This window comes from Podarcis pityusensis (assembly GCF_964106645.2).
Source record: "Podarcis pityusensis genome assembly, chromosome: Z".
Classification (NCBI taxonomy): domain Eukaryota; kingdom Metazoa; phylum Chordata; class Lepidosauria; order Squamata; family Lacertidae; genus Podarcis; species Podarcis pityusensis.
In genome coordinates this window covers 50,215,208-50,278,762 of record NC_138044.1, presented here as the reverse complement: position 1 = coordinate 50,278,762, position 63,555 = coordinate 50,215,208, and the positions used below count along the sequence as shown (strand labels likewise).

Sequence of the window (63,555 nt, the reverse complement as noted above, 5' to 3'; positions counted from 1 at the left end):
CACAAGGTCTGAGGGACGGTAGACCAGCCCCCTGCTGAAAAAGTTTGCTGACCCCTGAACAGCTTTTGAAAGTGGAAAGCTTTAAATGTATGTTGTGAACGAGGCTTTGCATAAAGTCAGGGTTAGGGCTATGAATGTGTCTCAAATGCAAACAGGACTTGTCCCCGTTTTACTCTTTCCTGACCCCATCATCACTGCCCCTTATTTTTGTCCCTTTTCGGTGTGTTGGGAGGGGCACATTCTGTTGATTTTTTGTTAGTTGGTCATTTGGAGGCCAGAACATGTAAATGATCCTGTTTACTCTGCATCCCCTGCAGTCCCGCTGCTAGCTGCCTGCCATTGTTACATCTGAAATGAGCAAAAACCTGACGGCAGTTTTTAGCTGCACACCTGCACTTCTATAAGTTTTTCTCCTGTGTAGTTCACATAGTGTTGGTTTTTTAAGAGAAAAGCATACTGTTCAATGCAGTTCAAATTTGTTTTATATTAAATGCTTTAGTTTTCTCAGCAAAAGAAGGCACCAAACATTTACTGACTCTTCTGCCAAAATTTGCATTTGTGGCAAATATAGACTGATTATTTAATGGCTTGTAACTGCTTTTAAAGTCCTTCTCCTTGCAAACTTTTGCAGAGCAAAATGGTATCTGTTTCTTACCCACCTTTGGTGTCCTTTCAAGCTTGCCTTTTTATATAGGATACTTAAGGGAAAGCAACAAAAGGTTGCACTCTCCCTGACCTTTGAACTCTGTGGCCATTGGGGGACCCAAAGGGTGGGGGCATGGAGGAAGGCTATTGTCCAGGCCAATAAGGGTCCTCAAAGAGCACCAGAAGCTCACAATGTAACCTAGCGCTCTTTGTGTAGCTGTTCGTGCCTGTGACTTGTGTCATCAGGATTCTGCTGCTGCACCCTCCTATGACAAAAGTTAAAGACGTACAGTCTCCTCAAGAAAGTATAATGTTTGCAGGTGCCACTGCATCTTCAGGAACTAAGCATACAGGCGTGGCAGATGGGGCCTCTGAGGAACTTTGATCTCCTGTGCTCACTTCAGGGAGAGATTTTATGACTACGGTTCCCCAGGAACATCATAGTGGAACCATGCCTCCTCCACATACTTTCCTGTCAGCAATAAGATTTGAAAGGAATTCAGAAATGTTTTTTTTTTTTCTGGAGAGAAGGAAATAAAATAACCTTTTGCAGATGGCAATTTTTCCATATGTAATCTGCAGAACATTTCATGTACTGTTCATGAACATCTAATGAGAAGAGGGCCATTCTACACATGTAAAGGTCATATGGTCCAAATTCTCTGCAGATGAAGGCTTTGTTGGCATTGAATTAATAATAATAATAATAATAATAATAATTTATTATTTACCGTATTATTTATATCTCACTGTGCTGGTCCCGGGGGGGAAAGGTACTAATACCGTAGCCGAAGTTCAGTCCAGAGTCACTAGCAGGGTAGACAATCACTAGATGAGACGCGAGGTCCGAAACAGGGAGCCGGGCGGGGGAGCAGGAACGCTGGTAGGGCAGCAGCAGGAAGCCAGGCGGGTAACAGGAACACTGGTAGGGCAGAAGCAGGGAGCCAGGCGGGGAACAGGAACACTGGTGGGTCAGCAGCGGGCAGCTGGGCGAGGAACAGGAACACCGGAGAGTCAGGAGCAGGAAGCCGGGCGTGGAACAGGCACACTGGGAGTGCAGATCTAGGTCTGGGTAAAGCAGGTACTCCACAACGACGTTGCTCCCGCAACCTGGGACCGGGCTGCCTGACCTTTATCTTCTTCTAAGGCCGGGGCGGTCCCGGCCCCCAGGAGCCCCGCCTCTCTTGGCCTTAAGGCGAGCACTCCTCCTGGGAGAGACCAGTTCCCTTCGCCTCTCTGCCCTAAGCCTCTGCAGTTCAGGAGAGGCCGAAGGGTTACTGGGCCCCGGGGGAGGCTCACCTGTAGCCACTGAGTCCTCCAGCACCTCTGGGGCCAGAATGGTCTCACCTGGTGCCTGCCCCTGAGGATCTGGCACAGGTGCAGGCTCCTCAGCATCTAGGCCTTGCCCCAGTTCAGCCGGCCCTGGAGGCGGGGACTCCTGTGCCGGCTGGGATTCCTCCGGTTCACTCTCAGACTCGGAATCCCAGGCCATCACACTCACCCATCTGGCTGGGCTTTCTCAGCCACTCTGGGCAGCTTCCAACAAAATATTAACATACAGTAATGCATCAAACATTAAAAGCTTCCCTAAACAGGGCTGCCTGAAGGGTTTTAAAGGTCAGCACCAACACTTTGAATTGTGCTCGGAAATGTACTGGGAGCCAATGTAGGTCTTTAAAGACCGGTGTTATGTGGTCTCAGCGGCCGCTCCCAGTCACCAGTCTAGCTGCCGCATTCTGGATTAATTGTAGTTTCCGAGTCCCCTTCAAATGTAGCCCCACATAGAGCGCATTGCAGTAGTCCAAACGAGAGATAACCAGAGCATGCATCACTCTGGCGAGGCAGTCTGCGGGTAGGGAGGGTCTCAGCCTGCGTACCAGATGGAGCTGCTCTGGACACAGAATTGACCTGCACCTCCTTGGACAGCTGCGAGTCCAAAATGACTCCCAGGCTGCACACCTGGTCCTTCAGGGGCACAGTTACCCCATTCAGGACCAGGGAGTCCTCCACACCTGCCCGCCTCCTGTCCCTCAAAAACAGTACTTCTGTCTTGTCAGGATTTAACCTCAATCTGTTAGCCGCCATCCATCCTCCAACTGCCTCCGGACAGTCATACAGGACCTTCACCACCTTCACTGGTTCTCATTTGAAAGAGAAGTAGAGTTGGGTATCATCCGCATATTGATGGACACCCAACCCAAACCCCCTGAAGATCTCTGCCAGCGGCTGCATGTAGATGTCGAAAAGCATGGGGTGGAGGACAGAACCCTGAGGCACCCCACAAGGGGTCTGAACACTCATCCCCCACCACCACTTTCTGAACATGGCCCAGGAGGAAAGAGCGGAACCTCTGTATAACAGTGCCCCCAGCTCCCAGCCCCTCTAGACGGTCCAGAAGGATGTTATGGTCGATGGTGTCAAACACTGCTTAGAGATCCAGCAGAACTAGGAAACAGCTCTCACCTTTGTCCCTAGCTCACCAGAGATCATCGACCAGTGCGACCAAGGCAGTTTCAGTCCCATGATGAGGCCTGAATCCCGACTGGAAAGGATCCAAATGGTCCGCTTCTTCCAGGCGTGCTTGGAGTTGTTCAGCAACCACTCGCTTAGTCACCTTGCCCAAGAATGGAAGATTTGAGACTGGGCGATAGTTGGCCATATTGGCCGCAACTAAAGATGGTTTTTTAAGAAGCGGTTTGATAACCGCCTCTTTCAGCGGGTCTGGGAAGGCTCCCTCACAGAGAGAAGCATTCACCACCCTGCGAAGCCCGTCTCCCAGCCCTTCTTGGCTACCTTTTATAAGCCAGGATGGGCAAGGATCAAGGAGACAGGTGGTTGGTTTCACTCATCCAAGCAGCCTGTCCACATCCTCGGAGGTAAGTGATTGGAATTGATCCCACGCAACTTGACTAGACAGGACTCTAGCACTCTCCCACCCTGGCCATGCTCCCATGGTGGAGTCTACCTCTTCCTGAATCTGAGTGACTTTATCTGCAAAAAACTTTGCAAAATCATTGCAGGAGATCATGTGACCTGTACTGGGCCCTGATGGAGCAGGGGCGAACCACCTGAAAGAGTCTCCTGCTGTTGTTTTCTGCAGATGCAATAGAGGCAGTGAAGAAAGTCCTCTTTGCCGTCACTATCGCCACTTGGTAGGCTCGACATTGAGCTCTAACCCGTGTCCAGTCAGATTCAGAATGAGTTATCTGCCGGCGGCGCTCTAGCCGTCTCAGTGATTGTTTCATTGCCCTCAGATCCATGGAAAACCATGGGGCTGTCGGGCTCCATGCAATCGGAGAGGGCGCTTCGGAGCCAGAGAGTCAATAGTCCTGTTTAACTGCACATTCCAGCGGGCCACCAGGGAATCAGCTGAAAGGCCATCAACATGGGATAAAACATCCCCTACCACTCTCTGGAAACCATTTGGATCCATTAAGTGGCGGGGGCGGACCATCCAAATCAGTCCCACCTCCCTGCAGAGGGGAAGGGTTGTGGAAAGTCCAGTTGCACCAGGAAGTGATCTGACCATGGCACTGCTTTCGTTTTGCTTTTACTTAGTGTCAGATCACCAACATCCATAGAGGTGAACACCAGGTCTAAGGCATGTCCACGGCTATAAGTTGGGCCAGACTTATTCAGGGACAGCCCCATGGAGGCCATGCTTTCCACGAAGTCCCAAGTGACCCCTTGTAAGGTTGTGTCGGCATGGATGTTAAAATCCCCTAGGACAACCAAACTAGGTGTCTCCAGGAGAACATCTGCCATGACCTGAAGCAGCTCGGACAGGGAATCCTTGGTGTAGCGGGGAGGTCGGTACACCAAAAGGAATCCTGTACTGCCCCTATTGCCCAGCTTCCAGAGCATGCACTCAGAGAAGTGGGTCTTCCCAATAGGACGCCTGGTGCAGACTAATTACTTCCTAAAAATCACTGCAACCCCCCCCCCCACCCACTACGCCTGGGTTGCTGTGCGTAAGAGAAACTTGGTGGACAAGCAGCAGCAAGGACAGGCCCATCTGCATCATCCAACCAAGTCTCTGTTACACAGGCCAGGTCAAGTCCTCCATCCATGATCAGGTCATGGATGGCAGTGGTCTTATGGATCATTGACCTGGCATTGCACAGCAGCACCTTCAGGTCGTGTAGGTATCCCTTGCTGATTCCAGTATCTGTCCGGACAAGACCAGACCTGGAGGCACGGATAGTCCTCAAACAATGACTAAACCTGCCTCCTCAGTAATGACATGGTCTGGTCTTAGCGTAACTCCTCCTCCTACCTGTGATCACTGATTGTCCCAGTGCATCCCCCCTGTGGAACATGCCCCGACTATTTTGTTGACTGGGACCCACTCCCAGGCAGCCCTGACCCCTCCCCTTAAAATCAAATTAAAACCTATACAAAAAACAAACTAACAAAATAAAACAAAACAAAATAAAAACCAAAACCAGTAAAAGTTACAGACTCACCAAAATTAAACAAATTCCTACACCTGACTAAACATCCATCCCACCCCACACACCCGAGGCCTCCTTGGAGCCTTATAGGCTGCGGTGGTGAGTATGGGGCCCACTCCCAGGCCCAAGGTGGAAAACGGGCTTCAAGGAGGAGCGGTCCTCCCCAATACTCACAGGCAGAGCAGCAGCAGCAATGTCCCGAGGCCTAAAGATACCCCCCCAAGTGCAATTACTTTTGCATTTGCTGATCAGGAGTGATCCTGTGGATCTACACAGGATGTAAAGAGTCCCATTTGCAAAGTAGTTTGCTGTCATTGTGGTTTAGCAAGGGGGGCAGCATGCTCAAAATGTGTTGACTGCAGTCTACTGCAAGAATAAAAACAAACACACTGCCCGCCCCCCTCCCCAGCCCCTCTACCTGCCAACCCCTTTGCCAGCTGCCCTTCTCTCAGACCTGACCAAGCCCTCCCATCCCCTGCCCTTTACATCTCAGCCCCCTCTATACCCTCACCCCTCCTTCCCTTCCGCTCTTCTCACAGCGCCCCCCCAGCCCCACTCCCTTTCAGAGGAGGCTTGACAGAGCAGCTTGCGCTAAACCTGCAGCTGACTGCCAGGTCCCTTTGGATATGCTTATCAGTGGCTGACTCTCATTGCTTTTTAAAATGGGTTTCCATACCATTCTCCTTTTTATTGGGATGGCCAGGACATGCGCATTTTAACAACGCAAACATTTTGGACGAATGCTTTTTATATTAAACACTTGTTTCCATAAAAAATATTTTGGTTGCCGCACGTGCAAAAACTGTTTAGCCTTGGTTTCAAAAACTTATTTTTGTAGTGGCATAAGCAAAAATTGTTTGGTCTCTGTTCTGTTCTCTACCTCCCCTCCGCCTCCAAAAAAACTCTGTAGCAACAAAATATGACTGTAACCAAGACAGAGACCTCCATGGAGCCTCTCGGGAGAGACTCAGTGTGGATCCTAATTAAGTGTCCATGGGTAAGAAGTTTATAAAGGAAATGAGAAAAATCACGTTTACTACTTGCCCACCCACCCCTGTACAACATCCAAGCAGTTCAACTTATACAGCAACGTTAAGAAATGAGATAGCTTATCTGGGTCCTCCTCCCCATCTCTTCTAGCAACTGCAGTTGAAAGTTTCAGCATATAATGCAAACTATAGCGATACAAACTAAATAGTCCCAAACAGTCAGGATATAGGAGAATGTTGTCCATGCTTTTCATGGCTTTCTTACTTTTCTTTGACTTGTGCTGCCATGGCATTGCTGTCCTCCTCCTCCTCCTGTCTCTTCCTGACTGTCTTCTTGCTCTGTGCCTTGAATTCCCAGCTTTTCCAATGCTTATTTGGCTTCTGCATGAATAGTTGCTATTGTTGCCTTTGAGTATAATCAGCTTAAATTAAATGGGAATCCCCACCTATATCTCACTCCAGCATCACATAGCAGAGTGATATATATTTTTAAATATCTCTTCTTTTCTGCAGTATTTCTGCACATAAATACTTAAGAATTTAAACTTTTTGCCCTTTACATCTGCTGATTCTCTGGCTGCCTTCCTAACTCCTTCTTTTAGTGAGGAATGCACAATTTTCAGTTAAATATCACAAGGACATCTTGGAGGTGGAAGTACCAGCGCTCTGTGAACACTTTCTGCATCATATAGAACTACATTTGGAGTGGGAAATTGCTGGTTTAACCAGTTCACAACTGTTTATGCCATGTTGCACCCTGTAGCACGTTATGGAGGTCCTCTTACCCGCAAATTGGTTCTTCAGGCCTCCTAGGCCTCCATGCAAACTTGCAGATTTGAAGCCATATTGGTTAGTTTTTTAATGGCAGATTTGTGACACGTTCCTCTTTCCAGGGCTTCATTAGCTAAGGCTATTGATAGGTCTGTGAACCTTATGGATAGGTCTTTCCATTCCATGTTGGTCTTGCTTTTGAAGTCCTTGAATGCAGTGTTCTTTCTGGAATTGCTTCACAATGTTTTAGAAAGGCACACTTTTCTGGGCCATTGTTGGGCCTGTTTCTTCATCACCTGTTGCTGCTTTTCCAGTGCTGCCTCAAGCATTAAGATAGCTCCATAGCAATTCTTCTTTTGCTGCTTAAGATAGGGTGGGAAGCGTTTCCTGCAAAAACTCTATCTTCACTGGGACTCACGGTGCTTTAGGATGCCTAAAAATTGCTGATAGGGAAAAAGAGAGTTAGTTAGTGACGCCACTATCCCAGAAGAGGACTTCATGTCTGCAAAATAACATTGAATTATTTCTTCTCACAGCTTTGAAATTATCCTATTGTTAATGCAGCCTGAAAATTATGACATGAAGCACACTCTTGGAATGCACATACAGTGGTACCTTGGGTTACATACCCTTCAGGTTACATACGCTTCAGGTTACAGACTCCGCTAACCCAGAAATATTACCTCGGGTTAAGAACTTTGCTTCAGGATCAGAACATAAATGGCGCAGCAGCAGCAGGAGGCCCCATTAGCTAAAGTGGTACTTCAGGTTAAGAACAGTTTCAGGTTAAGTACGGACCTCCAGAACAAATTAAATACTTAACCCGAGGTACCACTGTATTTAGTTAGAAGGGGAGCATGCAATGGACTAAAAAAATGTATTTGATATTTGGAAATTGCCTTTCAGTGTTGTCATTTGCTGGAGAGGAGGGATCTTGACCTAGCCACCCCTCCCTTGGTAACTTCAAGGATCGATTACACCATGTAAAGTGCTTTACAATAGAGGCTACTCTTGAAGATGGCTCTGAAGCTTCATAGGCAAAAATCTTCAAAATTGCTTGTTACCAGCATGTAGTGCATTTTGCAGATTCTAGCAACTTTGCATTGGCTGACAATTATTAGCTTTAGGATTCAGTTCAAGTCCATGCAGTTACTTCTACTGTACAACAAGGAGTGTCTCCTCATATTCTATAGGAAGCCACCTAATACTGGCTACATTCACATCATCCATTTAAAGCCCTATTATGCCAGTTTAAACAGTAAGGGCTGCCCGCAAAGAATTCAGGGAGCTGTGGTTTGTTAAGAGTGCTGAGAGTTGTTAGGCGGCCCCTGTTCTCCTTCCAGAGCTACAATTTCTAAATTGGTTCCCTCTTCCCAGGGAACTCCCCCATGCTTAAGTCCACAAGTTCACCTGAAAGGCGCTACATTGACATTCGACTCACTATCACAGAGTTGTGCAAGTTATGACTAAACAATATCACCTTGATATAGTGTGGCTCCCGTTTATAACTTTTATAAACAATAATAGTGTATTGTACAAACCTCCATTGATTCATGCATCCCTCTGGAGGAGGCGTTTGTCTTCCCTCATGGGAGTTCCTTTTGCCTAGCCTAGACCTCCTGCAGACAGCTTCCTTCCTCAGCCAATTAATTTTCTTGCTAATACAGTGGTACCTCGAGTTACAGATGGTTCAGGTTACATACGCTTCAGGTTACAGACTCTGCTAACCCAGAAATAGTACCTCGGGTTAAGAACTTTGCTTCAAGATGAGAACAGAAATCGTGCTCTGGCAGCACGGCAGCAGCAGGAGGCCCCATTAGCTAAAATGGTGCTTCAGGTTAAGAACAGTTTCAGGTTAAGAACGGACCTCCAGAACGAATTAAGTACGTAACCAGAGGTACTACTGTAGTGCCTGATCTTATTTCAGAGTGAATTATTTCAGAGTGATTTAAACCCTGACCAATCATTCCATGTTCATTTCTTAATATCGAAGATGTTGTAAACAAGTTGTGCTTTTATTCTCCTTTTATTGATCTTATCAATTTTTACAACAGTATTTTTAAAAAAGCTGTGTGTATGTAGGTTGCAGGATATAAGAAAGACCCGCCCCCTGAGACCCTGGAGAGCGGCTGCCAGTCAGGGAATACAATGCAGGGGCAGAGAGACCTAGGCTCTGAGTCAGTATAAGGCAGCTTGTTTGTGGAATATTTATACCCTGGTTGTCCCCTCCAAAAAGAGAGTGCTCAAAGCAGTTTATAAAATATAAAAACCAGTTATGAAAATAACAACAACTGTCATTAAAACAGAATTACTATTTTAGAACCTCTTGCTCTTAAAAACATTTGAAGTGGCTCACACATGTGCAGGCACCCCCCAACCCCCCCAAATACATACACACAGGTATTAATAACAAGAACATTAAGAAAACCAACAACCATCTTTTTAAAGTATTTAAAATGAATAAAAAAACCACACCCAGTAGGATAAAAAAGACACAACACTACTAAACAGGTGGAAATTTACAAATGTTCAGGGAATGTGGGGGGCAGGGTGTTCAAGAAGGCCACTTCCAACCCTCCATTTCAGTCTCTAGAGGGATGAATGAAGGACCCAGGTGTCCAGGGAGAGGGGAATGAGAATGAGGAGCAGGCTTAATGTAATGCATCTGAGGGAGGAATGGGCAAAGCCTTCCTGGTGCTCCTTGCTCACTCAGGTTGAGAGCCAGCAGCAAGGGAACCCCCACAGCTCCTGCAGAAGACCCCAGTCTGAGCTGCATCACTGCTGAAACAGCAGCCCCCAGCTCCACCCTTCAAGACCCCCAGTGGCGCCCAGAGCAAAGTCTTCCCAACACTTCCTTGCTTTCTGCCCCTTGGGGCAAGAGGCTCTCTCATTCTTTGAAAAGCATCATATTCATGGATGACACTACATGAATAATAATGATGATTATTAAGTTGATTATTAAATTAAATTTTCAGGCATTGAGGGTTTTTGTGTTTGTTACAGTCCTTTTATAATGGCCAGGAGGGGGCAGAAATCAGTAACTGCTTTAAAGTTAAAATTAAAATAATTAGCTGTACTCATGTAATTTATAGGCAGAGTAGGATTTGTACAAGTTAACCATAGTTTCAGGTTACTAACCCAAATTCTGTAATATTTTTGAGACCTCTGTTTCCCCTTCCCCTCCCTGCCACAACATTCTTGATTCCTTGTAACAAAAGGATGCACTTTCAGCGACCTTTGGATCCTGTGACCACTGGGAAATCAAAAGGGGGGGGGGGTGTGACACCAAGGGAGGCCAGTATCCCGCCAAATGAGCTTCTGCAGGGGGCACCAGGATTCCACAAGAACATCCCTGTTGGCGAGAAACCTTGGGCATTTCCATGAAAAAAACCGTCAAGATAAATGGAATATCCTCCTAATGCACAGATTCTTAAAGATGCAAAATGTCTAAGAACAAGGTAAGCAAAGAGCCAGGGAAGTGGATGTCAGCTAACTGAGGCTTCTCAAGACTTGGTTGTGTGACACAGACATCTGCTCCCAAGAGTGTTCTTGAGTCCAGCATAGGTTCAGATTAAAAATTGCATAATTGCCTTAATTTACAAATCCCTCTACAACTTGTATCCAGGGTACCTTAGGGGCAACCTGGACCCTTACGTCCCACCACTGAAAACAACTGCAGGACTGTTGTTGGTTGCCCCCCCCCTGAGTTGACAAGGCTTATTTGACCACATGAAATAAAGCCTTTAGCATCATCAGCCCAGTCCTGGGAAAGGCTCTGCCGCTAGAGATTCACTGGATGCCTTCTCTTTCAGCCTTAAAACACCTGCCAAAAACTTGTCTATGCTGCAAGGCTTATGCAGGCAATAAACTGCTAGTTGACAGTGTCTGATTTTACATGTTTATACAGTATGGTTTATATTGTACACAGATATTGTTGTAAACTGCTTTGGTATTTTTTTGTGATCCAAAAACAGGTAAAAGCCTGGGGAAAGGTGTTATTTGCTGGTGAGTGCTATCTGTTGAACGTCTGGATGGACTGGATTATTAATGCTGCTCTTTCGCAGCCACCATGTGCTCTATACTGCCCCCATTCAGTCCTCATAGAGGGGAATTTTTTTTGGGGGGGGTACATTTTGTGGGAGTGGACAGATATAAAGTATTTTCAGAGAGGTAGTTGTATCTTTAAATGTGAGGTGGCTGAGACAGGAGGGGTCTTAGGGGAAGAGCATATTGGGTGCTCCCACAGAGTGCCAGTTGGCGGTGGGGGGGGCACCATCCCCTCCAAATTTCACAGATACACACTTGCAACACTCTTATTTGCATAGCAAGGAACAGTGCTGGATACCACAGCTACCTTGCCACCTTAAATATTGCTGAAGATCTTTACCCTGCTGCTGTTTCTGTTTTCTTCAAACTCTCATAAAGCCATGAGAGTGATAGCCTTACATTCTGTTATGAAGCATTCCAAATAAGCCTTGTTAATGTGTATGTGGCCTGGCAGGCTGTGGACAATGTGATGACTTAAGAGTTCATGTGCGAGTATTTGTACGCATGTGCATGAGAGACATAAGGCATCCACCCGCAGTGACCGTGGGGAAAGGGAACTGAACGCCGAAGGAGGGCGGCTATGGGAATTTACACTCACAAAATGTTAAGAAGGCATCACCCAAAAGACAACAAAAAAGACAAAATGGGAATTTATGAGGAATAGGAAAAGAGGAACTCTCTCTGGTCAGATGTCAAAGAGAACAACAACTACCAGACTTTTAGAAGACATCTGAAGGCAGTCCTGTTTAGGGAAGCTTTTAATGTTTAACAGACTACTATATTTTAATATTTTTTTGTAAGCCGCCCAGAGTGGCTGGGGAGGCCCAGCCAGATGGGCGGGGTATAAATAATAAAATTATTATTATTATTATTATTATTATTATAATATCAGATTGCATAATACTGTTTGCCCAATGTGTTCATGAAAACAAGTCTGTGGGGTGTTGTTTTTTTTACATTGGTGCAGGTGTGGCCAATTTTACATGTATGTAAATACCTCTGGTTCAGTTTTTCATTTGCAAAACAGTTGCAGAAGGTTTAATTTACAAAACATATGAATAGGTTATGTTTTGCAATCATAAGAAGATATTTCTGAATTCTTCCTTTTGCTTTGCGAGAAAGAGCTCTAGGAAAGGACATCTATCATGTTCCTAAATTTGTGCAGGGAAAGAATTTGATTTTACTGGGAAAATTATAAGTAAACAAAAAAGAAAAATGACTCAGAAGTGAAAAAATTAAAATGATAGGACTCTGTTGCAAACACAAGGAGAATAAACTCTACATGTTGCAAATATAGTCTTAACAAAAGCAGTGTGGTGATAAATATTTAAACCTATGGAAATAATGGCTAACATTTTGCATGTTTGAACTTTACACAATGCATAGGTCATCAAGACATTAGAACACTATTCTGCTATTGACATTGAAGATGCTGTTTATGTGATCTGTGATAAATTAATTTAATTGGCAGGGGGTGGGGAAGTGATTTCACCAGCTATTTTACTGGAGTCAGCAAAACATAAGGTGGCTGCCAGAAGGTCTCTCCCCCCCCCCATCAAATGTGAAAGGCTTCAAGAAAATGACATCTCACTTTTTTTTTAAGAATTACATTACACAATCTCATCCATTGCCTTCATACAGTATTCTGAACCTCTAAATTATTTTTAATGGCAGCAAAGATTCCCACGGGGTTCTAGAGTTTGGGGGTTATTTCTGCTCCCCTCTTTGAATAGGGAATCTTTATAGGTGTTTATATGAAAAACTTTCCTCCCTGCAATATTGTGATAGTGAGGCGAGGTTGCCTTTATTTTTGCTGCTTTTTATATGCTTTCGTTCCCTTAATATGAATAAGATTTCACCGAGACTAGTTCTCCCCAGCACAAAAACTGTCAATATATTCTTCTCATTCTGAGACTGGAAAAGAAGACTCAAGACAATACTTAAAAGAGTGTGAATCCAGCAGGAAAAAGCACATTAAAAACTAGAAAAGGGACACTCAGAATAACTAGAAAATAAGTACAGTAGGGAAAAGGTGCTTAAAATCTGTATGTGTATTGTGTATATATCCCTTAACTTCTTAAAATTTAATGTGTTAATATCATTACGTGTTCTTTGAAAGGTTACAAAGAATGCAAATTATGCATTCTGAAAAACCCTTCGCATAGCATAGATTAGTAAAATTAGCATAGATTAGTAAAATTACTTGGTTTTCTCTGCTAACTTGTTAACTGGGTAAAAACAAAAAGGGTAACTTATATTAAACACCTTTTTAAACTGAGGTTCCATTTCATTTGCAAACCCAGAGGATGATATGCTGAACTAGAAGCCAAAAGGGTCTGGGAAGCAGATAAAGTTACAGAAATACACATGCTGTCTTTATTAAATTGACATAAACAAATGCTTAATTGATTCCTAAGTTGTACTGCATAAACTGTTTTAATATACATTTAAATGCAGCCAGAAAATTTATCTCTTGAAACGTGCAGAGCATTGTTCTAAAATATCTTCAAATAGTTTGTACAGGGGACAAATATTTTTTTTCCTGGGATGTACATCTTTCTGAGAAATATTTTAGTGGGTGTTATCTTTTTAAAAACCGAACTAACTATTTAATCAGGTAAATAACTACACCTAACTTCTAAAGTAGTTTTCTGTTTGCTACTGCGCATTCTTAAAACACCCACTGTAGCAAATATACTGCTTGTTTCCATTTGCTCACCACAATGCTGATTTTCTCAAAAATTGACAAATTGGCATGAATGAAAATAACTTTAAAAATACAGTTTTCAATTTCAGTGTTTAAATTTCGTCTCCATTTTGGGGCTCTGGGCTCCCTAAATGATTTACTTCACTTAATAAGGACACATAGATATTTGGCTGTGTGTATAAAGCAGCAAGTAAACATTTCATCTAGCTGTGAGAAATCTAACACCACACTCTGAGAAACACAAAGGAACATGTCTGCTCAAATTGTTTCAGGACGCAGATCGTTTTTGCAAATGTATCCAGTGACAAAATAGCCTCTTCCCACATCCTCTGTGGAATCTGCTGTATTTGATGCCTGTTAGGCAGGGCCCTTTGCTTAATATGCACACTGGCCAAAACAACAACTATAATAGAACTGCAGAAGGCTCTCCCTTAAAATATAAATTAAGCTGGCCCTCTAGACTGTAAAAAGAGAAACTAACTGTAGTAAATAACAGTAGCAAACTGTAAATAAACTGTAGTAAATAACAGTTGTACAAAAGCTAATTTTTTTGTGTGCAACAAACAAAGCTTGCTGGTTTCCATGGGGACTGACTCCCCCACCCTTTGCTGTTGTTTGAATCTAAGTTGCCAATAGTTGAGGTTAGAAGAGGCACTTAATTTTATTTCAGAATCAAATGGGAGGTTTGTTAATCGTAGAATACTGTATACACCATGTATATATGTACTGCTTGCATCTAATCCTCTCTCAATGCCTGCCAATGCACATTTAAGATCAGCTGCAAATTATGCACACAAATTTCTGTATAAATATGCTTCTCATGTTGTTGACTGAGCAGGCATTCCTTCTTCAGATCCTGTGATCTGAATCAGGTTTAGAAGTCCCTCTCAGGAAAAAGGGTGAATGGGATCTTTAAAAAAACTTTTGATCTAAAGAGAATAGGTAGTTTGTGGCCTCCTTGCTTCCACTTTCCTAGGTATTTACTGTTTCTCAGGTAATTCCTGATACAGTGAGATGAGAAAAATAATTTGAACCCCTGAAATGCATTTATTGAAAGCACTGTGGGTAATTAGAAGCAAAGATTGGAAAGAAAATGTTCACGCAGTTTAGCACTGGAAACTGGAGGGGAACACCAGCAATACCCCAAAGACTCCACAGCCTCTAACACATTTTGGTTAAACAAGGCCCCTTTCTTCCCTCTGGTGGGTGGTTGTCTAAGGCTGTGATCCTCCATGCCCTAGCTTGGGAGGAATTTACACTGAACTTGGTGAGAGTTATTTTTGAGTAAACGTACATAGGATTGCACTGCAGAAGAGGGAGAGAGCAAAAGCTAAGCATTGTTCACCTAACATTTTTTTTAAAAGACAACCATCACTAAGTTTTTCCTTTCGTTTTGGGGCTCAGGACAGTAGTGGCCTGGGAGGAGGGGGGAGAGAGACTGGGGGGTCACAAGCTCTTAGCTTTTAGCCTCAGCTTGACCACAGGGTTGGTTAAAAAAGAAGAGCAGGAGGGGATCACGTGCTTTGTGCGGGCTGTAGCTGTTTTGAACACATTGTTCTTTGGGGAGTGGGGAGAAGGGTAGAGAATGTGGAGGGAGAGGCTACCTTTTGTTCTGTAGAGATCTCCATTCCCTGAAATAATCTAATCCTCCTTTTTTTTAATATGTTGTGGTTTTTTTTTATTTCAGTGTGAATAAGAGAATTTAAAAACCCCAAACCAAATTTATTTATTATAATTTACAGACTGCAAATGCAAATATTTTCTGAGTGCTATGCAGTATATTAAAAATGAAACAAAACATAAAACATGTGAAGGAGAATAATCTGTGTCTAGCATAAAAATCGATCTGGACACCAGTGGTGTACATTCTGAATATGTTAGATCTTTGTGAAACTCCACGAAATGTGGCGAAAGGTGCTGAGGACTCAGGCAATCGAGGTGGAGGTGACATTGAATTGCTCCTTTATTAAGAACAACAACAAATAGTCTTGTAGCACTTTAATGGCTAACCAATTTGTAAGAGAGCCTACTACTTCATCCAATGTGTGAAATGCCGTCCTCATTATGTGCACAGCCCCTGTGTCCCTGTGGGGTAGTGGCTCAAATGTTGGACATGGGGTGGGGAGCTCTGGGTTCAATCCCCACTCATACATGAGCTTCACTGGGTGAGCCCCTGCGCCAGCTACTCTCTCGCAGCCCAAAGTTGCTATGAGGATGTACATTCTCCCTCTGCCTATTGACCCTTGGCATAAGACCCCTCCCTCTGTTGCTTAAGCTTCTTATTTCAGTAAGCCTGTCCGGACATATAATTTAGCTATCTATATTGTGAGATGTTGTGATGAAGGGCAGTAAATAAATATAATAAATAATAACAATAATAATATAGTTTTACTAATTTTGGTTCTATTTAAATGACCATTATTTAATGTATATTTGCTTTTCACCAATTGATTCTGTGGATTTTAGCTGTGCCTCATCTACAGTTTTATCATGTGCACCACTTAGAGAGCTGTTTGATTATCTGATATGCAAAGCTTCCCAAATAAATACATAGAAATAGAAAATAAATGCAGACTGACTTGGGGCTGCAGAGTGGATCAGTCCACTATATGTATCAATCCCTTCTGACAAGGAGAGGTGTTTGCAAAATAATAATAATAATCAATCCCTGCTTTAAAATTATATTGGCATAAAAGGAGAGGGACGTCTAAGGAACGAAAAGCACTAACAGTTCAATCCCAAGTGTGTTTATTCAGAGGCACTGCACAGCTTTTGCTGGGGTCTCATCCAGTCTGGAACACCCTCCTTCCTACACTCTGTTCACGAGGCAGAAACTGAAAAGCTTTAAACAACTCCTACAGACCCATCTATTTAAACAGGCATTCCCGGGCGTACAAGGTTCACTACGCGCTTCCGTTTTATTGTCTATTGATATTAAACTGAATGTTCCGTTGATGGGTTCTTTCGGACGTATTTCTTTGTATTCTTGGTTTTAAATGCTGTATATACATTTATTTTTATTTACATATTAAGCAGTAAATGTAAGCCATCTTCATTTAGAATCCTCTAACTGGAGATTTTAATAAGTCTGTACTGTAATCATAAAGATGACAAAATGTTTGGCACAACTTAGTAATTTTATGATTACAGCCTTATTAAAATATCCAGTTAGAGAATTTTAAATGAAGATGGCTTTACATTTTTACCTTGGGAAGTAGCATCAAAAACTAAGTTTTTAAAATGTCATCATCATCATCATCATCATCATACACGAGGGAGACGTGGTTTCAAATCTCTCTTCGGCCACAAGGTTGTGAATGAAGCTGCTGAAAACTTTGCAGAATGCTTATATCATTGCACAGAACGATGTGCCGCCAAATAAAAAAGTTGTTCTTCCTCCAAGATGCGCGGACGGGGCTGGATTTCCTTGGCCAAGTGGGCTCAACTGCAGGACACAATTAATTATGCTGATTGCATGGGGAGCGGATGTGCTCCTCCCCCTCTTCTTCATTTGGCTGTCTGGCAAAAGGGGACGCCTCGGGTGGTGGTCACATGACATTGTCTTCGCGCCACTTTCGTAAATCTCTCTTCTTTTTGTTAATAGCCGCCTTTTGCACCAGGACTTAAAGGTAACGTGTTTATCTTCCTCTCTTGGTCTTTCCAGCAGAACAAGCGGGGAGGTGGTGCAAAGCGCGCGCGCACCTTTGATTTTAAAGCGCCTTCCTTCCTTTGATCTCTGGCGCTTCCACGTACTTTGCAGCTTCCTCCCTGCAAATCTGTGCAAAAGCGGCTGCAAAATCCAGCCTTTTGCAAAGGCCGCCTCTTTCGTGTGAAAAGCCACCTGTAGGAGTGGGAGTGAGCGCGTGCACACATTTTGCGCGTGGATCTGCTGACTTTAGGGGGCGCGGGATCGTGCTTTTCTTTGCAAAGTCCGTTCTTACGAGTGCAGCCGCCCAAGGTCCGGGGGGGGGGCGGCGGCGGCGGATACCACTTTTGCAAAACTCGCATGACGCTCATGGCTGCCGTCTCCGGATCTCCAGCAAGCGCAGCAACAATGCAGGCGCTGCCTTTCTTTGCGCAGGGTGAGGGCGCGAGATCCTCCCAGCTCCCCTTCCATCCTTTGCAAAATCCTTCCCTTTGTCCTGGGATCCTTCCCTAAAAAAAAAAAAAAAAAAAAAGATGAGCCCGGCTAGATGTGAGGAGAGTGAGGGGTGTTAAATTGTTTTTGCGCGTGCACACGTCTGAGGGGCGCATCGTTTCCTTCTGCAGGTTCCCACCCGCCCCAACAAAAAATAATCATTTAAAAACGTTATTTCCTTGCATCTCTTAAAAGACGCATTGTTGCTCGTGCACATGGCGGGGGTCGGGGGTGAGTGGGAAGGGAGGTTTCCCCTCTTTCTCGGGGGGAGGGGGAGCAAGAAGAGCGTCTGCCCCGCCGCGCATGTGCTTTCCCGCGAGGTATGCCGGGGCTTGTAGTTCCCTGGCAGGAGGCTCGCAGCACCACGCGCTGGAGGCGAAGGAAGCGGTGCGCCCGGGACTCGAGGAGCCCAGGTTGCAGCCACCGCGCACGCACCGCGCACGCAGGGGAGGCAGCCGCGCACCCGGTGTCTTCGTCGTTCCGCCGCCCCGAGCATCTCGCCTGCGGGGTAACAGCGCAAAGGGTGCGCAAACTTTTTGGGGAAGGCGGGGGGAGGGAGGAGAGCTGGGCTGGCGCACCTACGCTGCCGCCCGTGTCTGCAGCCCAGGCATGGAGACAAAGGGGCCCCTGGCCGCGGAGGCGCAAGGAAGGCAGGCAGGCAGGGATCGGCGCCGGGAAACTTTTGCAAAAGTATATGCATGTGTGTGTATATATATATATAACGAAAACCAAACGCTGTACAGCGACAGTCCCCGAGGAAGTTTATAATTATTTATTTTAGCATTGCGCGCTTCGGAGTTTGCAGGGCGGCAGGAGCGAGATCGAGCCTTCCTGGGGGCAATGCGATGCGCCCGTCACCTCTTCAGAGTCAGAGGGAGCTCGTGCATGGTGTGGCCTTTCATTTTTCGGCTGGGGGGGGGCCGAGGAAAGGAAGGCGCAGTGGAAGTTTGCAGCGAGGATCGGCGGGGTTTGATTGCAGGGGCGGGGGGGTGCGAGGGGGGGCTCTCCTGAGCTCAGCCGCGCGGGCGGTTGGTGGGTTTCGCAGCCTCTTAGCCCGCGTGGGTTCGCGCGAGTGAGCTGCGGGTTGTCGAGGCGGGGGAGGCCGGGCTTGGCGCGTTTTTGGCACTTTGAATAGCGAGCTCCCTTTCCCACAATGCCTCGGCGGCCCCTTTCTCTTTAAGCGCAGCACGAGGGGCGCAAGCCCGGGCGCGCGCTCTTCTTGCCCTCCGTCCCCGTTTGCACGTGGTGGGCTTGGAGGAAAGGGCTACGGATGCCCCCCACCCCTCGAAATACTGTTTCCAAGCTCTCCCAGGAACTAGCGGTGAGAGCCCCTCATAATGAATCTGCCCCTGTCCGCTTCGTTTAAGGACCTGGCCAGATGCGGAGGGGGCTGCAAAGGGGCAGGTTGCCTGACCTTTTAATTCCCTTGCCCTCACAGTTTCCTTAACTTCTCAGATCGTGAAGCTTCAACATTTTTGAAAGCTGCAAAAGCTTTTTATTTCTTTATTGCAGTTTGATTTGGGGGGGAGGGAGGAAAGAAGGCAGAGTTTATGTATTTTTCGTTTAGGTTTTCTGTTGATTCATTATGCAAAACTTTGAAGGAAGCCCAGAAACGCAGCTCAATTAACCTTAGTAGGGTGTACAATTATGAATCTTGCTTGATTAATTCAGGCAGCCTTTTCAAAGGATTGAGCTTTCTCTTGCTTGGGTGTGTTGCAGCTATTGTTGGAATTATGCACTTTGTCAATATTAAAAAGAACAAATTTAGCAGCATTAAGAGGGCAGAATGCTACTTGTGGGGTGAAGAGGAGTTTGTGATTGGGTTTATAATCTCCCTAAAATGCGACTCCCCTTCATTGATCTGTAGACTTCATATTCTCTAAGCAGAACCTACAGGATTGACCTGAGGTTGGTGTTTTGGATCTGAGAGCTGGCTTGGTCTTTGGCATCATCTTTAATTATTGTATGCAAGAAACTTTATAATCTTTTCAGAAGAAGCAATTCCGTATCTCCATGTTGTAGGGAAAATATTAGAAGTGTGCAGTGATGCTATATAGCTAAAATGTAGTGCAGAATAATTCTGAATTTCTTCTTTGCCTTGACTCCCACTTCTCTGAAGAAGATGGTGAAACTGAGCCTTGGAGAGCACAGCCATAACTTGGAATAAAGGCTGGAAAAGGTGCCTGTGAAGCCTTGAACAAAAGACATTTGGCTTGTACTAAACTTACAATGAAAGTGGAAGCTTTCATCTAGTTCTTTTTGCAAAGAAACATCTAACTATAAATGGGCATGTTCCAAGACAAAGCGTGTTTGCATTTTGGCACAGCTTAATGACACGATTGCCAGTTCAATGATTATAATATAATATCAGTACCTGCCATTTGCCCCTAAGGAAGGCGCAAGCTTACAACTGTTGCTAACCATTAGAAGCTGTTATAGACAATGAAAAAATGGGTCAGGAGAAGGAGACTCTGATTAGGAACCCAATTGCACAGGGCAGTTTCATGGGATTGTTGCAGATAGGACCTGGTCACAGTGAGTTTCATGCAGGAGTGGGAATTTGAATCCTAGCCTAAAATAACATTCAGGACTCCAGAATGATTTGTAAACCTGGTTTATCTCCTGTGAAATGTATAAATAACAACTCATAACAACTCAACTGGAAACCTTGAGTACCACCACCCTATATTTTTCTCCTGGTAACAGTTGTTAACAAAACAGCAAGGGGTCTGCTGCTGCAGGACCAGTTGCGCTCGAAAATCAGTTGCTGATGAGAGGAGAAGGTCAGTCAAAGTGTGATGAGCTGCCTGTTGATACAGTGGTACCTCTGGTTATGTACTTAATTCGTTCCGGAGGTCCGTTCTTAACCTGAAACTGTTCTTAACCTGAAGCACCACTTTAGCTAATGGGGCCTCCCGCTGCTGCCGTGCTGCTGGAGCACGATTTCTGTTCTCATCCTGAAGCAAAGTTCTTAACCCGAGGTATTATTTCTGGGTTAGCAGAGTCTGTAACCTGAAGTGCCTGTAACCTGAAGCATCTGTAATCTGAGGTACCACTGTACTGAGCTCAGACCCTTGATAAACTGCTTGCAACCAATTTCTTGCAAATTTCCCTTTTACTGAAAATTTGTATTTGGGTGGGGGAGAGGGTCTTTGAGAGTTTATTGGGCATTTTTTTCCTAGTGCAAGTTAGTGCTAACTTAGTTCTGTTTTTCTCTCTTCTCTCACCCTCCCTTTTTTTATTAAAAAAACCCCAACAGTTATTCCCTGGAATAGAGCAGCAATGGCCCTTCGGACAACCAACGGATGCCAGTTTATCAGTGTTTGCAGAAGAATTTTGCAGCAAGGAAGTTTCTGAGTCTTCTGCATTCTGCATGAGCCGTCAGTGGTGCAAAAGTGCTTATAGTGCAGGTAGTATTTCATCACCTACTGCAGTTTTTGCACTTCAGCATCACTGTGGCAGTCTGTGTGATGGCTGCCCCCCCTTCCTCAGGTGGAGGAGCAGGCTGGTCCTCTTTCCCTTTCCATCTGCCTGGGGATACTCTAAGGCTGTTTGTGCTAAGGTGCATCTAGTGCAGTGAGTGGAATAGCTTAGAATCTACTGCCCTGGATGCGCCTTCTGGCACACGCAGCTGGCAGTGAGTCTTGGCTGAAGTCACAAGGACAGCAAGACAGCTGCCTCTTTCAGAATGCCTTGTGCACAACCAGAAGCCTTTAAGTCAACCTTGCAGAAAATGTGGGAGTGCAGCATTACTCCACCAGTGGAAGCACTGTTAGAAGCTCAGGTATATAAGCCAGGTGCCAAACGGCTCCTTAAACCAGGGTTACACTCTCCAAAACGGAATGCCTAGTTGCCATTTTGGGGCCAGTCAGCTTGAAAGTCGTATTTTTCAACTGTTTGGTTCCTGAAATTCATGCTGATTGTGCAGATAAAATAGAATGGATAGAATTTTACAGGATGGGGTATTAGTGTGTGAAAACAGGGAAAATCCAAGGATCCCTGGGCATTGTGGAGATGTCAGGTGCCATTCTGGTGCCCAGTCATCTTCACTTGGTTGCAAGTGGCCAGTAGCCAGATGGAAAATGTGCCTGGTGAATTCTGAATGCTGAATGAAAGGTTATTGAAAAGAGTGGAGTGGGGAACCTTTGGCATTCCAACCTGCTGGGTTCGAAACCACATCTGCCCCCTACCCGATATGCACCATGTTCTCAGTTTTCTTGCAGAACAACAACTGCTCCTATCCACATATCCCATAGAAATGCACCTTAACTTGCAAACTGCGTCCTGGACCCTGTTTGGTTTCTCTGTGGCTTTTGTAGATTGACTGTATTTCTACCCCACCTTTCCTCCTAGGAGCCGAAGGTGGTGCACGTGGCTCTCTTCATTTTGTCCTCACAAGAACTCTGTGAGGGAGGTTAGGCTGAGTGACCGTGACCAGCCCTGGGTCACCCAGGGAGCTTGATGGCTGAGTGAAGGTTAGTCCAAAACTCTAACCACTGCACCACCATGAGCTCTCCCTTTGTATTGCTCGCCTCTGAAATGGTTACGGAGGGCTGATCTTTTTTAAAAAAGCATTCTTTTATTTATGTTTGTATTTTTGTGTGATGTTTTGCATGGTTTTATGCAATAAACTGGGAACTTGGTATTGCAGACCTTTTATATCTGAGCTGCTTCAGCCCCTTGGGAGTTTTGCAGTAACTCAGACTCTTCACCAGCTTGCCTAAATTCTATTGGGTGTGCATTTTTCTTTTTTAAATCTGGTATGCCGAGCTTCTCAGGAGTATGAAAAGTTAATGGTATTTGGATACCACCTGCACTTTCTGATACAACAAATGCTGTTTCGTTTATTTAAAGATTTATATTCCAATTTAAATTTAAATTGGTTTACAACAATAAATTGCACAATATACAAAATTTAAAACCAGTTATTTAAACCAAAATTTAAAACTTAATGAATTTAAAATCTCTTTAAAAATAAATAAACATAAAACATCTGAGAACCATTTAGGGATCAAAAGGGATCAAAAGTCTCCTGAAACAAAACATTTCTGACCAGGTGTGTGAAACTCAGGGGTGGTGCCTGCTTAACTTCTTGTGGGAGGACATGCCATAACTTTGAACCCACAACCTCGAAGGCTTGACTCTTCATTGACATGAGGACAGTGGGCTTGGCTCAGTGACCTTGGCGCCATGTGTTGGTGGAAGCATGTTCATGCCATCTGCACTAGCTGAAGCCCCACATAGAACCCACATGCAGTGCATTGCAATAATCCAGTCTACTATCCAGTGGGATAGCAAAAGTCATTTTTGGTGTTGCAGTGTAGGTTACCCAACTCTGAATCGAAACAATTTTGCCCCTTTCACTTGATATTTTATTTAATGAAATTTATATACCGTTTAATTGTTGCAAAACCTTGCCTTGTAACATACCTTAATCCTGCCCCAGTCCATTGGTCCATCTAGCTCAGCATTCTCTACACTGACTGGCAGCAATGGCTCTCTGGGGTTTCAGGCAGGGGGTCTGTCCCAGCCCCACCTGGAGATGCCCTTGGGGATCAAATCCAGGGCCTTCTGCATGCAAGTCAGGTGCTCTGCTGCTGAGCTGTGGCCTTCAAATACGTGGACATATGAGAATGGAAACAGTAATATTGCCTGGCAGAATTCACAAACATATCCCATATAAAGCTGAAACAGGTCCATGGTTTAGGGTGTTTAAATTCAAGTCTGCAAAACTCTTTCCATAATTCATATGGGGGAAAGCAAAAATAACTAAAGTGTGCTTTCTCCACTCTTAAAAAAAACCTTTGGTTCATTTCAAGATGCATAGGGTGAGGACTTAAAACACATCACTGCCCATTTAGGACAGGGATAGGGAAACCTGTGATTTTCCTGTACCACAATTTCCATTATCCCTGTTACTGGCTACACTGGGTGAGGCATAAGGGAGCTTAGAGCCTATCAACATTTAGAGGGCCACAGGTCCCCCAAAATTGATTTAGAAGGCTTACTGATACGAATTGCCAAGCACAAGAGCTCTTGACAGTAGAACTCACAGGTAGGCAATGAACCTGAGTGTTGAAAGATTCAGGATACATAGAAGTCTTAATTCACACAGTACGTAGTTACCCACCCCCCGGCAGGAGGCAGGGATGGCCACCCCCTTGGATGGCTTTGAAAGAGGCTTGGATAAATCTATGGAGGGAGGAGAGGGCTGGAGGCAGCGAGGCTTCTTGGCTGGAAACCATGGGAGGGCTTCCCATGGGCTGGACTGGATGAGCCATTGGCCTGTTCCAGAAGTCACTCTTGTGTTCTCAGGTTTAGGACTCAGTGCTCATCTAGCATCCTGTTTGCCACAGTGCTCAGGCAGATAGGCTTCCATGTTCCACGCTAGCTTTTAAAAGTGCCTTGGCATCTTGGGAACACAGGAAGACCTTTTCACCAAGTCAGGCAAAAGGCCCACCCAGCTCACGATGGTCTGCATTGTGTAACAGGCTTTCCTCAGTTTCAGACCTGGTCCTTCCCAGCCCTGCCTGGTGATTTTTTTCTGTTCATAAAATTTACTCCCTTGTAAAAAACAACCCAAAAACTTTGGAAGTGAATTACAAAAAAACCCAATGTCATAAAATTTTCAATAAAAACAGTTAAAACAGCTACAGTGGTATCTCGGGTTACATACGCTTCAGGTTACAGACTCTGCTAACCCAGAAATAGTACCTCAGGTTAAGAACTTTGCTTCAGGATGAGAACAGGAATTGTGCAGCGGCAGCAGGAGGCCCCATTAGCTAAAGTGGTGCTTCAGATTAAGAACAGTTTCAGGTTAAGAACGGACCTTCAGAACGAATTAAGTATTTAGCCCGAGGTATCGCTGTAGGAGAAGGGGACGACAGAGGACGAGATGGTGGGACAGTGTTCTTGAAGCTACCAGCATGAGTTTGACCAAACTGCGGGAGGCAGTGGAAGACAGGGGTGCCTGGCGTGCTCTGGGGTCACGAAGAGGCGGACATGACTGAACAACAACAGCACCACTGTACTAAAAAAATTATGTGATAAGTGAAACACCAGATTAAAATACACGTCTGCGTGTCTGGGTAAGTTTGTCTAAACAAAGCCTTAGCTGAGAAGACTAGTGGAGTCACCTGCTTGTTGTCAAGAGGCAGGGTGTTCCAAAGGGTGGTTCTGTAGCGCCAAAAGAGTGATTAATGACAAATGGCAGAGATTTGAACCTGGGACCCGTTGCATCATGCTGGTTCAGTAGGGACTAATCCAGATGGGTGCTGTTGACTTCTTTTGCTTTGTTCTTGCCCTTGAGCCTCCCTATCCAAAATGCTTTCCCGAAGGATTCCCAGCAATCTCTGCTTCGTCTTAGCAGTGGCAAAGTGCTCATAGTGCAGGTAGTTGTGCATCCAGATCTACTGTAATATGGGCACTTACAGTACTGTTAGACACCAAATGCCACGTTGGGGCCGGTGGGGGGCAGAGGAGCGCCTGAGAAGACCGTGTGCTGATCTACAGTCCGTTTTGCAGGTTTGCATCCCAGCTTGGTGTCCATTGCTGTGCAAATCCATGCAAAACTGACGGTGGTGGTGTGAGCAGAGAGGAGCTCCGTCCCCCCAGGGCTGGGAGGGAAGAGACGGGACAGGCTTTTCCCCCTGTCCCCTTTATTCTCGCTTTGCTTTCAAAGGCAGATTTAGAAAACTGGCTTCTCCCTGGGTTGGGATTTGTTGCATTACTTGTGGGTTCTCTGGACAGTATTGCACTTGTCCCGGCCTGTGGAGAGGGAGAGAAATTCTTCGGGAGCAGAAGGGTAAGAGGGAGGAGAGGACCAGGAGCCCGTGTTCTGCTGTTGTCGGGTGGATTACGATGCAATTTTGATTAGACTAGCAGGACGAAAATTGCACGGTATCCATCTGTAAACCGCAGGACCTTTGGTGTTCTCTAGTCTTCTCTAGGGTGGAAGGGGGAAGAGGAGTTGAGGGCTGTCCTTGGAGAGAGAGGCTTGAATGTGTTCGACAGCCAGTGGGATGTAGCGGTTGGGGATCCCGGCTAGGATCTGGGAGACCTGGATTCAGATCCCTTCAACCATGAAATCCACCAGTGGATGTATCCTAGGGCCAGTCACCACCTCTCATTCTACCCTACCTGCAAGGTTTGTTGGTGGGGATTAGGTGAGGAAGGGGGAAGACCTTGTATGCTACCTTGAGGTTCTTGGAGGAAAATGTGGGATATAAATCCAATAAAAAAATAACAAATTGCAGCAATGGCTGTGCTGCTGCTGAAATATCAGAAAGGAATTTGTAAGACTGCTGCATGTGGTTATTTGTTGCAAAAAATAAAGTGGAGATTAAAAAAAATGGTTTCTGCCTGTTGAATTTGAGCTGGGATCTTGTGCCTCTTCAGTCCTAGCAAATCAGTAACTTTGAAGCAGGGGGTAGCTTACCAAACCAAAGGGCGCCATCCCTAAAGCTTTCCATTCTCCCAGAATAGGTGATGTTGAATGAGGGATGGAGGCAACAGAAACTTTCTCCTGCTGACGTCTTTGATTCCATGTAGTTGGTGGCTGCATGTGTTCTGAAATGCTGATATTTTTAGAAATCAAAACCCCCTCAAGAGGAGAGCTGCACAGAAAGAAAGAAAATCTTCCATTGGCTTTATGCAACCTGGTGCCCTTAAGATTTTAAGGCTCCAGTGTATCCATTCTTCCTGGCCTCTGGCCCTGGTTGCAGGGGCTGATAGGAGTTGGGAGTGTTCTTGGAACAAGAGCACTGCATTGATGTCCAGCAGAAGTGAAGGTGTTGAAAAGAACAGTCCGCCTGTGCTGCTTGACACTTGCTGCTGCATGATGCTGCTTTTTCAGTGCAGTCATAGGCAGGCTGCTGAAGAGTTCTGCAGAATCTGAAAGCTTGTTTGACTAGTGGATTTCTTTAGCAACTACAGCACTGATCATAGAATCATAGAGTTGGAAGAGACCACAAGGGCCATCGAGTCCAACCCCCTGCCAAACAGGAAACACCATCAGAGCACTCCTGACATATGGTTGTCAAGCCTCTGCTTAAAGACCTCCAAAGAAGGAGACTCCACCACACTCCTTGGCAGCAAATTCCACTGTCCAACAGCTCTTACTGTCAGGAAGTTCTTCCTAATGTTGAGGTGGAATCTTCTTTCTTGTAGTTTGGATCCATTGCTCCGTGTCCGCTTCTCTGGAGCAGCAGAAAACAACCTTTCTCCCTCCTCTATGTGACATCCTTTTCTATATTTGAACATGGCTATCATATCACCCCTTAACCTCCTCTTCTCCAGGCTAAACATGCCCAGCTCCCGTAGCCGTTCCTCATAAGGCATCGTTTCCAGGCCTTTGACCATTTTGGTTGCCCTCCTCTGGACACGTTCCAGTTTGTCGGTGTCCTCCTTGAACTGTGGTGCCCAGAACTGGACACAGTGCTCCAGGTGAGGTCTGACCAGAGCAGAATACAGTGGCACTATTACTTCCCTTGATCTAGATGCTATACTCCTATTGATGCAGCCCAGGATTGCATTGGCTTTTTTAGCTGCCGCGTCACACTGTTGGCTCATGTCAAGTTTGTGGTCAACCAAGACTCCTAGATCCTTTTCACATGTACTGCTTTGAGATCTTTGAGATGGGTTTACTCTGTCATTGCAGCTTGGGCTGCTGGGGAACCACTTGCCTATAAATCACACAGGCTTATGCAGAGACATTTCCTTTGGCATTAGACATGCATAGAAAGTAACCAATGTTCTCAGAGGAAAAGCATGCTTCCAGAATCCGACCTGGGAGGAGAACTGGGGGTCCACCCTCTATCAGGCTTGCTGAAGGTAGACACATTCTTTTTTCTTTTACATCTTTTCACATGGAGGCTATTGGGGCATATACTATATTACCACATATTCTCATTGGTCCTAATAAAGGTTCTAGTTTCCTGACAAGGGTGGTGCTCATCCTAGGTGGCACAGTGCATTCTACCATTGCAGGACTATTCCTTGTGGAGGTTGCCATCTCAAGCCACTGGAAGATTAAAAATGAAGGTGCCAAGATGTGATAAACCTCGCAGAGGACTTTGCAATGGTGGCACAATGCCTTTCACTGATCTAGCAGAAGTTTGCCAGTTTTGGAGAAGGTGCAAGTAAATTCTTTGAATTCGAAATGTCCTGCATCTTTAAATCTGTTGTGTTAACTGACAGCTGCAATTGTTTGGCTGCTTGCCAACCATTGAATCATTCAATTTGTATAGCTTCCCCGATACCAACAGGTCTCTCAAGAGGTTCACAGGATGCACAGCTCTGCTTGCACCTTTGCCACCTTTTTCATTTGGTGACACACTTTTTAGACATTCATCATTTTGCAACACAGTAATTCAGTTTTACTAGCAACCCGGCAGGTTTCGGGAGAAGCGAAGGGAGCGATTGTGCAACACACCTGCACACAGCGTTGCGACACAGTTTGGAAAGCTCTGCTTTAAACAGCAGCCTAGCAGTAAAGAAAATGCCCAAGCAGAATGGCAGTTGCAATGACTGGTCATTGTGTGTCCTGTTTGTGTAAGCACCCACCTGTCAATAGGATATGCTTTCATTAACTGATAGAAGTAAACATTTTTAAAGTATTTTATTTTTAATTTCTCACTTTCCTCCTAAAGAAGCACCAGGGCATTTAAAACAATAGGATAAAAAACACTTTAAAATGGAAATGAGAGACCTCGTACCAAATATAAATAACTTACTAATAGAAGGGGGGGGGGATTCAGACTCCCGGATTTGAAAACCTACTACAAGGCCTCTTGCCTCTGCTGGATTAAAGAATGGATTTCATTGGACAATACTGATATATTAGATCTAGAGGGACAACAATAGACACGGGTGCCATGCCTGCCATTTAGATAACAAGACAAAGGTACAAGACAAATGATTATGAATCATATAATTGGGAACTCATTAATAAAAATTTGGAGGAAGTATAGGTTATTAGAACCCAAGACCCCTTGGTGGGCAGCACCACTTGAAATGATTTCAGTTAAAAAGAAAAACATGGGGAAAAATTGGAGTTACTTATAAAGACCTAAAAGAAGAACAAGGGACAGCTAAAGCTGAAACCTTATGAAGAACTTAAACAGTATTGTACCAGCTGGTTACAATCTTACAAACTTAATGATAAATTCATCTCTGCATGAGTCCAAGAGTCCAAATTTCAATCAGAATTTCTGAATAGTTCTAAGAAGAATATCAAAAATGTATAACTACTTGAATGGGAATTAAAAGATGAGCAGAAGTCATTAAAGAAGTCATGATTAAATGGGGACAGGATTTTGGTTACGCGATTTGGCTAGACAAATGGGAAAAGCTTTGGAAAACATACCAATTTTACCAACTGTTACACTATTAAAGAATATATGAAGATGTGTTACAGGTGGTACATGACTCGTTAAATTAGCAAAAGTTTATAAATTACCATCAAATTTGTTCCAGTTACAGATAGGTAGCCGTGTTGGTCTGCCATAGTCAAAGCAAAAAAATTCCTTCCAGTAGCACCTTAAAGACCAACTAAGTTAGTTCTTGGTATGAGCTTTCGTGTGCAAGTACACTTCTTCAGATACACTGAAACAGAAGTTGCCAGATCCTTCTATATAGTGAGAAGGTGGGGAGGGGTATTACTCAGAAGGGTGGTAGGAATGGGTGATTGGCAGATACAGAAGGATCTGGCAACTTCTGTTTCAGTGTATCTGAAGAAGTGTGCTTGCACACGAAAGCTCATACCAAGAACTAACTTAGTTGGTCTTTAAGGTGCTACTGGAAGGAATTTTTTTGCATCAAATTTGTGTTGGAGATTTAAAGTATCAGAAGAATCACTCTACCACTTGTGGTGGGATTGTACCAAAATAAAAATATTCTGGAATAACATATATGAGGAATTGAAAAGAAAGAAGATTCCACCTAAACATTAGGAAGAACTTCCTGACAGTAAGAGCTGTTGGACAGTGGAATTTGCTGCCCAGGAGTGTGGTGGAGTCTCCTTCTTTGGAGGTCTTTAAGCAGAGGCTTGACAACCATATGTCAGGAGTGCTCTGATGGTGTTTCCTGCTTGGCAGGGGGTTGGACTCGATGGCCCTTGGGGTCTCTTCCAACTCTATGATTCTATGAAAAAAATGTTTAAAGTAAATTTTGGTAAGAAACCGGAAGTGTTTCTCTTAGGGATAGTCTCAAATGACAGTCCAAAAGATAAAATTAGAATCTTTTTGTATGCTACAGCTGCCGCTAGATTTATTGGTTGCTAGAAATTGGAAGTGTGAAGAAATACCCTCAGTGATAGATTGGCAACTTGAATTTTATGAATTGGCAAAAATGACAGCAATAATCAATACAATCCAACCAGAATCTTAGAAAGAAATGGAAATGTGTTGATGACTACATGACACAAAGATGTTCCAACAGTAATTTATTGATTAAAGTATAGATTAATCTCACAAAGATAAGATTAATGAAATGAAAGAAGGAATTTTGAATGTGCTAGATAATAAATATAAACACAATAGTAATATTATAAAATAGAATTAAAGATGCCATGCACAGGGGGGAGAGAAGTCACAAGGGAATATGTGGAAAGGGAAATGTGTATAAATACTTGACTAATGTGAATACAGTGGTACCTCGGGTTAAGTACTTAATTCGTTCTGGAGGTCCGTTCTTACCTGAAACTTCTTAACCTGAAGCACCACTTTAGCTAATGGGGCCTCCTGCTGCCGCTGCACGATTTCTGTTCTCATCCTGAAGCAAAGTTCTTAACCTGAAGCACTATTTCTGGGTTAGCAGAGTCTGTAACCTGAAGTGTATGTAACCTGAAGCGTATGTAACCCGAGGTACCACTGTATGTAATTTGTAATGTTAAAGTTGAAGAATGTGTTTTGTTTATAATACCTACAGTATCTGAATATGTGTGTATATGTATAAATAAACAGAGGGAAATAAATATGAAGGCTGCATCTATTACATTTTAAATAGCAAACTTCTGAACTGGGAATTGGAAGGAAGATGTAAAAGTTTAAGTCAAACCATTGTTTAAAATAATGAAAGATGCCTTACAAGTGCGTTTTCCCTTCAAGGTCTCTTTCCTTTCTGCCACACGATGGCAGTCTATTCCTAGAAAACTCATCGCAGTGCTGAAATGAAAACTTGAGAACAGCCTTTCTTGACCTTGGGTTCCCAGATGTTGGACAACCTTTCCCACTGAAAAAGACACGGCAATAACTGCTTCTGGCCCTTACGGGACACGGTTCTTCTTCTTCACGGTTCTTCTTCTTCTTCTTCTTCTTCTTCTTCTTCTTCTTCTTCTTCTTCTTCTTCACTCTTCTTCTTCTTCTTCTTCTTCGATCCCTCGTAGCTGAGTAAAATTATCTTCCATAAGCACTGTTTTAACATTGAGTCTGTAAGTGACTGTGGAGGCCAATTCTGGATCCCCACGTCCTTCCACAGTGGGGACATTGGTTTCCGGGCGGAGTTGATCATGGTGTGGATGTGCCTTCCTTTCAGTACGTTTCTCCCGTGCATCCTTGTGTGGTTCCCGCGGTCGGAGAGGAGTAAAAACGGACACCAACCAGAGTATAACCTGAAGCGAAGTGGCTTAAGAAGCCTGACCTTTATTTGGTATAAAGCAAACTGCTTTAGCATAAGGTTACCAGACAACTCTGTTTCCTGGGGACAGTCCCTGGATTTACAAATCAGTCCCCGAACAAAATCCATTGACATTGAAAAGTCCCCGGATTCATTGAAAAATATCTGGTAACCGTACTATAGCAGGGTCCTACCTAATCCAACAGGGAGAGGCAAGACCCCGAACAAAAGAAGACGTTGACTTTTAAAAGTTTTCCCCATATCCCAGAATACAGTTCAGACATCATCATCAATACATCATTGCTACATCACTAATTTGTCACACAAGGGGAGGTCCAGGGGTTGTAACCTGAGTTTCAGGTACCTGCCCCTCCCTCCTGACAGTCACCAGACACCCATTGATGATAGAAAACAAAGCTATTTACCCTCCAGCTAAGTAAATCACAGTCTCTTTGTGTCCTGGTCTGAATCCATTCCTGGTTCACCACATCACCTTTGTGATTGTGATGGGTGGACACCTGGACTTGACACTCTCTCTAGGGCGAAGTTCACTGAGTACGTGACTGCATGCCTTGGGATCCTTGGCATCTAGAGTCATATTTCCCAATCCCTTTTCAGAGTGGAACAAAAGTGGAATGGAGAAGATCTGTTGGAACGTTGATTTTTAGTGAATTTATATTAGTTTACCTTAGTCTGCAACCATCTGCAAAATGCCTTGACCTACACAGGAAGTAATTAGTAAAAGTACCTACAGTGAAGCATTGCTGGCTTGGTAAGATTTTCTTTTTTTAAAAAAATTAATATTTATTACTTTTCCAACAATTTAAACACTACAAAAACAATACAATACAATACAATACAAAAACACTACATAACATTGGCACATTAAACACATTAAACACATTAGACTAACAAAACAAAACAAAAACAGTTTAAAATAAATCAAACAATTTCAATATCTTATCTTTCATTAACTTATTTCCACGACCTCCTCACACCTCCCTTTTTGTATTCCACTTCTGTTAATTGTTTCAGCAATTCCTTTCCATCTTCCTCTGTTTTCTATCCTATAATTATCTTAACACATTCTAACCTTATTTTTTCCTTTAATACTCTATTAATCTATCTATACTTAATTCCTTATAACATTTCTACTAAAGCCATATAATTTCACTCCAACATTTTTCTAACATTCATTAATTTTACAGTATTTCTGTAAATAGTCTTTTTCCAGTCTTCTTCCACCAACTCTTCTCCCGGCTAGGTAAGATTTTCTCCCTTGACAAGAACGGGTAGAATGGAAAGGAGTGCGATGTAAGGCTGCAGTACCAGTGATTTATACCCCAAGTGGCGCTGGCTGCTAACTTTTGAATGGCCAAAACTTGACAGATCATTTTGAATACAGTGTTTTGCACTAGTGGTCTATCCACGTTATTGAATCAGTGGCACTTCTGTGATCATTTGGTGGTACTGCCTGCTCTTATGTACGGGGGCCGTGTAATAACAAAGTTATTAATATCAGCCTTACCTTAGGATAATAGCAGGTAAGTGTTCATAACAAGCATACCATGAGGCAACTCGTGGTTTTCTTGTGTGTAAAGCCTGCTGGAGGCACTAATTGTTTTTCCTGTTTGGAACAAGTCTGGGCATATCCTAGTGTTTTGCATAACCATTTATCTCAGGCTTAAGCCCACATGCTTGCTGATAGGGGTGTGAATAAAATGTGTGTTTTTTCCTTATCACTGCCCTGCTGGTTGTTATTTTGTCTTGCTTGTGTGACTCTTTTAACAGAAACAATGTTAAGGAGTACAGGCATGGCTACAAACACATTAGAATCTATGGGTTTGATTCCCTGCAATAAAATAGGACCTTGGAGCATAGTGCAACTGTTCTTCCGATGGCATAACTGAACATTACCATACAAAATTCCAAAAGGTCAACCCTCCCCCCTTCCCTCTGTTTAGAACACCATCATCTATAGCTAGCAGGGGCAGCAGTCAGGGATGATAGCAGTGGTAGTCCAACAATACAGTGGTACCTCGGGTTACAGACGCTTCAGGTTACAGACTCCGCTAACCCAGAAATAGTACCTCGGGTTAAGAACTTTGCTTCAGGATGAGAACAGGAATCGTGCAGCGGCATCAGGAGGCCCCATTAGCTAAAGTGGTGCTTCAGGTTAAGAACAGTTTCAGGTTAAGAACAGACTTCCAGAATGAATCAAGCTCTTAACCCAAGGTACCACTGTATCTGGGAATCCCAGGTTGAGAGATGCCTGCCTTAGAGCAAGTGGGGAAGCAGTGAGCTAGATGGAACTCCCATGTACTACATAATTTTATAAACTTCTCTCGTGTCTCCTATTGCCTTTTCCATGAAAGGTCTCAAATGCTGCAACCTTTTGTCATCATCTGAGATTCCATATGCCAAAGGAGCAGGCTTTCTTGATGGGGATGACCTAGTTTTGGAACCCCCTCCCTTCAAAGGTGTACCTGACATCTGGTTTACAAGGTGTCTTTATTTACATTTCAGTGTGTCTCCTTTCCAATTTTACCTGTTGCCTTTTAATATGTTGCTATCACTTCCCCATTTGTGTCAGCAGAAACAGCTATTTATTTTGTCTTGCCAGCCCACCTGTTCTGCATGAAGGTCACAACTTTTTCTCACCTGCCTTTCCCTTCTGTCAAATGGACACATTTTGACTTTCAATTGGCTTCTTGGCAACTATTTTTCAAGAATAGTACCTAGAAGGCCTTTTGCAGAAGCTTTCCCAGATAGCCTGATAATGCAAGGGTCATCATTTGGAATCATAAGCTGTCAGTTTGCATTTAGAATCATAGAATCATAGAGTTGGAAGAGACCCCAAGGGCCATCGAGTCCAACCCCCTGCCAAGCAGGAAACACCATCAGAGCACTCCTGACATATGGTTGTCAAGCCTCTGCTTAAAGACCTCCAAAGAAGGAGACTCCACCACATTTGTAACTGGTCAGTCAGCCAGTTACAAATCCACTGAGTGGTAGCATAGTCAAGACTGCATTTTACCAGCTTCTTTACAAGAATATCATGGTGCTGACTGACCGAACCCAAAGGGTGCTCATCAATGGTTCCTCTTCATCCTGGAGAAGAGTGACTAGTGGGGTGCCACAGGGTTCTGTCTTGGGCCCGGTCTTATTCAACATCTTTATCAACGACTTGGATGATGGACTCAAGGGCATCCTGATCAAATTTGCAGATGACACCAAATTGGGAGGGGTGGCTAACACCCCAGAGGACAGGATCACACTTCAAAACGACCTTGACAGATTAGAGAACTGGGCCAAAACAAACAAGATGAATTTTAACAGGGAGAAATGTAAAGTATTGCACTTGGGCAAAAAAAATGAGAGGCACAAATACAAGATGGGGGACACCAGGCTTGAGAGCAGTACATGTGAAAAGGATCTAGGAGTCTTGGTTGACCACAAACTTGACATGAGCCAACAGTGTGACGCGGCAGCTAAAAAAGCCAATGCAATTCTGGGCTGCATCAATAGGAGTATAGCATCTAGATGAAGGGAAGTAATAGTGCCACTGTATTCTGCTCTGGTCAGACCTCACCTGGAGTACTGTGTCCAGTTCTGGGCACCACAGTTCAAGAAGGACACTGACAAACTGGAACGTGTCCAGAGGAGGGCAACCAAAATGGTCAAAGGCCTGGAAACGATGCCTTATGAGGAACGGCTACGGGAGCTGGGCATGTTTAGCCGGGAGAAGAGGAGGTTAAGGGGTGATATGATAGCCATGTTCAAATATAGAAAAGGATGTCACATAGAGGAGGGAGAAAGGTTGTTTTCTGCTGCTCCAGAGAAGCGGACATGGAGCAATGGATCCAAACTACAAGAAAGAAGATTCCACCTCAACATTAGGAAGAACTTCCTGACAGTAAGAGCTGTTTGACAGTGGAATTTGCTGCCAAGGAGTGTGGTGGAGTCTCCTTCTTTGGAGGTCTTTAAGCAGAGGCTTGACAACCATATGTCAGGAGTGCTCTGATGGTGTTTCCTGCTTGGCAGGGGGTTGGACTCGATGGCCCTTGTGGTCTCTTCCAACTCTATGATTCTATTCTATGATTCTGGTACCAGTGCCTGCAATAAACACAGATGCCAACTTTGCTGCCACATACACCCAGACAACACCATCACTGGACCCAACAACATCAAACATACCATCTCTGGCCTATTGAATGGCTCATCTTCTAACATTGTGTATGCCATCAAATGCCAGCAGTGCCCTTCAGCTCTCTATATTGGACAAACAGGCCAAACCCTATGCCAAAGGATAAATGGACATAAATCTGACATCAGGAATCACAAGACAGAGAAACCAGTAGGAGAAGACTTCAATCTCCCAGGACATTCTATACAAGATCTCAAAGTAGCTGTAATGTTACAAAAGAATTTCAGAAATAGACTGGTTCCAGTTACAGATAGGTAGCCGTGTTGGTCTGCCATAGTCAAAATAAAAAAATCCTTCCAGTAGCACCTTTAAGACCAACTAAGTTAGTTCTTGGTATGAGCTTTCGTGTGCAAGCATCTGAAGTATCTGAAGAAGTGTGCTTGCACACGAAAGCTCATACCAAGAACTAACTTAGTTGGTCTTAAAGGTGCTACTGGAAGGATTTTTTTATTTAGAAATAGACTGGAAAGAGAAGTTGCTGAATTGCAACTTATTACCAGACTTAAAACCATGGAGAGACCTGGTCTGAATAGAGACATTGGATTCTTATCTCGTTATACATGATAAAGCTATTTTTAGCCATCTCACCCCTTGCTTTTTCCTTTAAGACCAATTGTCATTAACAGTCATCAACAGGTTTACCACACCTATCAGCCAATCACCCATTCCCACCACCCTTCTGAGCAATACCCCTCCCCACCCTCTCACTATATATATGGGTCTGGTGACTTATGTTTCAGTGTATCTGAAGAAGTGTGCATGCACACAAAAGCTCATACCAATCACAAACTTAGTTGGTCTTTTAGGAATTATAACAAATGACATCCCCAAAAGACATGAAGAGAATTTTTTTATATGCAACAGCCTATAAAAAAGGTTACTGATTGCAAAAAATTGGAAATCAGAAGAAGTACCAACATTGAAGGATTGGCAACATAATTTTTTAAAAATGATTGAATTAGCAAAAATGACGGCAACAATTAGAATGCAATCTAATCAAAATCTCAAACAGGAAAGGAAATGTGTGGAAGAATACATGACCAAAAGATGCACCAACAAAAATTTATTGATATGTATAGACTGATTTCACAAAGTTAAGTTAGGTTAAGTCAAGCAGATATATAAGAATGAATGTTTAATTATTAAGATACAAAAATACAATCTCAGTAATAAAGTTACAAAATAATAGCGAGGAAGTCACGCACGGATGGAGGGAAGAGACAGGGCAAGAAATAAAGCAAAAGAAATGGAAGAATGTTGGTACATAATGAAATGTGAAAATGAGAATTTACAAATATAATGTATGTGTATCACTATGTATTTCAACATTAATAATAAATAAATAATAATAATTAAAAAATAATATTAAAAAAGAAGAATGATCCATATGGATGATGTTGCACACCGTACTTGAATCTCAATCTCTACATACTAAACAGACTGAGTACTGGCCAGAAGATGAAGATGAGCTGAATATATCTGAGGAAACTGAAGAACTGCTCCTAGAATTGAAAGAAGAAATCTTGGAACTGGAGGATAAAAGCAATGGAAGAAGAACACAAGGTGTGCTTTTATTTACCTTACACTCTGATTTTTCTCAGGACTGTGAGAGGACACAAAACAGACAGTCCGTTGATGCATATCTTTTGAGGATTTGCTTACTTTCACTGGGTTGGCTCTTGTGTGAAGGAAGCTAGTCCCGTTAAACATAGTGATGGGTGCCAGGCCCAGATGTTGTAGGGTGTGTGTGACTGCTGCTCAAAAGAGCAGCCCAGCAGCCCCTCCCTTGAAGGCTACCAAATGCAAAAACTACCTCATGTTGTTTCTTTGCCCCACTCCATTTTTGTTTGCTGGCGATTGAGAAAGTGGGCAAACTGGATGCTGTGTTCTCATGCATCCTCTGGTGGGGGAAAAAGAGGAAATATGTGATTCCCGTGTTCATTTTTGGGGAGGGCGAGCAGAGACACATGCCCTCCCTATGAAACCCTGGAGAGCTGCTGTGAGTCACTGTCTGCAATTCTGAGCTAGAAGGATCAGTGATCTGACTTGGTTTAAAGCAGGTTCCTATGCTCCCATGTGAAATAATGGCTTCATGTTGCAGGAAACTCTTACCTGGTGGCAGCTCGGTGCCACATGTACACATAGAAAAGGTGATTTTATAACAATGTGTGAAATGGCATTGAGTTGCTTTCTAATTAAGAAGTGTACAGATGTAAATGGATTGCTCTTAAATCCATTCTTTGGCTTGAAATTGGAACTCTTTACCATGTAATTAGAGGCTGAGAGTACAAATAGTGGGTCATTGTGTGTGTCCCCCCTGATCACCTGTATTGTTGTTAGGTCATCCTCTCTTTTTAAAAGCTCAGCTTTCTGAGAAATATTTTGAGTTGCCATGAACAAGGCTAGGTAGCTCAGTTGGTTAGAACGTGGTGCTGGCAGTGCTACGGTTTCAGGTTCGATCCCAGTAAGGGACAGCGGCATATTCCTACATTGTAGGGGGTTGGACTAGATGATTCTTGGGGTCCCACTCCCTTCCAACCCTATGATTCTATGAGATCTATGAAGTACCTTTCAGATCAGGGGTTGGGAGCCTCTGGGCTGTGGGCCCAACGTGGCCAACCAGGACTTCACATGTGGTGCACAAAGCCATTTTTGGGAAGCCTCATCCCACCTGTCTTGTATCATACATTCAGGGGATACCACTTTTTGCTCCTAATGCTGTTCTCTGAAAATTGGAGGTTTAAAGAACAATGTGGGGCTGTTAGGGCTTTCAAACAGCCTCATGCTGCTGCTGCTTCATTGCAAGTTGGAGTGCTTAACGCAGTACTGAAGAAACTACGCCTAGGAAGCAATGCAGTGATGCATTCAAAGGACCGCCTGAAAGTTCTTTGCTGTGCTTCAAAGTCCCAAAGATCAGGACTTGAAAACATCATGGTGGCATTACGTCAGGTCTTCCCCAACTCTGTTCTGGACTCTGGTTTAGTAACTTGAGGGAAGTGGTTGTCAACAGCATGGTTACACACCTGTTCAATGGCAATTCCAATTGTCATCAGTGATGCCTCCAACTGCTGTTCATCTCTCTAACTAGAGTATGAAGCTGAAAATCAAAGAGCAGGAAAATGCCATGAGTGAATTAAGAAATTTCCAGGAGAAAATAAGGCTAGCCCTTTTGGCAATACAGTGGTACCTTGGGTTAAGAACTTAATTCATTCCAGAGGTCCGTACTTAACCTGAAACTGTTCTTAACCTGAAGCACCACTTTAGCTAATGGCACCTCCCGCTGCTGCTGCGCAATTTTTGTTCTCATCCTGAAGCAAAGTTCTTAACCCGAGGTAATATTTCTGGGTTAGTGGAATCTGTAACCTGAAGCGTATGTAACCCAAGATACCACTGTAGAGCTTAAAGTGCAAGCTTGCATGAATGAATCTTGGGGCTGTGTTAATGGAGATGGAGAACTCCTTAAAAACTCTACTCTCAGATCAACAAACTCTCAAGGTATGCACTGACTTCCTAAGAGAGCCATTTCCTGTTTTCATGCTTTCTATTACAGATGGAAGTGAAGCTTCTCCAAAGAACTTAATATTGGGTTACAACATTTTATGTTCCCCCCACTCACCTTTTCCCCAATCTGTTCCAGGCAACATGCATGCCTTCCTCCACCTCCGTTTTATCCTCACAGATAGTAAGTGGCCCAAGGTGACCCTGTGAGCTTCATGGTTCAGTGGGGGTTTGAACCTTGATCTCCCTGGTCCAAAGCCAACACTCAAACCCAAGCATTGGGAACCTCTGCCCCGCAGGTCAGATCAGACCCAGCAGGACTCCCAGGTTGGCCCTCAAGGCTGTCTTTCCCCAAGCCATGCCACCTGTCCCACACCCAGTGTCATATGTGATACTGGATCGGGGGCAGACAGACGCAGCCGGAAAGGACCAGCCAGAAGCTCAAACTGTGTTCCTGGTTGTTCTTTGAGAGTGCCGCTCGGCAAGCCCCACTGGCATCAGCGGCACTCAGGAATTCTCCCATTGGCTTTGTCCAATTGCAGGCATGGTTTTGAATTCATTTTTGCTCTGTGGGCAAAGTTTTTCATAATGACCGTCAGGTGATTGACAGGTAGGTGGCTTCATCCATCCAGCAGAGCCACCTCTACTCTATTTTTTTTAAAATAATATTTATTACTTTTCCAGAAACTTAAACACTAAAAAAACAATACAATGCAATACATTAAACTAACAAAACAAAACAAAAACAATAAAATAAATCAAACAATTTCATTATCCCATCTTTCATTCACTTATTTCCCCGACCTCCTCACACCTCCCTTTTTGTATTCCACTTCTGTTAATTATTTCAGCAATTCCTTTCCATCTTCCTCTGTTTCCTATCCTATAATTATCTTAACTCATTCTAACCTTATTTTTTCCTTTAATGCTCTATTAATCTATCTATACTTAATTCCTTATAACGTTTCTACTAAAGCCATATAACTTCGTTTCAACATTTTTCTAACATTCATTAATTTTACAGTATTTCTGTAAATAGTCTTTAAATTTTTTCCAATCTTCTTCCACCGACTCTTCTCCCTGGTCTCGGATTCTGCCAGTCATTTCCGCCAGTTCCATATAGTCCATCAACTTCATCTGCCATTCTTCCTGGGTGGGTAAATCTTGTGTCTTCCAATATTTTGCGATGAGTATCCTGGCTGCTGTTGTTGCATACATAAAGAAAGTTCTATCCTTCTTTGACACCAATTGGCTGACCATGCCCAGGAGAAAGGCCTCTGGTTTCTTCAGAAAGGTATATTTAAATACCTTTTTCATTTTGTTATAAATCATCTCCCAGAATGTCTTAATCCTTGGGCACGTCCACCAAAGGTGAAAGAATGTGCCTTCAGTCTCGTTACATTTCCAACATTTATTGTCGGGCAAATGGTAAATTTTCGCAAGCTTGACTGGTGTCATGTACCACCTATAAATCATTTTCATTAAGTTTTCTCTTAGGGCATTACATGCCGTAAATTTCATACCTGTGGCACCTCTACTCTAACCAAGAAATTTAAATGACACAAGTTCAGCTCATTGCCATTTTGAATTAGTACATCTTATGAGCTTCAATTATCACAGCAATTAATGGTGTGTGTTGTGCTACGCTTTAGACAAAGGCCGAGAGGCCTCTACCCACAAATGGTCATTCTCTTCTGAACAATGGTTTTGCCTTCTGGTTGTATCTAATAATTACAGATGTCTTGAAAAAGTGTACTTGATTGCAGCCATTTTTATTTAAACAGGCCAACTACTGGTATTCTTTTCTCCAACAGACACAAAGTCTTCAGTGTCCAGTCCACTAACACAGCAACAGACAAGTTTTAAGCAGCAATCTTGATATTTTGTGGACCCTGTGGGCAAGCCTATAAGGATGACTTGTTCACTTTTTCACTTCAGCACACTTATTTAAAAGAAGAAATAAAAAACATTTGCACAGATATTTCTGTTGTTGAAACGGAAGTCATCTTTCTAAAGTGTGATGGTATAGAGATAAATTGAGATTTGTGTGAGCTCATCATGACAAGCTGTAGTTGATCCCTGAGCTGGCAAAAGCTGGTACAGTGGTACCTTGGGTTAAGAACTTAATTTGTTCTGGAGGTCTGTTCTTAACCTGAAACTGTTCTTAACCTGAGATACCACTTTAGCTAATGGGGCCTCCTGCTGCTGCCGCGCCGCTGCTGCTCGATATCTGTTCTCATCCTGAAGCAAAGTTCTTAACCCGAGGCACTATTTCTGGGTTCGCAGAGTCTGTAACTTGAAGCGTCTGTAACCTGAGGTACCACTGTATAGTGGTCAGCATGCTGGAATTTGGACCAGATGGCCCGGATTTGGGTTATTATGATTACAGCCCTGTGCGCTGTTCCGTGGAGAGTTAGCTCTATTTAACTCGGTGCTTGCTTCTGAATAACATAGGCTCAGCTTGTAGAGCTTTAAACAAAGGTCTTCAGCCAGCAAGCAGTCTTGCAAAGTCTTAAATGGTTAGCATGAAGCAGAAATCCCGTTAAAGGAAGTCTCTAGCCTCTGCTCAAATATTTTCCCATTTCCTCTATGCTAGCTTTGAAAGCCTTGTTATCACCTCAGTCACTTGCCACAGCAAGGAGAATCCATCAGTTTCCCCTGCCAGTTCATGCAAGAGATGGTCTTGAGTATCCCAGCACCCCCTTCACAAAGAGGAGTTCCATGCGTGCGCATTGATGAACGCATAGGGCCCTTCACATAGCTGAGATGGGACAGAGCTATCCAGCACGATCCCCTCATGTATTCTCAAGTGAACCCCCTATTACACGACAGGTATTAGCCTCTTGTGCATGCTACAAACACTTTTCCTGATGTTAAACCCGTGGTAGAAAGCTGTTGTCCTGAGTGTTTGTCTGGAATGACAGCTCCACTGATACTGGTTCATCCTTCCTCTAAAGAAGTAAAAATATGTGAAGTCTAAATCTGAGATAAGACAGGCAACTCAAGGTTACCAAGTGGTGAGTTACGCAGCACATGTTCGCTTCCAGGGTCCCGTTGGTAAGCCTGCCATAGACAAAACATATGCATATTTTTTTAAGTTTCTAGATCAGTGGTTTCCAAACTTCCATGGATCACTTGAAAATTGCTGATGGTCTTTGTGGACCATTTAATGGCTTTTCTGCCTGTTGTAGCAATTGTAACATGCTGCGATGAGACAATGTATGATCTTTAATTGCATTTTTATTGTTGCTTTTATTTCTTGTGTTTCATTGTACTACAGTTTGCATTCCATAGAACTCAAATAAACTACAGTATGAGAAATAAAAGAAGCAACAACAATTACAATTAAAAAATTAAGTGAATATTAAGGCACACCATCTGAATGAAGCTTATGGACCACAGTTTGGGAACCTCTGTTCTAGATAATAATGTATGACTGTAAATTACTGATAAAAATTGGAAGCAAGGCCTAAGTAAGATTTTAATTTGGTGTGCAGATGGTCATTGGCAAAATACATGTGGATGTTTGCCTAAATGTATGCAAGTTGTGGAATCTGCTTGTTTCCTTGTGAGGTAAATGAGTTTAGCCTAGTATAGAAATAAGCTTCTTTTTTTCTGACGGTTTACACAACCCTCATCATGGTCAGCATTCCGTAAGCTTCACCTTGGTATAGCTGGCAACTGCCAATAAAATTAAAAAAAGATAAAAATTGGTAAACGTAGCACTTCCTCAGACATGTCCTTCCCAAAGCCAGTATTGTGGAGCTTGCACATCCATATAATCTTTTCTTTTTAGAAGTCATTCAATGCAGCGGGCAGTATTCAACTGAAGGTGTGAGTGGAGCAATTTCAGTTTGCGCCATGGGAATTTTTCGCACTCCCCTCTCTACAGATGCTCCACCTGCCCTCCCCAAATCTGCTCCGGGTGGTTGAGGGAGCCACTAGAACAGGTTTAGGGGGTGCTGTGTTGAATACAAGCCAATGCAATTTTATCCAATTCATTTGTGTTACATGACCAGCTCTACTGAACAATTTTAATGTTTTTTATGCTCCTGGTTGGATCATTCCCCCCCACCCAGACGCTTTTACAGTCAGTTAAAACATTTGCTCCTGTAATGGTAGGATTCTATTTTTTAAAAAGAAAAGCTGTAGGTTTTTCCACAGGATTCCCCAAAGTTCCCCCAGGAACAAGTCCCAACTTCTTCAGCTTCTTTTCTATAGCAGAATTTCATCCCTTGCTTGAAAACTCACCCAAACTTTGCTTTCTGGTGGGGAGAATATTGCCACTAGGAGGAGCAGATGTTCTGGGCTTGGAGGGTCTTCTGGGCTGGTGATGGGGTGCCTGTGCAGGACCAAGGGTTGGGCATGGATGGTTTGGAAACACGATGACAGCCCAACCCTCACTGCCTATAATGGCTTTGTAACACAGAGTGGCCCGAGCTGCAAAACATATAAGGAAAAAGTATGTTGGCTTATATTACATATGTATGTTCTGTATTATTATTTTAATACTATTGTTAAAACGTTGTCATGGCCCTGGGTAGAACAATAAACTTATAAAACTTGAACTACTTCACTATCATGTAAGTGTTCAACCATTAGATGCTGCTTGAGCACCACAGCAGTTATGGCTTCTGCAATGCATAGAAGGAGCATTAAGCACATAGCAAAAGTCAACTACAGTGAAAGTAGCTAAGTTTCCCTGTTGCAGCAGAATTGTATTGGGGGTGTGTGTGTTGAAGCACATAGCCTCAGACTTTGCAAAATTTACCTGTAGGCAAATGATCACCCTCCCAAAATTAACCTTCCTTTTCAAATCCTCCCAATCTGGATTCCCCTAGCCCAACTTCACAAATGGCAGAAAAAAATTACACCTAATTCAAAAATATACACTCAAACCCCTCTCACACAAAAGAATAATTCTCATTACAGCCACCAACTACACCTTAAGCCACCCCCAACCTCTCTCACCACCAAGGAAATACAACAAGTGAATAGTAACACATACAAGTAACGCTGACACCCCCCAAGTTGAATAATAGAAGCATAACCACCCGACCACACACCCCTCCCCCTTTCCCCCTCCCCCTTTCCTCCCTTTTTTCTTCCTCTTCCTAATTGTTTAAACCAATTCATGAACCAAGAACTTATACATTGACCACTAATAATGAAATATATGTTGTAGATATTTTTCCACATTTATGGTGCTATTTTTTTTAAAGTTTTCCAATTTAATAATCCAATAAAAGCCACATTAAAATATTCCAAATTACAATACAATAAAAAAAATCCAAATATAAATGCCGAATTTTATATCTTTGGGTGACTTCCCATGCTCTGAATTTTGCAAAGTGCTGATATTATGCTATTTTTGTGATATACAAATGACATGATAAATCTTGGTATACTTATTTGTATAACATTATTCTTGTTTATAAAACCCAATAAAAAATCAAAAGCAAAACATGGGGGAGGTGGAGAATCTGTCTCTCTAGCGATGATGAAGATGGGTGGGGCAGGGGAGGAGGGAATTTCCACACAGTGCAGCTTCACCCAGCGCGGCTGAATTGTAGAGTTTAAAAAATGCACCTGCCACAATTACTTGCTTTGTAGAGTTCCCAAAAGCAAAAGAAAAGGAGGAGGACTCTCTTCACTCATGGACTTTCTGGTGACATGCATAAACTATGGCTGCTGCTTGATTCCTGGTATTTTCAGCTATTTGTTTAAAGAGACAGCTTGAGGCAGTATATACCCTTCAGGCTGAAGGAAACTCTTAGGCAGATTAGTTGTAAGCTGTGAAGCACCCAGCTGGGGGCAGCCTTAACAAACACAAACCTTTGCAATGCTACCAGTGGGAGTTCTCATCTCTCTCTCTCTCTCTCTCTCTCTCTCTCTCTCTCTCTCTCTCAATTTGTTTCCCCCTCTTTAAATAAGCCACCCAGGTCCCCCCCTATAATCAGATTCTGGCAGACTGCACACAGACTTTGCAATAAAAAAAGCCACAGAGAGAAAATGAAATATGGATCTATTATTTTTATGTTTATTTCCCCCCCTCTGTACTGATGAGGAGTAAGGCAACCCATTCATTGAGGATAATGCGAGGAGCTGCTACACATCTCCAGCAGTAAACAAAATTCAGTTAATGAGTGGCATTCAAGTTTTCATTAGTTTTCCTGAGTATAATGCTTGCACTTTTCTGATGCTTCTTTCACACTACAGCAACTCTTGCTTTATGGAATTGTGGCTTTTCTGGCTGAGAGAGCAGCATGTGGCGCTCTCATTCAACCAGTGGCTATGGTGTGACACAGCCATGAGCCCCATTGGACCCCTACCCTTTCCACACATGTGGGATTCGGTCTCCCCCTCACCATTACCCTCTCCCCCCCAGGAAAGGGCAGGAAAGAACTGTCTGCTCATCTACTGCCCTCACTTTACTCTGCCCTCATCTACTGCCCTCACTATCCTCACTTTACTCCTGTGATTTTCCAGATTTTTTTGGGAGGGGGAAACTGTTAACAGATTTCCCCCCAGAATAAAACATCATGGAAGTGGGCATCAGATTTCCATTAGTGGAAGTAGCTTTTATGTCCTGCGAAAGCTCCGATATAATCTGGAAATCAGCAGTGAAACCTTGGGGAGATGACTGCTGCCTTCATCGTCATTGGTTGCTGGGAGACTAGAAATCTGGGAGTACCAGGTTGTATTCATAATGAAAAAAAGAACAAAACCTGTGAAAAGATCCCTTGTACTCTCTTCCTCATGTTCCTCACAGTCCCTCTCCTGCAACAGCTTCTTATTAGGCTTCCAAGGGCAGGAGGTTTTCAGAGTTGATTTGGGAGGGGAGGGGGATAGAGGAAGAAAGATGTTAAAGTACCTACAGAGGTGGCATTGAAGGGCAACTCAGAAGACACAAACCAAGTCACGATTAAGAGAACTTTAATATAAACATTGGCTTTTGAGGTATGTCTCTAAGCTCACAAGGAGTAAAGGGGGGGGGGGGCAAAGAAACCACTATTTGTTATTTCCTTTGCACATCCACACCCAGGTCTGAAAACCATTCCTTAACTTTCTTTAAAAACCTTTGAATCTCAAAATGTTTCGTACACTGGTGCAGTCAGGTCCATTCAGAACAGAAGCCATTGTAAGCAACACAAAAGATTGAATTAGCTGGTCATAGAATTATAGTATTGCAGCTGGGACACCAAGGGTCATCTATTCCAGCCCCCGCAATGCAGGAATCTCAGTCTCAATCTCATCCCTGACAGATGACCATGGCTTAGAAACCTCTACTGAAGGAGAGTCCACCACCTTCCAAGGTAGTCCACCCCACTGTCAAACAGATCTTGCCATCAGAACGTTCTTCCCAATGTTTAGTTGGAATCTCCTTTCTTGTTATTTGGGTGCTCCCCTCTGGAGCAGGAGAAAACAAGCTTGCTTCCTCTTCCACATGATGGCTCTTCAGATCTTTGAAGATGGCTCTCATATCACCTCTTTGTCTTCTCTTTCCAAGGCTAAACAAATGTACCCACTTCCCTCAACCATTCATCCTAAGGCACTTCATGATCTTGGTCACTCTTCTCTGAGACTTTGATCTTCTCTGTTGCAGTTCTTGAACAGCACACAAAACCACCAGCAACAAGGAATCTTTTCTTTAATTGTGTGGGACAACACCAGTTCCCCTCGTCATGCTTCTTTGTTGTGCCCATGCACACATTTTTATTATGACACTGTTTGTTAAATGCCGATTGCGTAGTTTTGATCACAAAGCTGTGCAATATTTGCAAGTGTTCCGCTACCAGATGAAAAATACTGTAGGTCAATGTTGCACTTGGGGGAAGAAACCCACAGTTTATCAGCTGCCTGCTCCACATTTCTCTGAAAAGCTCAAGGTTATATGCAGACAAAACAAGCAACTGCTCAAGCCTTCTCTTTGAAGTGAAGATGCTTCTTTTTTTTATATATATATAAATTATTTTTGCATTTTCCATTTTACACAGACAAGTGAAATAAAAACATAAATATATAAACCTGCTTCCCCATTGTGGATCATAATAAGATGCTTCTTATTCATTATTTGGGGGGATAACTTTTATTAGGCTTTCAAGAACAAGAAGGTGCATAAGAAGCAGATGCCTGCCTGTGGAATGAAATGTTGTTGTTGTTTAGTCGTTTAGTCGTGTCTGACTCTTCGTGACCCCATGGACCAGAGCACACCAGGCACTCCTGTCTTCCACTGTCTCCCGCAGTTTGGTCAGACTCATGTTTGTAGCCTCGAGAACACTGTCCAACCATCTCGTCCTTTGTCGTCCCCTTCTCCTTGTGCCCTCCATCTTTCCCAACATCAGGGTCTTTTCCAGGGAGTCTTCTCTTCTCATGAGGGGGCCAAAGTATTGGAGCCTCAGCTTGACAATCTGTCCTTCCAGTGAGCACTCAGGGCTAATTTCCTTAAGAATGGATGCGTTTGATCTTCTTGCTCTCTTGCTCTCTTGCTCTCAAGAGTCTCCTCCAGCACCAGAATTCAAAAGCATCCATTCTTCCGCAATCAGCCTTCTTTATGGTCCAGCTCTCACTTCCATACATCACTACTGGGAAAACCATGGCTTTAACTATACGGACCTTTGTTGGCAAGGTGATGTCTCTACTTTTTAAGATGCTGTCTAGGTTTGCCATCGCCTTTCTCCCAAGGATCGTGACTGCTGTCACCATCTGCAGTGATCATGGAGCCCAAGAAAGTAAAATCTCTCACTGCCTCCATTTCTTCCCCTTCTATTTGCTAGGAGGTGATGAGACAAGTGGCCATGATCTTCGTTTTTTTGATGTTGAGCTTCAGACCATATTTTGCGCTCTCCTCTTTCACCCTCATTTAAAAGGTTCTTTAATTCCTGCTCACTTTCTGCCATCAGGGTTGTGTCATCTGCATATCGGAGGTTGTTGCTATTTCTTCTGGCAATCTTAATTCCGGCTAGGGATTCATCCAGCCCAGCCTTTCGCATGATGAATTCTGCATATAAGTTAAATAAGCAGGGAGACAATATACAGCCTTGCCGTACTCCTTTCCCAATTTTGAACCAATCAGTTGTTCCATATCCAGTTCTAACTGTAGCTTCTTGTCCCACATAGAGATTTCTCAGGAGACAGATGAGGTGATCAGGCACTCCCATTTCTTTAAGAACTTGCCATAGTTTGCTGTGGTCGACCCAGTCAAAGGCTTTTGCATAGTCAATGAAGCAGAAGTAGATGTCTTTCTGGAACTCTCTAGCTTTCTCCATAATCCAGCACATGTTTGCAATTTGGTCTCTGGTTCCTCTGCCCCTTCAAAATCCAGCTTGCACTTCTGGGAGTTCTCGGTCCACATACTTCTTAAGCCTGCCTTGTAGAATTTTAAGCATAACCTTGCTAGCTTGTGAAATGAGTGCAATTGTGCGGTAGTTGGAGCATTCTTTGGCACTGCCCTTCTTTGGGATTGGGATGTAGACTGATCTTCTCCAATCCTCTGGCCACTGCTGAGTTTTCCAAATTTGCTGGCATATTGAGTGTAGCACCTTAACAGCATCATCTTTTAAAATTTTAAATAGTTCAGCTGGAATATCATCACTTCCACTGGCCTTGTTATTAGCAGTGCTTTCTAAGGCCCATTTGACTTCAGTGGAATGAAATAGTCTGTTGCAATTGCATTACACTGTGATACTTTGGCAAACTCCGCAAACACTCGCAGAACCAATATAACAAATAAATTAGGTAACTAACTAAAATAAAATCAAATTTCCCCTATGTCCTCCAAACCAACATAATCTTTGGGTCCCAAGTGTTTCCTTCTCATTTATCAGTACAGTCATACCTCGGGTTACAGACGGTTCAGGTTGCCTTTTTTTGGGTTATGGACCGCCGAAACCCAGAAGTATGGGTTACTTCTGGGTTTCGATGGTCGTGCATGCGCAGAAGCACTAAATCACGCTTTGCGCATGTGCAGAAGCGCTGAATCGCAACCCGCATGTACGCAGACGTGCTGCTGCGGGTTGCGAATACTGCAGGTTGCAAACGTGCATCGCACACAGATACGTTCACAACCCGAACATCCACTGTACTCTAACCACTACACCATATTGGCTTAGAAGGTAAAGGTATCTTAAAAGTTAGTCATCATCATCATCATCATCACCACCATCATACTTTTATTATTTGTACCCCACCCATCTGACTGGGCTGCCTCAGCCACTATGGGCAGCTTCCAACATATAAAAAAACATAATAAAACATAATAAAACATCAACCATTAAAAACTTCCCTGAACAGGCTGCCTTCAGATGTCTTCTAAAAGTCAGATAGTTGTTATATACTGTAGTTACTCCTCTCCTTGACATCTGACGGGAGGGGGTTCCACAGGGAGGGAGCTACCACCGAGAAGGCCCTCTGCCTGGTTCCCTGCAAGCTCACTTCTCGCAGGGAGGGAACCGCCAGAAGGCCCTCAGAGCTGGACCTTAGTGTCTGAGCTGAACGATGGGGGTGGAGATGCTCTTTCAGGTAAACAGAGGTGAGTGAGATTAATGGACAAATAAAGTACAACCATGATGGCAAGGAAACTTCATAGAAAACAGAAAGAATGTATGTATTTCATTTCACTTTTAATTTGTATACCACCTTTCTATATTACTATACACTATACGATACGATACGATACGATACGATACGATACTATATTATACTATACTATACTATACTATACAGTTGACAGTAACAGTAAAGACCTTATAACAACAAAGACCTTATCCAAAACAATGATGTCTGATCCAAAACAAAAATGTCATAATAAAAACATAACTTTAAAATAAACAACTTATATCAAAGTGTTATTCAACAATCCATTAGTATATAATAGTACACAATAAAATTAAATATCAGCAAATAACAATTAAACAGAAATTCACCACTAACAATTATAACAAATAATTTCTAAACTATAATAAATAAGAATAGCAGCAAGTCACAGAGCAGACACCTTGCTACTCAAGACCCTTTTCACTGAAGATGCCCAGAGGTAAGTCTTCTGCCTGTAAGACATGTACGCTCCCTACCAATGAGCTATGATCATGCCACGGTCTTCCAAAGCCGAAGCTTCTTATTCCTCCCACCATATGACTATACAGTGGTACCTCGGGTTAAGTACTTAATTCATTCCAGAGGTCCGTTCTTAACCTGAAACCGTTCTTAACCTGAGGCACCACTTTAGTTAATGGGGCCTCCCGCTGCTGCCAATGCATGATTTCTGTTCTCATCCTGAGGCAAGGTTCTGACTTAACCCAAGGTACTACTTCCGGGTTAGTGGAGTCTGTACCCAAAGTGTTTGTAAGCCGAGGTACCACTGTACTGGCTCCCAGGTGCCCTTCTGCATCTGGCATAGACTGCATCTGGTGCTTTGAAGAGCTGCCTCTCGCTTCTGCTCTTATTTCCAAATGCACCTTTATCTGTGACATCCCACCCAGCTGCCAGGTGGTCTCCTGCAACCCCTCTCCTTATTTCTGTCCCTCCTTACGCATGGGACTATAAGGGGTTCTGGAGCCACGGGTTCTCAGTTCCCGCATCACCCTCCAGTGCAGGCATCTCTGAATCAGTCTCCTTCCCTCTGCTGGTGCTGCGATTTGGAGTCTGCTCCTCTGCTTCTTCTTTCAGCATCTTTCACCATCTGAGGGGAAACAGGGATGTGGCTCCTCTGGCCTCTCTGCTGTGACCTGGCCCCCCCACTTTCACTGGCACATGCCCCCCTTCCGCTAAACTCAGCAAGGCATTCAGCAAAGCATTCCCAAATGCCTTCGCCACCTCAAGGGCAGGAAGACAAGGAGCAATGCAATGTGTCAGAGTGTCCTCCTGTGTCAGGGCTGCTTGACATCCTGTCACCAGACTCAGCGAGAGGAGGGGCATTCTGTAAAGTGCTCCCACTCATCTTGTCCAGTGGGGATGGGTGGTGGGTTCTGCCTGTGGCAGGGCAGGTGGGGGTCTCCTTCTTTCCACCTGAGGTGGCTGCTTCACCCCACCTCATCTGTGGGCCAGCTCTGACATCCAAGTGCCATGCATGCTGCTTTCCCCCCTTGACTTTTGTATATTGCTGAGGCCAGAAAAACAGACAGAGTGATGATATGTTTGGAGAGGTCAGAGGAGAGAGAGAGAAGGCCAGGAAGAGGTACAGTCAAGAAGTACAGTCATAACTCGGAAGTCAAACGGAATCCATTCTAGAAGTCTGTTTGACTTCCAAAATGTTCGGAAACCAAGGCATGACTTTCTGCAGCCAATCGGAACCCACGGAACCCGCATCGGACGTTCGTGTTCCAAAGAACATTCGCAAACCGGAACAGTCACTTCTGGGTTTGCGGCATTTGGGAGCCAAAACGTTCAAGTCACAAGGTGTTCATCTTCTGAGATACGATTCTAACTGAGTGGCTGCAGAGGTGGGGCAGACTCAAGGGAGTGCCAGTTCCTCTGCTCTTGGGGAAAAGGCTTTAGGCAACTCTGGTTGTCCTCCATTAGGCTAACAGGCCCCTTTCTCACCAACCCAAAGTCCTTGGTTAGTTGACCAAGTTGACCAGGCCATCTCTCTGCACACTACTGTAGCTGCAATGTAATCAGATTCTGTGGAAGATAAGGCTATACAATTCTGTTTATAACTGCCTCATGAAATGGGACCATTTCCAAATATAAATACATATCCACTGTGGATTTATAATCAGTTTTACATCCAGCCCAATCGGCATTTGGAAAACCAATCATTTTGGGATTATTAACAGCTGGTAATCTTAATTTACAGTTTATTGTACCCCGTAAGTACCAAACCACTGAACCATCCAGTCATATTCAGTGGGAGCATTTACTTTTCTACTTAGAATTCCCATGGCACTGGCTAAGTCAGGTCTACATGTAGTAACAAGACACAAAAGCTTTCCAATCACTGACCTGCACTCATTGTTGTCTGGCAATGGCTTTGAATCATCTTGATTCTTTAAAAAGTCAGTAGTCATGGGTGTGGCAACTGGGTACACTTCTTACATCTGCATGCTTTAGATCATTTCAGAAATATTTTGCTTTTGGCTAAGAAGAAATGAACCGTCTTCTTCTCTTTCAACTTGAATTCCAAGACAGTACTGTCTAGCTTTAGAATGTCTATATTTATCCTGTTTGGGCCTTATTAGCTGGAGGTTGCCTTTCTCTATAGTCCACAGAGTCTTGTTGTCTATGGTCAAAGACGTAAGAGCTGTTCGACAGTGGAATTTGCTGCCAAGGAGTGTGGTGGAGTCTCCTTCTTTGGAGGTCTTTAAGCAGAGGCTTGACAACCATATGTCAGGAGTGCTCTGATGGTGTTTCCTGCTTGGCAGGGGGTTGGACTCGATGGCCCTTGTGGTCTCTTCCAACTCTATGATTCTATGATTCTATGTGTCCAGAGGAGGGCAACCAAAATGGTCAAAGGCCTGGAAACGACGCCTTATGAGGAACGGCTACGGGAGCTGGGCATGTTTAGCCTGGAGAAGAGGAGGTTAAGGGGTGATATGATAGCCATGTTCAAATATATAAAAGGATGTCACATAGAGGAGGGAGAAAGGTTGTTTTCTGTTGCTCCAGAGAAGCGGACACGGAGCAATGGATCCAAACTACAAGAAAGAAGATTCCACCTCAACATTAGGAAGAACTTCCTGACAGTAAGAGCTGTTGGACAGTGGAATTTGCTGCCAAGGAGTGTGGTGGAGTCTCCTTCTTTGGAGGTCTTTAAGCAGAGGCTTGACAACCATATGTCAGGAGTGCTCTGATGGTGTTTCCTGCTTGGCAGGGGGTTGGACTCGATGGCCCTTGTGGTCTCTTCCAACTCTATGATTCTATGATTCTAAGAATGGGTCTCTGTGCCCTCTATCTGTTGTTGTTGTTTAGTCGTTTAGTCGTGTCCGACTCTTCGTGACCCCATGGACCAGAGCACGCCAGGCACTTCTGTCTTCCACTGCCTCCCGCAGTTTGATCAAACTCATGCTGGTAGCTTCAAGAACACCATCCAACCATCTCATTCTCTGTCGTCCCCTTCTCCTTGTGCCCTCCATCTTTCCCAACATCAGGGTCTTTTCCAGGGAGTCTTCTCTTCTCATGAGGGGGCCAAAGTATTGGAGCCTCAGCTTGACAATCTGTCCTTCCAGTGAGCACTCAGGGCTAATTTCCTTAAGAATGGATGCGTTTGATCTTCTTGCAGTCCATGGGACTCTCAAGAGTCTCCTCCAGCACCATAATTCAAAAGCATCAATTCTTCGGCGATCAGCCTTCTTTATGGTCCAGCTCTCACTTCCATACATCACTACTGGGAAAACCATGGCTTTTACTATACGGACCTTTGTTGGCAAGGTGATGTCTCTGCTTTTTAAGATGTTGTCTAGGTTTGCCATCGCCTTTCTCCCAAGGAGCAGGCATCTTTTAATTTCGTAACTGCTGTCACCATCTGCAGTGATCATGGAGCCCAAGAAAGTAAAATCTCTCACTGCCTCCATTTCTTCCCCTTCTATTTGCCAGGAGGTGATGGGCCCAGTGGCCATGATCTTCGTTTTTTTGATGTTGAGCTTCAGACCATATTTTGCGCTCTCCTCTTTCACCCTCATTAAAAGGTTCTTTAATTCCTCTTCACTTTCTGCCATCAAGGTTGTGTCATCTGCATATCTGAGGTTGTTGATATTTCTTCCAGCAATCTTAATTCCGGCTTGGGATTCATCCAGCCCAGCCTTTCGCATGATGAATTCTGCATATAAGTTAAATAAGCAGGGAGACAATATACAGCCTTGCCGTACTCCTTTCCCAATTTTGAACCAATCAGTTGTTCCATATCCAGTTCTAACTGTAGCTTCTTGTCCCACGTAGATATTTCTCAGGAGACAGATGAGGTGATCAGGCACTCCCATTTCTTTAAGAACTTGCCATAGTTTGCTGTGGTCAACCCAGTCAAAGGCTTTTGCATAGTCAATGAAGCAGAAGTAGATGTCTTTCTGGAACTCTCTAGCTTTCTCCATAATCCAGCGCATGTTTGCAATTTGGTCTCTGGTTCCTCTGCCTCTTCTAAATCCAGCTTGCACTTCTGGGAGTTCTCGGTCCACATACTGCTTGAGCCTTCCTTGTAGAATTTTAAGCATAACCTTGCTAGCATGTGAAATGAGTGAAATTGTGCGGTAGTTGGAGCATTCTTTGGCACTGCCTTTCTTTGGGCATCTATGAGCATGTTTTTCTTTCTTTTCCTTTGTTTGTATAATGCTGTTAAAATATTGGCGTTTGTATGATAAAAACTCCAAAGAAACTTTTCCAAAAAATAACAAAGGTGGTTTTTTTGTTACATTGGCTGTACTTCATGCCAAATGGACTTTCTTATTAATCGAGTTGAGAAAGACCCATCTAGTACACCCTGCCACTCTCGGCAGCTCCCAACAAAAAATAATAAAAGCACAATATGACATCACACATTAAAAACTTCCCTGAACAAACTCATCCTTGACAGGGAAAAGTAGCAAAATGCAACACTGACTTGCAAAATGATGCAGTTTCCCTGCCATGGCTTATTTGTTGATCCCTTTAGGTCTTAGGAGGTGAAAAAGCCAAACAGACTGCTGCTTTTTTCACCTCTTGCATTCAAATAGGCATCCCGTTCCCTACTGAAAACCTAACAACCTGTGAGAGTGAATGGAATCACCTGCTGCTGCTGCTGCTGCTGCTGCTCCTCCCAGTCACGTATCACCCAGTGCAGCAAAGACAGATCAGTGCAACAGAAATTAAGACGGGGCCTGGATTTGGCTAGTGAACTGCCCCAGAAAGAAATTGGGAGCTCACAACCCTGTTCTTGACCAATGTTAGGATGGAGAGGGAAGTCTCAGGCAGATGATGACAAGAAGCAGAACCCACTTCTCTTTTTTTCTTTTCCTTCTCCTCCTGCGATGAGGCTACATTTTAATATTTTAATGTTTCAATATTTTAATGTTGTATTTTTAATTTTGTTTTTAAGTTGTAATCATTTAACTTGTTTTTATTATTGCTTGTAAGCCACTCTGAGCCCAGCCTTGGCTGGGGAGGGCGGGGTATAAATAAAAATTATTATTATTATTATTATTATTATTATTATTATTAAAAGCTGCGGCTGTGAAACTGACGCTTGTCAACAGGGGGCCCCCTACTCAGGATGCCTGGTGAACTTTTGCTTTCGCTGTATTGCTTTCCAGAGTAGGGAGCCTTATCCTGCTGGGAAGAAAGCAAGAGGCTAACTCCAGAGAGAGCTCCCAGCTAAGAGCGGCCTTGAGCGTATATGATGGGGTTGCCTGTGGAGCCAGAGGAGGGAACAACAGGCTCAGCAGCTGGCAAGGCCAGAGCGTGGGTGAGACGGATGCCAGATCTTTATCTGCTGTCAAAGCACTCTGCAAAATAAGCTAATTAAGAGCCCCTGGCTCCAAGCTGGGGGTGCATTTTTTTGTGGAAAGCACATGCCAGGGGCAGACATTGGTAATATGGCTTTCAGAGCGAGGAGAAAATTTGCCTCCCCATCCTTATTTTCACTATAATTTCTTTTGGTGCAGTTAATTTTAATGGATCTTCTCAGTGGATACCCATATAAATATAGACTTCTATTGTTGTTGTTGTTATTATTATTATTATTATTATTATTATTATTATTATTATACCCCACCTCTGCTTGGTACCCTGTGCAGTGGAACTCCCCACACCACCCTAAATCTGGCACTGAACATGCTCCCCCTCCTCCCCCAGCCCCAGGTTATTAAAAAGGTGCAATAAACTCAGGCTTTATTTTAGTTTTGTTGGCAGTGCTCTCCTTGTGCCCCATTCTTCTTCCCTTGACTCTTTTAACTCTCCCAAATAAAATAATCAGGGACATATTTCTCCTCCCCCCATAAGATGTTATTAAAACCTTTTCATAATACATTAAAAGAAACTGATCTAAGTAAAAACTAAAACAGAAAAAGAAAATCAACTTGGCAAACAGAGTAATAGCAGTGAGCTAATGAGTAGCGCTAGGAGCAGGTGGCTCTGTGGTCTCAGCCACTGAGCCTCTTGGGCTTGCCATTCGGAAGGTCGGCGGTTTGAATCCCCGCGACGGGGTGAGCTCCCGTTGCTCTGTCCCTGCTCCTGCCAACCTAGCAGTTCGAAAGCACGTCAAAGTGCAAGTAGATAAATAGGTCCCGCTGGAGCAGAAAGGTAAATGGTGTTTCCGTGCACTCTGGTTTCCATCACAGTGTTTGGTTGTTCCAGAAGCGGTTTAGTCCTGCTGGCCACATGACCTGGAAAGCTGTCTGTGGACAAACACCAGCTCCCTCAGCCTGAAAGCGAGATGAGTGACGCCAGAGTGGACTTAACCATCCAGGGTTCCTTTACCTTTTACCTAATGAGTAGCACCTGTTTATCTACACCAGTGGTGCCCAAACTTTTTTCAAAGAGGGCCAGATTTGATGAAGTGAAGGGCTGTGGGGGTTGACCAAAGCACCAACCAAAGTTGTTGACCTTTTTTAAGAACTTAGGTAAATTTAGGACTGAGCTTTTTTTAGGGTTGGAGTTGTTGAGCTTCTTTTAGGATTGAAGTTGTTGAAGTTTTTTTAGGATTGTACCCCAGGAAATAAACTGCCACAGGGACCGGATTTAACTAACCGGCAGGCTGGATTAGGCCCCCAAAACAGACTTTGGACATGCCTGATCTACACCATACTGCAAAAAATTGCTTTAACATTTTGTCATGCCCCTTTCTGCAGAATTATATGAAGACTTTCTTGTGCAAAGCAGGTTACTCCTCTTTGGACTGCGAAATCCTTGGAATTTCAGCAAAAGCTCAATGATTACACTTTTCTTTTGCGTGCGCGCGCACCCCCCCCCCATATGCATGTAGGAGGGGGTAGATAAGGACTGTGGTGCCAGATTCCATAACAACTCTATTCCGGGCTTTGTCCTTAATTTAGCTAAATCTTTTCAATATGAGAGCCACAACAAATTCCAGGTGACTAGGAGCCATGGAGATCTCACAGGTAGGAGACATCGCATACAGAAAGAGTTCCATACCTAGGGGAACATTTGACGTTTCCTCTTTGTGATGGAGGGGGAAGCATTATGGGCAATTTTGTAGAATCATACAGAATTCCAACTCAGTTAAATACTTGGGAAGCTAAGAGTCTAAATTTGGGGGGTGGGGAAGAAACTTCAACAGGATCGTGAGAAAACTGCTGTGGACAGCTATGCCAAGGATTACAATAAAAAGATGAAGTAGGACGGGCAAAAGAAACAGTAGTTTATTAGAAGGAATAAATTTATAATAATAATAATAATAATAATAATAATAATAATAATAATAACAACAGTAGTTTATTAGAAGGAAGTTAAAGCCAACTCCTGCTGATGTTAGTTCTATCATGTCTCATTTAAACTGTTAAGAAGACATATTCACAGAATGTTCTCAGAAACTTTATTTAAAGCAAATACATATATTGCTGTTAATCTTTTTAAATGATCTAATGAAATATGTAGAAATACATAGACAGCAGTATTCTCCCAATCTTCGGTTTTCTTTATTTCTCCTTCTGCGGGGGCTCCTTCTCTCCCATCTCTCCCATCTCTTCCTTCTCTTCTTCATCCGAAGCAAAAGCTGAGGGAAAAGTCAAATAACCACCAGTTAAAATTGGTATGTGATACATGTGCTGCATTTTCATTATGCCGTATGTTCATTCTTTTTGGCAAAAAATGCGCACACAAGAAAGACAGGAAATCTGGGCCACAAGGAGGCAGCAAACCTTTGTGCCCTTCAGAGGCACATGCGCAGTCTGCTACTGGCCTCCTGTGTGGAGGAACAACACCCCTGCCAAGACGTCCACCCAGCAAAGGCAACCCTGGCAAGGTCAGCCTCCTCCCCACAAAGGCGTCTTGAGCTGTGCTCCACACTGGGGGTGGGAGGTGGGGGCTGTAGCCCTCCCACTCCCATAAGCCCCTGCCAACATGGCCAGCAGTCATTATGGAGGATGGGACTTGTAGCCCAACAAAATCTGGAGGGCCACATCCCCTGGATTTGCAAATACAGGATTCTCAAAATTACCTTCTAGCTCCATCAGCTGTTTCCTTCTGAGAAGTATTTCATTCTTCTTATACAGTCTGTCCAGCACCCTCTCAAGTCGTTTGATTGCCCTCTTCAGTGCCTCATATTCCTGGAGAGGACAGGGGATTGGGAAACATTTACACCAGAAGTAGACATTAAATTGACTGGCAGCCTCTTGGGAAAGAGTGGATTGCACCTGTCTGCACAAGCCACAGGCTGGACTCAGTTTTGCACTCTTAGAGCTGTTGCCTAAAGCAACAGAGAGCTATGGTTTTCACTCAGAAAGTTCTGCAAAGTTCAGTTATTTAAATCAGTTCGCCTTCTTGCCTTTCACTTACAACATCCTTCCCCAGTCCGGTGCCCTCCAGGTATAATGCCCACCTTGAGCTGGAGAAACTCAAGCTGGGCATTACAGCCTAACACCCCTTTCCTGCCTCTCCCTTTGCACTTACACTGGTTGGAAACTGGCCACCAGTAGCCGAAGCAGCTCCTCTCGGAGATGTTTTCTTCTCCGAGGGCAGAGTCATCTGCAGAGCCGAAGCTGCTCCGCCCGGAGATGTTTTCTCCTCCGAGGGCAGAGCCATCTTCAGAGCCGCAGCCGCGGCGACAAAAACCGTCTCCAGCCCGGACCCTGCAGTACGCTGAGGACAGACGGAGAAGCGTGGCAGCTTCGCGCCTCCGCGAAACTTCTCCCGGGACCCCGACTCTTCCGGCCCAGCGGCAGCAGCGCCTTCCACGGCAGGAGTGGGAGCGGGTAATGGGGGCGCGGAGGGCGAAAGGCTCGAGGGTGTCCAAGGGGCCAGAGAAGAATCAGGCACGTCCGACTCGGAGCCTGGGTTCTCGGGCGAAGTGCTCCGTTGCATCCTGCAGGCGCGGCAGCTGTCCCGGCGGCAAGTCCTCTCTCTGATGTACCTGCTTCTGTTTAGGAGCCAAGCGCTCTCCTGGATCGCTCTGAGGTCCGCGCACAACTGCCGCGAGCAGAGATTCCCACCGCTCTTTTAGTCAGCGGAGCCGTCGGGGAAAGGTGGAGCTCGCGGTGCAGCGGCCGCCAATGAGAGGAGAAAGTGGGCGGTTCTCCCTCCCTCCCACCGCCCCTCCCTCCCACCTTCCCTTCTCGGCGCATCTGGATCGCAAGAAAACTATTGTTACTAAAAGGCAGAAAATGGATAAGATTACTTTCCCAGTACAGGCCTGGAAAGGGGCGGCGTGCGTCCTGCAGCTTTGATTTGTTTCCCTGCTGGTTACAAAGGCGCAGTGGACCACGATAAAGCGCCATTAACATATACATATAGATATATATTTTTTATTAAATTTTCTGTTTTACAATTTAAAGTACTCATTTTTACATCCTTACAATATCAATGACTCCCCTTCTCTTTCAATGGTTCATTTTACATATCATAAATCCCTGCATGTTTTACGAAAACTATACCATTCAGTATTCCATTATTACTGTACATGCATCAAAACTTATCTACACTGTTAAATTTCTCTTAATGCTGCCAGCATTTTCAGCTGCACTCAGTTATTTCCCATATATTCAATAAACGTTTTCCAACCTTCTCTAATGGGTCCATTAATTTTAATGGGTCTACTCTGAGAAAAAGCTAGTTGAAGACTTCTTCTTTGGCGACCCACGTAGCCGAGTAAGATTGTCTTCCATAAGCACGGATTTTAACAGTGAGTTCGTAAGTGACTGTGGAGGCCAATTCTGGATCCACACGTCCTTCCACAGTGGGGACATAGGTTTCTGGGCGGGAGTTGACCACAGTGAGGGTTTGCCAAGCGTGCCTTCCTCTTCGCCCGTTTCTCACTTGTGTCCTGAGTTCGAGTGTCTTCAAAGTCCAGGACGCCTTTGGTAAAGGCTGTTCTCCAACTGGAGCGCTCGCAGGCCAGTGTTTCTTCGTTGATGGTGTTTATACTACTTTTTTTTAGATTTGCCTTGAGAGAGTCTTTTGTTGACCACCAGCATTACGCTTTCCCTTTTTAAGTTCGGAATAGAGTAGTTGCTTTGGAAGACGATCATCAGGCATCCCCACAACATGACCAGTCCAACAAATATTATGTTGAAGAATCATTGCTTCAATACGGGTGATCTTTGCTTCTTGCAGTACACTGGCATTAGTTCGCCTGTCTTCCCAAGTGATGTGTAAAATTTTTCAGAGACATTGTTGATGCAATCTTTCGAGGAGTTGGAAATGGCGTTGATAAGTGGTCCATGTTTCACAAGCAGACAGTCAGGTTGGTAGTACAATAGCTTTGTAAACAAGCATTTTGGTTTCCCTGCAAATGACCCGGTCCTCAAACACTCTGCACTTCAACACATTCTCAGCAACGTTATTTTGTCCCTTTACACGGGTGTAGCAAGGGGGGCAGGGAGGGGCAGCTGCCCCCCATAATCAATTAAAAATCAATAAAAATGCACAGCAAACTGAGGTTCACCCCCCCTAGCAAAAGACCTCCCCCCCCCCAAATCCTGGCTATGCCCATGTTCCTTCAGCTTCTCAAATTTATTTATTTATTTATTTTTACAAAATCCTGGATACAGCTAGCCCATTACAGTTCAGACTGTAATTTTATGTAAAGCAACAGGAAACTAAAATGGGACCTATTCAGTTTTACATACTAAAGGGATGTTACCATGTGGAAGATGTGGGGAAAGGCAGATACTCTTTTTTAAAAGCAGCAAACCTGAAAATAGGTGTGCAGAGTCGAGTCACCCAACGTTAGGAACCAACTCTTGGGGGTTAAGGTCCCTTTGCCCCCCCCATATTTGAGGGGGCTGTCCCCCCCCCCCCCGATTTAATGGGCATTGCCATTCAGATGGTGTTCATGTGCATGTCTTGTGATCAATTATGCAGGATGGGGCTTACCTGCCCCCCCAATTTTTTTTCAAGTTGGCACCTCTGCACCCAACGAAGGCAGCAGAAAAAGATGAAAAATGTTAAGATGTGTATTCTTCTCTATTAAATAACAGAAGATAGTAATGTTTCTTTTGAAATATGTACTGTATGTATCATTGATGAGAAAACATTGCAATGAGTTGTTTTGATAGTGTAAAAATGTGCAACAGTTTCCTCAGCTGTGTTTGTTTGCTACAGATATCAAGGTGGGGGCACAATGTTTAGAGTGTCAGACTAGGACCTGGGAGAGCAGGGCTTGAATCCCCACTCAACCATGGAGCTCCTGTCGCCATCTCTTAGCCTAACCTACCTCACAGGGTTGTTGCGAGGATGAAATGGTTGCCCCCCCCAGCTGGAACTCACCAGAACTCAGTTCCAGCACATCTCAGGTAAGCACCACTGCCATTATAAGAGAACAAGGGAGGCATCCAGTTACCCCATGGATGGATTGTGTATATCCATAACCTCTTGGGGGGGAAACCACCAAAGAGGAATTCAAACAAATAGCCAGCACGTGTAGACACAAAGTCAGAAAAGCTAAAGCACAGAATGAACTCAGGCTTGCTAGAGAGGTGAAAAGCAACAAAAAAGGCTTTTATGGGTATGTTCGTAGCAAAAGGAAGAACAAAGAAACAGTGGGGTCACTCAGAGGAGAAGATGGTGAAATGCAAACAGGGGACACAGAAAGGGCTGAACTCCTCAATGCCTTCTTTGCCTCAGTCTTCTCCGATAAAGAAAACAATGCCCAACCTGAAGAATTTGGAGCAAATGATTCAGCAAAGGAAACACAGCCCAGAATAACTAAGGAGATAGTACAAGAATACTTGGCTAGTTTAGATGTATTCAAGTCTCCAGGGCCAGATGAACTGCATCCAAGAGTATTAAAAGAACTGGCAGATGTGATCTCAGAACCACTGGCAGTCATCTTTGAGAATTCCTGGAGAACAGGCAAAGTCCCGGCAGACTGGAGGAGGGCAAATGTTGTCCCTATTTTCAAAAAGGGGAAAAGAGAGGACCCAAATAATTACCGCCCAGTCAGTCTGACATCAATACCAGGGAAGATTCTGGAGCAGATCATTAAGCAAACAGTCTGTGAGCACCTAGAAAGGAATGCTGTGATCACCAATAGTCAGCATGGATTTCTGAAAAATAAGTCATGTCAGACTAACCTGATCTCATTTTTTGACAGAATTACAAGCCTGGTAGATGAAGGGATGTAGCCTACCTTGATTTCAGCAAGGCATTTGACAAGGTGCCCCATGATATTCTTGTAAAGAAGCTGGTAAAATGCGGTCTTGACTATGCTACCACTCAGTGGATTTGTAACTGGCTGACTGACCGAACCCAAAGGGTGCTCATCAATGGTTCCTCTTCATCCTGGAGAAGAGTGACTAGTGGGGTGCCACAGGGTTCTGTCTTGGGCCCGGTCTTATTCAACATCTTTATCAACGACTTGGATGATGGACTCAAGGGCATCCTGATCAAATTTGCAGATGACACCAAACTGGGAGGGGTGGCTAACACCCCAGAGGACAGGATCACACTTCAAAACGACCTTGACAGATTAGAGAACTGGGCCAAAACAAACAAGATGAATTTTAACAGGGAGAAATGTAAAGTATTGCACCTGGGCAAAAAAAATGAGAGGCACAAATACAAGATGGGTGACACCTGGCTTGAGAGCAGTACATGTGAAAAGGATCTAGGAGTCTTGGTTGACCACAAACTTGACATGAGCCAACAGTGTGACGCGGCAGCTAAAAAAGCCAATGCAATTCTGGGCTGCATCAATAGGAGTATAGCATCTAGATCAAGGGAAGTAATAGTGCCACTGTATTCTGCTCTGGTCAGACCTCACCTGGAGTACTGTGTCCAGTTCTGGGCACCACAGTTCAAGAAGGACACTGACAAACTGGAACGTGTCCAGAGGAGGGCAACCAAAATGGTCAAAGGCCTGGAAACGATGCCTTATGAGGAACGACTAAGGGAGCTGGGCATGTTTAGCCTGGAGAAGAGGAGGTTAAGGGGTGATATGATAGCCATGTTCAAATATAGAAAAGGATGTCACATAGAGGAGGGAGAAAGGTTGTTTTCTGCTGCTCCAGAGAAGCGGACACGGAGCAATGGATCCAAACTACAAGAAAGAAGATTCCACCTCAACATTAGGAAGAACTTCCTGACAGTAAGAGCTGTTTGACAGTGGAATTTGCTGCCAAGGAGTGTGGTGGAGTCTCCTTCTTTGGAGGTCTTTAAGCAGAGGCTTGACAACCATATGTCAGGAGTGCTCTGATGGTGTTTCCTGCTTGGCAGGGGGTTGGACTCGATGGCCCTTGTGGTCTCTTCCGACTCTATGATTCTATGATTCTTGCCTGAAACATGCAGAATTTTATGTACCAGTTCTTTCTCTCTTCCAAGACACACTTGTACTGCTCACCCCAAATAGTGCAAACTGTAGAATTTTGTGATTACAGTCACTTTATTACTTGGGTTGATACCCCTCT

General features: G+C 44.0%; 1 protein-coding gene and 2 long non-coding RNA genes across 4 annotated transcripts; 2 read left to right on the top strand and 1 right to left on the bottom strand.

The window, feature by feature from the left end:
* The first annotated feature begins 19,500 nt into the window (after positions 1-19,500).
* LOC308468214 lies at positions 19,501-22,401 on the top strand. Its single transcript, XR_013981526.1, has 2 exons — positions 19,501-21,161; positions 22,105-22,401. It is a non-coding gene; the product is annotated as an uncharacterized lncRNA (long non-coding RNA).
* Positions 22,402-37,014: 14,613 nt separating this feature from the next.
* On the top strand, positions 37,015-61,387 carry LOC308468327. The gene is made up of 3 exons (XR_013981572.1): positions 37,015-37,135; positions 60,181-60,392; positions 61,253-61,387. It is a non-coding gene; the product is annotated as an uncharacterized lncRNA (long non-coding RNA).
* LOC308468800 (uncharacterized protein) lies at positions 56,985-59,196 on the bottom strand. Of its 2 annotated transcripts, XM_080991214.1 has the most exons (4): positions 58,694-59,196; positions 58,604-58,636; positions 58,152-58,260; positions 56,985-57,707 (listed from the first exon to the last, which is right to left on the bottom strand). In XM_080991214.1, the coding sequence occupies exons 1-4, from the start codon at positions 59,012-59,014 to the stop codon at positions 57,631-57,633; spliced, it is 540 nt and encodes a 179-aa protein (XP_080847340.1). In that variant the 5' UTR covers positions 59,015-59,196; the 3' UTR covers positions 56,985-57,630. The 2 variants fall into 2 exon arrangements, with proteins under 2 accessions (XP_080847340.1, XP_080847339.1); XM_080991213.1 differs by having other exon boundaries at positions 56,991-57,707; positions 58,604-59,196.
* Positions 61,388-63,555: the final 2,168 nt, after the last annotated feature.

What these genes read in the sequence shown, in the direction of transcription:
- LOC308468800 (XM_080991213.1), bottom strand. Translation starts at nt 59,014, where the DNA reads ATGCAACGGAGCACTTCGCCCGAGAACCCAGGCTCCGAGTCGGACGTG. An exon ending in GTGGCCAGTTTCCAACCAGT is followed by an intron (nt 58,261 to 58,603) that starts GTAAGTGCAAAG and finishes TGTCCTCTCCAG; the next exon opens with GAATATGAGGCACTGAAGAG. An exon ending in ACAGCTGATGGAGCTAGAAG is followed by an intron (nt 57,708 to 58,151) that starts GTAATTTTGAGA and finishes CTTTTCCCTCAG; the next exon opens with CTTTTGCTTCGGATGAAGAA.